Source organism: Lupinus angustifolius, chromosome LG03 (genome assembly GCF_001865875.1).
Source record: "Lupinus angustifolius cultivar Tanjil chromosome LG03, LupAngTanjil_v1.0, whole genome shotgun sequence".
Taxonomy (NCBI): Eukaryota; Viridiplantae; Streptophyta; class Magnoliopsida; order Fabales; family Fabaceae; genus Lupinus; species Lupinus angustifolius.
This window is the reverse complement of record NC_032011.1, coordinates 23,119,577-23,175,674: the sequence shown is the minus strand read 5'-3', so window position 1 is coordinate 23,175,674 and position 56,098 is coordinate 23,119,577. Positions and strand designations below refer to the sequence as shown.

Here is a 56,098-nt window from a genome sequence, read left to right as displayed (position 1 = left end):
TATATATATATATATATATATATTTATTTATAATAATGTAAAATACTCCATTCATCATGCCACTTCATCTATTGTATACTACACTACAATACTCCATTCATGATTTTTTTACGGGTAAGATTGTAAATTTAATTTAATGGTTAGTTTCTCAACATATTCTCTCCACTAGAAATGTTTTTTTGGGTCCCATATGGTTTTATATCTGCGGTCCATTTTTCTTTGTCAACCTAAAAAGTGAAAACAAATAAATTCATTCATTCTCTCCTCTTTCCTTTTTCATTCCCCTTATTTTCAATACATCCAAATAGAGTGTAAAAGTTAAAGCATATGAGTATGATAAAAAGCTTTGTGTGACTTAAGTTATAAAGAAAAATGATTTATAAAAAAACGCCTTACTTACATGGCATAACAGGGATGAATGTGAGACCATATTTTTGTCCCAAAAAATGTATAAATTTTGTGTGTCACTCAACTATAATTGATTAAAAAATATATTTAAATTGAAAATTTAACAATTAAAATTGTCCTAACACATGAAGTAACATTTTTTGGAATAAAAGATGTCATCATAACCAGTACCCAAATAAACGGATGAGGGACCGTAGTGTAGACCATTGATTAATTTAAATTTTAATAAAAGGGTGACGATTGCAAATTTGCAATGAATAAAACTAAAAGAAGGAGCAATGTGCCTAAATATAAATGAGGGTGGTTAAGGAGGCAACATCCACTTAACCCAATATGATGAATTTACGATACATAAAAGAAAAGCTTTCTTTTTAACATCACACGACAAAACCATGAATACAATGTTACAGATTTACGTTTTCTTAAGTATACATTCACTTTCAGTCACGTCGTATTTTACTGAAAATTTATATTATGTTTTTATTTAAACATTGCCACTTTACACTCATAAGTCATAACTTCCGTTATAATAATACAATTGAAGAATAAGGTGCAATGGTACATGCCGTTCAACTAAATGAAGTAAAAATTCAACGTATAGATTGCTTTATATAAAGTGTGAGATACCTTATGATTCAAGCTACACGTGCAACCCATTGAATATTTGACTAGCGTATGGTATCGTATCTATTGATCTTTCTTTATACATCATAATATTTATTTTTATAGGTACCTTATTTTCCAACTTAAAATTGAACTTTCCCCGTGACTTTAACACATGTGACAAGTACAATTTTCCAACCACCACATGAAATGTTTTCATGAGCTCATCCACAAATTTAGTAATCTCACCTTGCAAAGTAGATTAGTTTCAAATGCAATTACATAACTTACAAATTACAACTATATTATGTATAATATATTTAAACTTCCATAACATTCCATTGTCGTCCAGCGGTTAGGATATCTGGCTTTCACCCAGGAGACCCGGGTTCGATTCCCGGCAATGGAATTTTTTTTTATCGAGTTCAAATCTTGGAAAAAGTTTTACCCATATTTCAAAGATATGAAAACTCTTACCACAGACAATTTACAGGGTTAGTTACTCACAGGATAATCTCATGATGTGGAAGTGCAGCCAAGTAGCTCAGCACTATTGGGTAGCCTTAAGCGTTTGGACTACCCTTTATTTCTATCAAGCATTTCTTTGAGAGATTGACTATTGAATCTGCAATGACTTTAGCACTGGACTTCATGTAACCGCCTGAAACATGAAATAACAGATGAAGAAAAGCTGGTAAGCATTCTTATGTTTACAACTGATTCATCACATTTTTGAAGTCATAACTATTATCATCTGATCAAATTTAATTGAATCAATGTTTCTAAGAACCTTTCAATATAACAGCCTATCAAGGGGAGGTTGGCAAAGCTGTTGGAGTTCTCAGTATATGACCCAAAGGCCAAAGGTCTTGGTTAGCCTGTTGTAAAGCTGCTATCGTAAAACGATATAGTTGGTTCAAGTCCAACCCTTCCCTTTCAAGTCCAACCCTTCCCTTCACCTATTATGCATAACGGGAGCTTTATGGCACTAGGTGTTGGACCTGTCTGCGGTAAGAGACCCTCCAACCTTACCAGGTCATGGGAAGACTCCATAAGACATCATATATTGAGCCAAAATCGACAATATTTTTTTTTTGTCTTTTCCACTTATAAATTCTTTCACTCATCACTCATATACAATGTAGAACTTCACACTTGAATATATAATAGTTGCTTATAAATTTTAAATATTGCATTTATCTTATCAAATGAACGTTGTATAAGGCCAGGAAAAATGGAATATTTTAATTTGTTTTTGCAAAGGTGAACAAAGTGGACAACACTTAGGTTGTATGGAATAAGATAACAAATAGAATGTTAATAGCAATCTTCATATTTCATTGATTGATTGATTGTAATGGATGAACAATACACAATTTAAAAGAGAATAAAGAAAGCTAACATGATGATGACCATTCAAATGTCATAACCTTACAACATAATAATATTCTAGCTATTCAATAAAAAATATTTAATTAAATCTGAATAATTAACCAGGACCTTATAACAAAGTTCATAGCAAACACCCTATTATTAACCATGTCTCAGAAGTCATGCAAAGGATGGACCAAATTCAGGATGCTTTCCATTATTTGTTTGAACATTAGATGCATAATTAAAAAGATCAGGAGTAAGATGCACCAGATACGACCAGTATATGATATGTATGATAGGGCCCTTTGTTAAATAAGTTTCATGGTTGCACACTTAATACCATAATGGCCCCGTAAGGATTAAGATTTATCGAGTTCAAATCTTGGAAAAAGTTTTACCCATATTTCAAAGATATGAAAACTCTTACCACAGACAATTTACAGGGTTAGTTACTCACAGGATAATCTCATGATGTGGAAGTGCAGCCAAGTAGCTCAGCACTATTGGGTAGCCTTAAGCGTTTGGACTACCCTTTATTTCTATCAAGCATTTCTTTGAGAGATTGACTATTGAATCTGCAATGACTTTAGCACTGGACTTCATGTAACCGCCTGAAACATGAAATAACAGATGAAGAAAAGCTGGTAAGCATTCTTATGTTTACAACTGATTCATCACATTTTTGAAGTCATAACTATTATCATCTGATCAAATTTAATTGAATCAATGTTTCTAAGAACCTTTCAATATAACAGCCTATCAAGGGGAGGTTGGCAAAGCTGTTGGAGTTCTCAGTATATGACCCAAAGGCCAAAGGTCTTGGTTAGCCTGTTGTAAAGCTGCTATCGTAAAACGATATAGTTGGTTCAAGTCCAACCCTTCCCTTTCAAGTCCAACCCTTCCCTTCACCTATTATGCATAACGGGAGCTTTATGGCACTAGGTGTTGGACCTGTCTGCGGTAAGAGACCCTCCAACCTTACCAGGTCATGGGAAGACTCCATAAGACATCATATATTGAGCCAAAATCGACAATATTTTTTTTTTGTCTTTTCCACTTATAAATTCTTTCACTCATCACTCATATACAATGTAGAACTTCACACTTGAATATATAATAGTTGCTTATAAATTTTAAATATTGCATTTATCTTATCAAATGAACGTTGTATAAGGCCAGGAAAAATGGAATATTTTAATTTGTTTTTGCAAAGGTGAACAAAGTGGACAACACTTAGGTTGTATGGAATAAGATAACAAATAGAATGTTAATAGCAATCTTCATATTTCATTGATTGATTGATTGTAATGGATGAACAATACACAATTTAAAAGAGAATAAAGAAAGCTAACATGATGATGACCATTCAAATGTCATAACCTTACAACATAATAATATTCTAGCTATTCAATAAAAAATATTTAATTAAATCTGAATAATTAACCAGGACCTTATAACAAAGTTCATAGCAAACACCCTATTATTAACCATGTCTCAGAAGTCATGCAAAGGATGGACCAAATTCAGGATGCTTTCCATTATTTGTTTGAACATTAGATGCATAATTAAAAAGATCAGGAGTAAGATGCACCAGATACGACCAGTATATGATATGTATGATAGGGCCCTTTGTTAAATAAGTTTCATGGTTGCACACTTAATACCATAATGGCCCCGTAAGGATTAAGAGAGGTTGAAAAGAAATAGCATACCTGAAGTGAGCATGATGATAGGAATGTTTTTCTCACGAGCAAACCGAAATACTTTCTCATCTCTAAGAGCAACCCCTTCAGGACTGATCTGCATGTACAAAATAGCGCAAACACCGCCTAAGGTAAGTGATAAGTAATAAAAGAATCATGTAAAACACTAATTCATAATAATGAACCATTCTTTTCATGTAGAAACTACAGATCAAGAGCAAATGACCATGCAATTAACAAGTTTATATTTTACTACAATAAAATGAATTCAAGAATGATGTTACCTGCAACCTTCCTAATGGGTCACCTTCTAAGATGTCCGTTCCAGCATTATAAACTATCAACTCAGGATCAAACCTATGCCTGGCAACCTTGAATCATCACATTGACAACAACAGAAAAATAAATAAAAGGACCTGAATATAGGGTCTCCAACACAATTCTAGGACTTCAGAGTGGAAGGGAAGATAATAAAAATAATGGGAATGGAAGGATGGGATTGGGAACTTTATTTTCCTTCACCTTGTTTAGGTGTTCAAAATAAAGAAGGGGAAGGTAATACATGCTGCATCACAAACAAAACAAACACTAAGCAAAAAAGTGACAAAATGAAACTAATATGGTTGAATACTTGGGTAGGATATAGCAATGCAAGATTTTGCAACAGATACTCAAGCCAAAATATAAGAGGTTAACAAAGTTTACAATCATAATGTGATGTACCTCAAGTGCTTCATCTAATTTCTGCAGGTACTCTTCCGTAAGTGTCCCACTCTGAAAGTTCAGGAATAGAAAAGATAAAAAAACACTTCTTGTCAGAGGCAAATAGGAAAGCAAATATGATCAAGGTTTTAACTAGTATAATGAACATACCTTCACTTCAACTTTCTGATTTATGTAGTTCCTTGCCTCATAATCCTAATATAGAAGGCAAAAAGGAAGTGGTAAGAGATTGTAGCCGGTTAGCCCTAAGCTAACAAAATTATTTACAATAGATGCACAGTCTAAACTAAAAGTGAATAACAATTAACTGTTTCTAATAGACCACTTACATACGAATCTCTGGACTTTTTTTCCATAAATGAAGCAAATGTGAAAAATGAGAGATTGATAAAAAACAGTTCATAAAGTGAAAGAAAAAGAACACATAACAAATCAAGGAGCAGATAGCTTACCAAAGGATATATTCCAGGGTTATACATATCCAGGATATAGACTCGTCCTGCCATTACAAAGCCACTATATTAGTGGAAATGCTAAAAGATATGAAGTCAAACACCAGGAGGAGAAATGTTTTGGACATACTGTCATTGGCAAAGTCCATTTCATGACCATTTCCTTGATGTGCATCAAGATCAATAATCATCACCCTGAAGATTTTGCAGACAATTGGAAAATAATGCTTATCTGTACAATGTATTAATAGCATATGCTAACATGTAACTATAAAGCCTAAGCATGATAGTACCTTGATACATTCAAACGAACAAAAGCAAAGTGGATGCACAGAGAAATATCTGCATAAGCACAAAATCCACCTCCATTTTCTGCAGAACAATGATGAAAGCCTCCTCCTACATTAATGGCCCATCCTCTCTCCTTTGCAAGTTTTGCAGCTAATATAGTTCCTCCAACCTACAATCAGAGTAGGAGTAAGATCTAATATTCACAAACGTTGAAGAGACTTCAATAAAAATAATTACTTCACCTGCTTCCTGAATGGGAAAAGAACTTTTTGTTGCACCAGAAAATTGGGTACTAATGCCACAGGAGCGACCTATACTTCAGAAGTTTATATCAGTAAATATTCTTTAATATGTTAACTGCATAAAGCCTCAGCAAACACCATCCTCAAAATGAATGGTAAAATAATGGAAATAGTTGCTCAAAGCATTCCAACACAACCACATCAGATCAAAATGTCTATAAAAAGGTAAATAAATGGGTTTGGTACAAATCCTACACAATTGTCAAATTCTCAAGACATATGTGTGTGATGTGTAGTGCAAGTTCAGAATCTGTTGATCACCTTTTCTTACATTGTCCTACTGCTACTACATTGTGGAATTCTTCATTTGGTTTTTTGGAGCATATTGGGTGTGTCCTAAGCTTTTGGACCAGTTTTCTATGACCAATTTTATTCCTTATGGTAGAAATAATGAGGCCAAATTTTTATGGCAAGTGCAAATTTTGCAGCACATTTGGTAGAGTTAATTCTTGCACATTTTAGGATATCTTTTCAAGCACATCTTTGGGATAAAATTAGGCATTTGGCTACATTGATGTCTTCTGTTCCCTTTTTGACTCTTTTTTTTTACTTGTATTCTCTTTCTCTTGAAGAATTTCTTATTTTATATTAATATTATGTATGGCTCATATCAAGGATGTAAATCACAGCCTCATCGTGTGGGGAGAAACGGTTGTGTTCTTGAAGCTTGTCAAGAGGTCCACGGTCCGAGCAACCACAACCATGGACCTGGTGACAACCAGGGCATGGAATGACACAATTGAGGATACACAGACTGGCCGTGTCTGGCACCATGACACTGGATCGAGACAGCACTGTCAAATAACTGAATTTGTTTCATGGACTTTTAGGGTTATGTATTGGGTCCAGGTAGGAGACTAAATATACATGTATTCTATAACTCAAAGAGGTGTTCTTGAGAGTGTAAGAGCTTGTAATCCTAATCTCTAATAACAAATTGGTAGCTGCTCAATGCTCCCTTAAGGCAATGGTTCGATAAATGTTTTCCACTTAAAGGCTTCCTCCCATCCTATCCGGGACTTCACACTTGAATATACCCAAAAATTAAAAAAAGAAACAGGAAAATACCTCAGTTATCCTAGCAACGTTTGAACTTTCCTTCAGACTGCTCAAGTACGATTCTGAGTGTACCTTCACGGAAAAAAAGACATAAACAAAATAGATTTAGCACTAGACATTCTGCTTAAATTATATCAGCTAGAATTCTATTGTTTGTTGCTCTGCATGAATAACAAGATGGTAAGGGAAATGGTGAATCTAGTGAATTCCAAGTTCAAAGGTCAAAATATGTCATGCAAAAAGAGGATAGTTTTCTTCTTCAGTAGGGTGGGCAGTGAAAAGCTAACCTTTCATATATTAACACTGATAACCACGCAAGACACACATCTAGTTTTTAGAGTAACATGCGAAGAGTCACAAAAAATAGAGTGAAGATCCTAGAAAAACTGAAATTTACTAAATCATAAAAAGGTGCACGGTATCTCACAGACTAGAGAGAAACAAATTAACAAGGCTCTACATTGCAGACACATCAATATTGTGGATGTAGTCACCACCATAATTGCAATGTGGTTCATGGTTTCAAATCACAAGAAAGGATCCAAACAAAATGGTAACAAAACAGTGATGCAGCCGCACCGGTTTCAAAACCAATCATTAGACACAGAACAAATTTCACAATGCAACTGCAATTTAAAACCATCTTAACCACAGTTGAATCACATGTGCATCTGTAACTAACTAGATGACTCAATAACTAACCAAACTAACTAGAAAATGGTAATACAATTTCCAAACATATGTCAGTTGAATCGACATTCACTTATGTGTGGAAGTGTCCATGAAGCATAAATACATAGTCATTACCACTAGAAGATCATCCTTGGACGCTTCAAGAGGCTCAACAATGCACTTTTTGTCTAGAACACCGAAGGAGGTGAGGAACCGACAAATCCGTCCCCATTTAGACGAGTCAAACGGGTGCCTATATCAATTAACAAAAATCAGTCAAAAGAGTAGCATCAAAATTCAACATTCAATGGGGAAATTACACCAACTTCCCTGGGTTTATCTTAATTACACATAAACGAGTGCGAATAGGGCGTGTTTGGTAATATCACCAAGGTAATAATTATTGTTGTTCGGTAATAATGTTTGTTTACGGGCTTTCAAGTCAAAAGATTAATTCATTTTACAAGACAATCAGTTAACCTTTCCGAGACAGCTCATTCTTGCAATTGGCTAATCAGATTTTCAGCTCAAACTTCCAACTAACTTATAAACCTTAAACTCGCTCCTAAGCTACTTGTGCAAAGCATAGCCTTATAACTTTTTAGCCTTAACGGTGTTGATGATAATTCCGTATTTCCCCTACATACAACTATCTACACGTCTACGACTATATGATAACTGAAAATCACTTGCGAAAAAACTGAATACAGTTGAGTAAAGTAAGAGAAGTGAAAAATTGCTTACAGTTTCTCTAGGCCGAGAAAAGCTATATCATAAGACTCGGAGTATATAAGTGGAACCTGAATCGTAAAAAAAGTTAGACAAAAACAAAAAGCTGATTCAAAGCGCAAATAGAAAATAACTGAGTTGTAGATTAGTTACCTTAGACACAGACACATCGAAGTAGAGCTTACTTGAGATTATACGGTTTCGTTGAACATCGTCCTTTGAGGAAGAAGAAGAAGACATCGATAACGATGTTTGAGAATAATGGTTTCGTTGAAGAATGGGAACGGTGGCGACCGAGATGAACAATAAAATGACCGAGTTACGGAGATGTTGAGTAGACTCGGTAACGAGTTTTGGGATAAAATGCATGAGTCAGCATAATTTAAACTCACTTCGGACACAGAAATGATATTTGATGGAAATGGATTGTTCCACAAGTTAACCGCACCGAATCAGCGAGTCTAGCTAATTTTCATTGTTGATGACTCGGTCACAATCCGAGTTGAGATTGCAAGTATGTAACACGTGTAAGGTACTCGTAAATCTACAATCCGTTTCAGAATTGTAATGATTTACGACTTCTGTTTATCACTCTAATTGCGCCTTATTTTTCATTAATCAAAAAGATAAAATATAAAATAAATATATATTAAGTTCACATCTTTAAATAGAAAATAGAAAATGTGGACTTATATAAAAGACAAATATACAAACTATTGTAAATTAAGTTAACTCAATAATATTTTATAGAACACAAACAACAGTAGGTGTTCTTTTGTCTGAGGCAAAACCGATCTTAGACTACCTTGAATAGATAATTGAAAAGGCATTGTTATGTTTAAGTTAATATAGGTGAAGATATGTAAAAAGAAATAGAATGAGAGTATGAAAATATATATGAATAGGTGTAATTTATCAGGAAAGATCTTTCCTATTTATAGTTAATTGGGGTGAATCAAACCAAGTCTTTATGATGTTTATATAATTCTAGGTAATCATCATTAACACATTAATTACAAGTTGAAACCTCCATTCTTACCTGTGTCACACGGTCCTGCTGGGTTTGTGCTTTGACTGACACATTGTTTTATTTAGGATGTGTCACTTTGTTATGAGTATAAATGTTTCCAGTTTAAACTATGAAATTGGTAGGACGAACCAAACCACAATCATAAGATATGGTTTAGTTCGATTTTATTTTTTTAATGAATTGTTTAAATTCGGCCCGATTAATGATTTTGTTCATTCATTAAAGAAATAGATATAAAGAATATTATTGTGCAGTTGTGTGAATTATTTAGGCAAATTTATGACGTTATATATATATATATATTACTGCTTATTAAATTGTTATACTCATTTCCTATTATCTTTATAATTTGGAAACTATGTAAAGTTGTACCTATCCTATAACATAAATTGTTATATGTGTTACTAATTTGTATGTGATATTAATTATGAATTGTATTGTTATATATGTTACTAATTGTTGTATGTGATATTAATTATGAATTATATTGTTATATATATTACTACTTATTAATTATATTGTTATATATGTTACTAATTAAGGATATTATTACTGTTACATATGTGGTAATTTGTTTACTTCTTTATAAATTACATAATTATTATATATGTTATTATAAGAAAATTATTTGAGTCAATTTGCTTGCTCATCTATTTATGATTTATGTTTTATGATAATAAAAGTAGTTTTTATTCTGGGGACAAACAATGCATCATAAAATACATTTTTAATTGATGTAGAATTTAAAAAAATAAATAGGAAAACTGTGAAACAGAATTAAAACATTCATGACTGGTTCAATTTCCTAAAATAAAATCGATAGTTAATTGGAGTGAAACAAACCATATCTTTATGCTATTATATAATCCTAGGTAATTACTATTAACACATTAATTACAAGTTGAAACCACCATTCTTTCCTTAAATTCTACATTATAATAAATAAAAAATGTAATTTAAAGTAAACACAATATAAAAAACTATAACATAAAGGGCACATCCAATATGAAAAGGATATCATAATACTTAAAAAATGAAATAGATAAGAATCAGATAAAATAAAAATGTAGGTCAATAAACATGATGTGCTTAGTTCTCGAGATGATCAAAATAGTAAGAGTTTAATTACTGTGAGCGACACTTGTTGAAAAAACACAAAAAAAAAATTAATTTCTTATCCGAAAGAGGGAGAGGATACACTTGTACTCATTAGTATTCCCTCCATTCATTTGTCATTTAACACCGTCTAAACTAATTTTTTTTTTCATTACAAATTTTCTAATTATTTTCAACCTTAGATGTCAATTTGAGTTCATTTTACAAAAAAAGAAATCTTAATTTAATAATTAAAAGCAATTAAAGTTAATATAAACTACAATATTCGCCATATAAACTTACTCCTATGCCTCCCTTCTCTTTTGCATCTGATTCCAAAGTTGTATAAAAAGCCAGAAGCAGAAGCAAAAACAGAAACAAAAAAGCCATGGCAGACAAGCCAAGTCGATCACTGGTGTTACTCGGAGACGGGTTAGCCCGTTCAATCGATCCATCATCGCACACTCACCTTCACTCTCTCGCCTCTCACTCTCTCTGCGGTTTCTTGTCTCTCCCTAATTCTTCTCCCTCAGGTTCCCCTTTCCCTTCTATCTCCCTCTTTTCATTTATTATTTATTCCAATTATCCATCATATACATAATCAAGATTAATGTCTGACAAATAATAATTAATCAAACCAACTTTTTAATTTCCCAAATTATCAAAAATATTTTCGATTCCGGTTCTGTTACACCTTCACTACCTGTTTGTCATAAGGTCTAAGATACAATCTATTTCATATTTTTACATCTCATAATTATGAAATTCTAGTTCGAGTTTAATTTTAATGTAAAATTGTTTACTCTATTGATCATAACCATTTGTACCACTTTCGAGGCAGTTATTATGAAAGTCAAACATTTTTAATGACGCGTTGATGTAAAATTGGATGACATTGTAAGGAAACTTTCTTATAGGTCTGTGAGTAAGTGGTGCAAGACATCATTGTTTAGGAGAGTTGATATACAAGATTTTAAATCTGGGTTTGCGACCTTTAGATAAATTGATATGTTAAGGTTTTAGTAGTCGCTGAAACCATATCGCACTGCAATTGTGGCCACATCGACCATACTTTCCCTAAATGTAAAGGTTTTTGGGGATTCCGAAACCGCAACCACTATTTAAAACGTTGGTTATATATAAATGGAATGAAGACAATGTTATACCTTTTAAGTTCTAGAGCTTTATTATTCATGTAATAGAATAGTAGTTATACTATTTTGCTTGTCTTAATTTTTCCTTTTGTTGTTTCTGTGAAATTCAAATTCACTTAAATATATAGTTTTCAGAAAGCGAGGATGAGAGGATAGTTAGAGAGTTTGCTGTTCTGCTCGATGCGCACGAGACCTGTTTAAATACGGTGAGATCATCTTATGCAATACTGTTGTGTTGGTGAATTATACAAGCTTTCTTTATTAAGTATTATGACATATCATTAATGGTTTTTTCCTTGTTAGAATGAGCCAAATTGGGATAATATTAGCGAAAAGGATACAACAAGCCAAACCTTATCTAATAGGTATTTTCTTTATCCGTTTTCTTTTTCTTTTTCATCATGATGTTTACTTGTGAAATAGCACAGTTATATCAGCTAAAGCACTTCCTTCTCTGATTACAGGTTTATGGGAATGAAAGCAGCTATATTGACAAACAATTCGAGCTTGAAATCTTTCAGTGCCAAGCTTGGCTTCACTGTTCTTCACTTTGATGAATTACTGAAAGATCATACTGCTGAATTACAAGATAAGGTTGCAGCCCTTGAGCTGCTCAAGTTGCTTGGCTTCGATGAAGGGAAGGTGCTGGACAATAACCGTTTTGATATTGTTTTCTTTCACATTGGAGCCGGTGAAAAGGTTAATAGTTATGAACAAGAAACGATTGCTGCTGACATGGAGTATGTTGATGCCTTGGTTGGTGAGATAATGAGCCAATCCCAACCGGGTTCTGACATCGGTTCTCGTCTGCACTTATCCCTTGTCATGAGCTATGGCAATGTATTGGAAGATGATAATTTGAAGTATTCAGTATCAAAGAGGGGTGACGAGAAGAACTCTTCTTTTTCAACACTCTTTCCTTTGCAAAGTTATGCTATGAAAGGGGGATTTGCTCGGAAGGATGTAAGGTAATAAATAAAGTATAGTAATTAAGGATCTCAGTAGTCCTTGCTTTCTCTTTGGAATGTCTTGCATATTTACCTCCATATCAAATGATACAGGCACCATTCTCCCATGTTAATCTCCCAGCTGCAACATGCCGTGACTCGCAAGGATAATGCAGAAAGATTTTGTTTTGAGGACTTCAAGGAGGTTTGTTTTTCGAGATTTTACTTCAAAATTATTGATCAACAATTCAGCATCATGTTTGATTGAGCGTTTCTACTACTATACTATTAACGCATTTGATTCTGTCATTGTTGTCAGTTTTTGTCGTCTTACTGTTGAATATTAAAAAATCCAATCAATTCAATTACTTGTGCTAACAACAAAATCATTACCTTGGTTTTGAAATTTAATACTGCTTGGAAGTTTCCTTGTGAAGTTGTGATAGGCTTGTTTAGCTGTAATGCAATGCTTCATCACTATATAGCCTTTTTCACTATTTTTTGTTTTCTTCTTGTCATGCAGCATGGTGGAAATCTTACAATACCAGCAGATAGGTTCTTGCATGAGATAGCCTTTAAGCTTTGGAAAGCTCCTAAGTATGGAGCCTGATTGTTTTTCTTTTAAACTTATTGTCGGCATCTTGGTGTCTCTATTTAAACATGTTCACTATTAATCGCCATGGCTGTGATGCCAAGTAACATGCTTATTTCATTCTCTAGTCTGGGTTCTATATGTAATAACTAATTACAATGTGATGGTTGAGGGTATACACCTAGCTCCTAACTCTTATTATGGTAATGTTTGTTGTTAGCCAAATTCACCTTATATTTGGTAAACTATTTTTTAACATATAATAGACATCCTCTTAAATGCTTTTAATTCCAGGGGTGTTGGAAAATTTTAATTGGGTTTTCAAAACTTGATGTGTTAAGTGCAAAAGGCAGTGATTTCTTGCACTTGGAATTTGGCTATTCTTAAGTTAAAACTAATTAAAGTTTGTAGCTTTGGATTCGATTTTGGCATACTCACAAATTTTAATTTGGCTAGGCATCAGTTTTGGGGCTAACTGTAGAACATATCGCTTCAAATATTGTTGTTTCTGGTAGTAAACAATGTCATTGCATAGGAGTAGCATGATTTTGATGTATTTTTAGTTATGTTGCCGAATGAGGAATGAGACATTAACTAGTAGATGTTCATCTTTGTACAGGAATGGTGGTTACTGAAAACACTCTTTTGAACACTCTCTTATGAGGTGTTTGGTTAGGACCCATTAAATAATGAGACCACTCTATTAAGTGGGGATCACATGCACTCTAACAAAAAGGTGTTTGTTAAAAAGGTATAGCAATCTTATTAAACCCAAATAGGATATTAAACTGGAAGTAATCCATTTCTCGTTTAACTTCTTAATGATGTCTTAATAATTATCTATAAATATATAGTTATAGATAAATACAAAATATTATATAATTAGTAATAATGTATAATTATATTGAAATTATATCTTTATATCTTTTTTGTACCAGAATATAATAAAATATTAGAATATTGATCCATTTTTTTAATTTTAATTAAATTGTCTTATTCACTTTCTAAGTTACTTTGATACAATCAAATCAGAATTTCTCCAACATAAAATGGTCAAACAAAATTAAACTATCCGATCAGCGGTCAGACCATTTAAACTATCCGATCCGGTCCTCAATGGTGTATTGCTAACATTAGTCATCCACACAAAATTTGAAGCTTTAAAGCTGGTATTTTTGTTCAGCCTTTAGAACTCAGTAGTACTAAAAGTTGCACTTACTATAACGTATATATGAAGTAATTATTAAGGAGTCAGTGCTTTTCTTTGTCATTGAGTCATTCTAAATTTCTAATCACTTTGTGTAATATCTGCGACTGTTCTTCAAAACTAGGGTAACAAGCACATCAATTATCACTATTTCAAGTTCTAGAATTAGGCAGATTCTTCGAGTTGAAGTCTTTCCAGCACAAAAACTTAACTGATTCTAAGGCCTTGAAATAGGGTTGATTAACAACTTGAATTGTTCATATCATGATGTTAACCTTCTAAAGTAATAATCCTAAATTTTCATTATAAAATTTACCATAGCTAATGATTAAATCATGCTAAGCGTTAATCTCATTGCTTCAGAATGATATCTGCAAGACAAATGAAGAATGAAAAAGCTTTTTAACCGCATTATAACTATTTATCATTGACCAAAAAAAGATCACAAATTCTTTAGAACTCATAACATTTCCTTCAGAAATTTCATGAACTTTCCATCATAAACTTAGTCATTGTTCCAAAATAACAATAAACACAACATTCCATCTATTATTTGGTGAAGATGAAACTTTTTCTTACACAAACCACAACCATCCTTCAATTCAAGAGTGCATCTATCACTCTAATAGGTTCCTAATTAGATAAGTACCCACTAGAAACCACCCCATCAAGAGTAGAGAGAAGGATAGTAGACCAAGCAAGAAGGGCCACCCAACCATGAAAACACCAATGCAAACAACCACAACAAAAGGCAGGAAGGACCTTACAACTGACATGAAGTCAACCCAGTGCCCCTTGAATAGTATCAAGGCTCCTACATTCACCATGTTCCAATTCATCGATCCACCGTAACACATGCGGTTCAGACAGTTGGCAACGAATGAGTGGCAGTTGCAAGTGAAAAGGTTGTACGTTTTGTTGTCAAAGTACCGCATGCTTGACTGTAAGGCATCATCCCATGTGATTGCAGTCCCGTTCTCGGTATGGCGGTAGCTATGCTTGCATGTGTGTGCAGATAGGTTAGGGGGGAAGCAACACTGTACATATGCCACAATTGAAATTATAGTTAGCACTTCAAAACAGTTAAAGTTGACTCCAACCAAAATTTCAAGGGGAAGAGGGAAGGGATGAGGTTTGAAAATGGATTCTATGGTTACGTGAGCCAAAACACTACAGTTGAAGTCATACAATGTGGAAGTTGAAGCAAAACATCATATCAGGGTGGAATAAAAATCATCTCGTAAGCATCATAAAGGTTTACAATGTGGAAGGTTGCGGAGCTAGAAGACTTTCATTGAGATGGCTAAAGAAGAACAATACATTATTGAAGGGGGTCAAGTAAGAATGCATATTTTCTCCAGAAAGATTAATGTGAAAAGTTGACTTGTATGAACTTTGGGGTTGCCATAGCTACCCTGTCATTACAATATCGACCACCTTCCAGAATCAAGCATTAATGACCTAATTGTGCATAAGAACCAACTACAAACTCAACATGCTAATTTGGATCAGCATCTTATGATATCTACCTAAGTAGATATGCTAATTTCAAATGTAAGTGTGAGCTTGTAAAAGGAATAAAGAAATATGAAATAACAAACTTTCTGTATTCAACCAAACTTGATAAATGGGAGAGTAAAAGCCAGGTGAGAAACTTTTTATTATTGCTACTGGAATTAAATATCTCATGGTAACACCTTTTGATTCAAATGGGTAATGACTCAAGGGTTGTGACTATAAAGAGTCCTCTGGCTGCAAATGCAACCCATTTCCGGCAGTGCCATAATTATCAATATCGCCATTACTTATGAGTGTTTGAGTAATACATCAATGTTTGACCTCAAAAGTTTCATGCATGAAGTTCTTTAGTCCCTCAAAATCGTAATGCCGACAAAGATAAATTTGAATGAAATATAACAGTGTCTCACAACAAAACATGCATGTGTTTATGAGTGCTATGTTTTCATGAATGTGAACAATATGAAGGCGCATAGGCAACATTAAATAAAGATAGTAAATTAGAGACACAGTACCTGTCTACGATCGAGTTGCACATATCTTGCTACCGCACCAAATGCAAATTCATCAACGTTCACAAAATTGGATCCCGAAAAATCTAAAACAACTCCGTCCTCCCTGCAAAGGCCAACATGACCGATGAAGGGTGCCAACCATGAGACAACAGGAAGTGGATTCCAAACTAAACAACATGGAAACTTTGCTTTCTTTGGATCAACTGGATCTAGGGGCCACAACTCATGCTGCATTCTTTCTGTAGAAAGTGAATGTTCAATATCATAACTTGCATTTATTTCCATAGTAAGAGTCAATAGCACAGCATACAGCTTCACTCAAACTTGTCTGCAGATTGCAGATGCATCACTATCTCAAACTACTCCTTCAGACATCCCAACTCTGCTCACTGTACGGTGTAAAGATCAAGCAAGACAGTTATTCCACCGATTTGATAAAATTTATCCAGCAACAACAGAATTTATGATACAGTACAAATACCTAGTTTAGATTGGGCTGTAAGACTAACTACTGTTTCAAATCTCAGAGGTATATAATGGAGGGTATCACAAATATGTTTGAGGACCTGATGCACCTAATAAGACAACATCATTTGCAACATAAGCTCGGAGCAAAACACAAGTAATTCAGTCCTCAATCCTCATACTATAAATGTTTAAAGTATCCAATCTCACAGCAGAAAATACTTAAATTTACAACTGAGGAAGTTTTGAAATATGCATCTCACAAGACATCACAACTCACGACAACCACCCATTCTAAACAATCACAATAATCACGAAAATTCACAATGACAAAGATACCAGAATCAACAAGCAAAACATAACGTAATTATCATATTTATGCATATATATTATCAACAAACGTAACATACCACCTCATCATCACCAACAAAAGCATAATATGGATGATTACTAGTAAGTTTGTTAAATGAAATGGATGCTTCAATAAACCACCTCAACACTGGAAATCAATTAGCCACTAATGAACATTCATGCATTGACACTGCATGAAGTTTATATCAAACTCTCTATTTGACAGATCAAATTTGCAATAGAGATATAAAATCAAGTACACAAAACAAATAAGCTTTTTAACCAAAGCTGTAAAAGTTGCCTCATTTACAACAGAACCCTTTCAATACTCAATAGGGCAACAATTTAAACCCTTTACCTAAAAAAAGCAATTAACTCCGAACCCTAAAACAATTCTAGAAGAATCTACAAAAAGTAAAATAAATAAAAATCTTACTTTTAGTTCAAAGGGTACTCTAATATCCCCATTAAATTTGAAAGGGTTCTTAACACATTGAAGCAATAAAAAAACATCTTTAACACTTTATCAATTTGTATAACATGTCTGAAAAAACAAAGGAAAACATTGTCTGAAATGAACTGAATTGTCTTCACTCCATACCTGAACAAGTATATGCATGCAACAAAGCACAAAGGCACTGTGAAGAAGATGTTGAGTTTGAAGAATATGACAAATCAGAAGAAGAGAAAGTATTGTTAATGATCATTGCTGAGAAATGAAAATAACCCAAGATTGGTATCATTTATTGTGAAGAGAAAACAATTTATTAGGAAAAAGAAAAATCATAAATTTCCTTGTTCTCTTTTAAGAATTATAATAATAAATTAATGTCAAATTTATAGTATATTATTTCATTTGGGAAAACTTTTATGGTTGTTTTGAAACGAAAGCAAGAAGGAATGGGAAATGGGAAAGGTGCATGAACCTTTGCTGATATTTTGATTTTCTCTTCCATGGTGGGCCCGTACCATGTTTTGCACGGTTTCATTTTCTAGCATTGCTTTTTTCACGTGCAACTTATCAAATATAGATATATACATGGAAAAAAAATGTTTTATTATTTATTATATATTTTTGTAAAGTAAACAATTGATCGATTAATAAGGATTTAATTCATATGTTGTGAAAATTTCGTTAATGAATGGGTGGATAACCTTTGAATATTTTTATAAGTTCTTTTTGAGATAAGGACATATTTCAATATTGATAAATCAAGTGTATCCAACTCAATTACACTTCAAGATTTATTTATAAAAAAATTCATTTATATAAATATGGACAAATACAAAATTAGAGGTGTTCAAATCTCAATAGGTCCAAACAAGAAACTGAAAATGAGTTCAAAAAAATGAAATTGCAAAAAATCGAAACATTTTGGATCCTTTGGACTGATTTTTGGAAAATTTATCAGTCCAATTTAATTTATGGTTCCAATATTAGAAATTAGATCAGATTAAACTTATTGTATATATACAAAAATGAAGATTATTTCATCCTGTTAACCTCACAATTGATAATCATAATTTTTTTATATTCGTTATTACTTATTAATTAATTAATTAATATTTTTTTATTCTTAAAATCATGTTGGTGTGTCATTGGTGTTGCATTCAAAATGTTCTAGTTTCCCTCCTGTTTTTATTTTTGTTGTCGATTTTATAGTTGAAATAAATATTATTAATATTCAATTAAATGTTTATATATACCACACTTGGTACTAGTAGTCTTGGATAAGAATGTTAAAAATATCTGACCCGTGAGTACTTAAAATATTCACAATGGGTTTCCATAAAAATAATTTATGAGTGAGAATGAATATCATGATACCCCATAGATACCTACATATTTATAATTTTAGTTTTTTAATTAAATAATTTATATATATAACACTTTTTATAATTTTATAATTATATATTATCTATTTTTACGATGAACTTTAATAATTGAAATATAATGATAAATTTAACATATACATAAATTTTATTATTCATAGAATAACTATGTTATATATATTAAGTATTGAAAATATATAAATATATATATTGTATATATATATATGTTTAAACATAAAAACTCATTAGGTACCCATAAAATACGGCATAGGTACCTTCAAATTATGTGGTACAGGTAAGAGAAAATACTACTCATTTTCATTCTATCATGTTGCCATCCCTAGTTTTGGAGTAGACTTATTATTATTTTTTATGTGAATTTGACATTGAAAACTTATTAAATTGTTATACTTTGTTATTTTTTAATTAAAAAACAGAATCAAACTAAATTGAAACAACATGTAAACTTTGTATCGGATTTCTCAACTAAATCAACCAAACAGGTCTAAAGCTTATATTATTTATTTCTTTAGATCAAATAACTTTTTTACCTAAAAATCAACTCAAATAAACACGATAGTGTGATACCTTATTAATAATATTAAAGTAAACCTTATAGACACAAAAATTACTATAATATTGAGGTAGTCTAGAAATCTATATTTGTTATTTTTTTATTGAGAGTAATGATAAAAAAAATAAAGAAGTAGTTGTTTTGGCTATATTGACCATATCTTTTGGTGTAACCAATTATTTCTTACCTTGAGACCAAATTGGGTATTGGGTAGTAAAAATTATAAAGAGTGTACGAGAAGCTATTCCTGTAATAGGATGGTATGTAGTGAAGTTATTACACGGAAGTGTTAGTGTGGAACAATCTACCTTGACTCGTTTTTATAGTTTACATACTTTTGTATTATCTTTTCTTAATGTCGTATTTATGTTAATCACTTTCCAATGATACGTAAGCAAGACATTTCCGATCCTTAATAGAGAGTATAGCCTGAATCGTAGATATTTGTAATTGAATATTTTTCATTTGGGGAGGAACAGTAGTATTTCACTACTACAAATATGCCTTATTCTTTTAAATAAGATATATATTTGGATATTTCCCTTCAACTATTCATGTATGTCAAATATAAAAATAATATATTTAATAAATTAAGATGTAATTGTTAGAAATTTTACAATTTTAAATCATACTCGGCTAATATTGTGCCAGAAGAAAAAATATTGTAGTTTTGAATTCTCTAAAACCATATTAACATAATAATTTCATATTTGTGATTAATATAGCCATAAATCCCATAATCAAAATAAAAAACTCGAAAGTAATATATTAATTTTTCAATAAAACCAGTCAGCAAAACCAAAACCATTTTTTATGACAAAAAAAATATATGTAGCAATATTGTAAGTTTTTTTACACTATTAATATATCATTTATTATTCCTATTTTATTATTATTTGATTCTGAAGTATAAATAATATAATAAAGTGATAGATGATATGATATGTTCATTGTATATAAATTTTTAGACTAACACTACAAAATATATTATACAAATTATTTAAACGCAGTAGATAAGTAGATAAATAGACATGCCTTCTTCAACTACCAACCATAGATTAATAGATCCTCCTTTTATTCGCTTTTGGGTTTTCCTTTTCAGTTTACATCACAAGGTGGTGCATGCACCGATAATTTAATTTAGCTATCCATTATAATAAATTGTTTTTTTTTCACAAATAAACAAGAAATGTTAGCATACCGACAAATCTTGAGACAATGTTCTGCTAGCTAAATGAGAAGCAAAACGCGTGACTATACTATGAGGAAAACTAATCTAATATACAAAGATTGTATTACACTTATGTTAAAAAACAAAAGAAATGTAAAGGAACAAAAAAAGAAAATTATATTTTACGTTATTGAAAAAGGGAGCAATCTACTTACTCCAAGAAAGTTTAAAATATTTACTTCATATTCTAGTCATTAATTCTATGGAAAATTTAATAGTTTGAATTAATGAGTAAATCTAAACTATTAAATTTCTTTAGAATTAATGACTAAAATATATAATAAGTTTTTTAAATGTGTTCTTGGAGTAAGTGAATCTTTACTTATTGGAAATGGGGGGATTCACTTACTCCAAAAGTAAGTTTAAAATATACACTAACATTTTAGCTATTAATTTTAGGAAAATCTAATAGTTGGAATTAGTGAATAGATATAAACTATTAAATTTCTTTTTTAAACTGAAATATTGTGTTGTATGTATTGGCTAGCAATTAAGTCATTTTCTTATTTTTAGGTGAAAGTAGAAAAATATTAAAATTATCTTTTAATGTCACCCCACTCCCACGTGTCTCAAATTAATTAATACCATGGAATCATGCAACTTTAAGAAAACATAACACATGGATTGAAGATTGTATTTGACATCTTCTTATTTGTACTTTACTCTCGGTATAAGCCAGTTACATATTTGCGGGATTCTAAAAGGGAGGAACAACCATATATATCGAAATAGACTAGTTCTTTACGAGGTGAGAGAACATCATTGGTAGTACCAAAAAAAGTATAAACCAATTAGGAGCACACTTTCCTACACATTTGAGAAAGAACCTTGCATAGAGTGAAATGTGTAGCATAATCTTCATTTCATTCCACAGTTTCCATCACCACCTAGTTCATCTATGAAAAATAAAACAAGGGATAACTCAACAAACTAAGAATGTACGTATTAACACTTCACAACACTTTGGAAATCTACAAAATATATGGTGTGTAAAAGGCAATATAAGATATGTACATAAGGGTAGAATTTCCTACTCAGCGTATGGAAAATAATAATATGCATGGAGGGTTCCAGGATTGATGATAATTATGAAGTGTAAGGTATGTCATGTATTATTGAAGATCAGGTTCACCACAAAAGGCATCTGGTTCGAATGATCTTGCAGAATCATCATTGTAAACTCCAGGTACCACTCGAGTTCCGGCGTCTTTTGGCATTAGATAGTCCTCGACCCCATCGATGTTAATCAGGACAAGAGCACATACAAGTAATGATGTTGCCAAACTGACTAGAGTAGTTTTCAATCTGCTCAGTACAGGCTTGACCTTAAATATAGCAAAAGAAGCTTAGTTGGTTAGTTATTATGCTACAAAACATTTACCATTTTTGCTGTGGTAAGGTTAGGCAGAGTTGTAAAAATATATCTATTACCAAAGAAATAAATGGCAACAAATGTGTTAAGAAATAGAACCATGTATTAAGTAAAACATTAGTTTCCTACATAAACAAGTAACAGACAATAGCAAAACTACTAGTTGAAAAATGCAGTTGTAATTGTCTAGAGGAAAATGATCATCCCAGGATTCGCAAATTATCCCATAAATTATTGAAAGAGTGATATAAAAAAATCTTATGAGTGCAAATGAATCAAAATATCAGAATGGTAGACCCAATATTTCTGCACTACCTTACTGTTTTACTACAATTGAATGCTTCATTTATATGCAGATAAGATTGAGTTATAAAACTTAGTAGATCTATAAGCTTCACAGAAAATTAAGGCACATACATCAAACACTATTTTTCTTCAGTATAAGTCGGCGATAATTCCTGAATCTTGATAAGGCAATAACTTAATATAACATGGCTGTTTCAGTCGAAACGATTCTAGCTCCAATGCTAACATAATCTCAAATCTTATCAAACAATTAAACTATGCCCAAAAGAAAGCAATACTATAACATTACTTGGCTTGTGGTTAACAAGAGTTTCCACCAGCAACAATTAAGTTACAAGGAAAGGTGGAGGTAGTTTAATAAAATGCTTACAGAAAATGATCCTAAGAGTCTGTCGCGTGCCAAAACTTCAGCAGTCTTCACCCATACCTGTTTAGATACCTTTAGGTTTAATAACACAAGTAAACTAATTTGGGGGGAAATCAGCCTGAAAAATTATAGTAGCAATACATTTGTGGCATACCACCCAAAAAAAGGAAGATAACTAATGCGAAGACATTTGGACCTAAAGCAAGCAACAATGACATTACATGACATAGGCAAACCGCAAACCCAACAAATTGTACACCAATATTTTTGAGTGAGTATCATCTCCAGTACCATAGAGGAAATTACTCTAAAAATCAAAGAAAAGATAGATTGCAATAACACTTATATCCTTATTTACAATAGGAGATGACACTTTTACCCTTAGAAATAAAAACAAAAAGTAGAACTTCCCTCCTTAGTACTAGAGAGGATCCCGGTTCCAATATTTTAAGTGGACGTGGCAGTTTGACTTGTGAAAGCAAGTGCCCATCCACTGTCCCATCTCGCATGGGACATGTGCAAGTTTGGACTCAACCTGCTTCGGCATGTACATGGTGTTTGGTGGCGGCCAGCTCTTTGGTAAGAGAATTACAACAGCAGAATATATCAACAGTTCAAACCAGATACAAAGCAAATGAATGTTAAGTTTTTTTAGTAAACAATTATGATAACTGTATTAATTATCTTTGATTAGTTTAATATTTAACCTTAATATGTTTTTAGCTTAAGAGATAATAAATTTACTTGAAGCCCTGGTGTAGCTAACACTCATTCTATCAACAACATCTTTCATAAACTGGAACCCCTGTGACATGGACAGAACTGGTTTGGCATCAGCATAACATTCCAAGTGTATTTTTTCTGACTTGGCTTGCTTTCCAGAACTGGTTAATAACTAAAGACAGGCTATATAAATAAGAATGGTTCAAGATAGAGACTGTATTCTATGTAATTATGGAGAATAAAGCAGATATCATTTGTTTTTTGAATGTAATGCATCTCAGACTATAGTGAAGGGGATCATGAACTGGTTAGGTCACTTAATAATAGTTTACTTAGAATCATGTTGAGCATAAACCCAAAACTATTCTTTTTGGTATAACCAACTCTATCTCCCCACTCTATGAATAAAAAGTTAATCTCTTTCGGGATGCATTGCTGCCCCTTCCAACAAATGTTGTTATGAGGAATCAAATATTTGACCTAGTAAGATAACTGGAAATCCAGTGAACCTTACACCACTATAAGTCTAATTAAAAATTCAAAGAGAAAAAATAGAACATACCCGACCATCATACCACCCAGTCTCTTCATCTGCAATATCAAGAAATGACTGAATATCAGAAAGTATTTGTATTTCTTAACACCATTCAATCTCACTGTAATTGTCATAAAAAAGAGAGTAAATAGTCACTTTAGTCCCTCATCATCTATACATAATACATATATCACTTCTACTACTTTCCCTTTTTACCCTTTTGAAGTTGTGGGTTCAATCCCATTTGGGAGAGGTACTGAAGTGTCTATGTCCTATCTTCTGGGGATTGTATGTAAAATTCGTTGACACCATATGTTGTATCATGTGTCGTCTAGATTTTTGGAGATAGCACCAATAATTGTTGTGGATAACACCTTTCAATAACTTATTTTCCATATAGCTCATTCAAATTTTGAATTGTATTTTAGACCTTATCAAAAGTAATTAAGCAACTAAATACAAATAAATTAAATTTAACTAGAAGCAAATATGAAAATTGCAAACAAAAACATAACATACATTCAACGGTGGCACTAAGTAATCGATTCCCAACATAAGCCCAACCAAGATACATTCTGACAACAGCAAGTGTGACAACAAAGACACCACTGGAAGCACCACACACAATCCTCTTCAACGGTTCCGATTCAGCACCCACCGTCCCATACCACGCCACTGGAAGACCCACCAATATAGCAAAGGCGGCTCCAGTAACAACCAATCGAGAACCGTATTCAACCACGTCGCCTGAGGCCCAAGAAAACGGGAAAGAAGTGGAAAGTGATTGGTATTCGTTTATTGGTTGCTGTTCTAATGGAACGGGGCACTCTGTTTCGGGTGTGTTGTTTTTTCCGGAATTGGAACTGAATAATAGGAACAAGGTGTTTTTGTTGTTATTGTTATTGTGGAATGATGGTTTTGATGGTGAGAGAAATGTTTGTTTTGGTGATGATGGGTGAAGAGAAGAGGAGGATGTTGTTGGAGATATGAAGAAGGGTATTCTGATCATTTCTGTGATTCAGAGCAGAGCACTCTGCTTCACTTCATCTCTTGCTTTATGTGGCTATTTTGGCTAATAACATTATCCATCAGGGATATTTATTTTCTTTTTAATAAAAGACAGCAAGTTGTAAGATTGTACTCAATGCTTATAACTTGTTGCTCTAGTTCATTGAGAATGGTTGACAAAGTTGTAAAACCAGCTAAATTTTGTTATACGACTTCAAATTATAATATTTAGGGTTGCTGGTAAAAACTTGTCATTTGCTGAAAAAAGTAAAAGGTTATTAGCCATGAAATGTTGGAAAAGTTGATAGCTACAAGTTGCTATACAGTTTTGCAAACAAGTTCTTAGCAACTTGAAAATTGTCATAGCTATGAAATTGGCTTTCAAGGGAGCATGAGAAAGGAATCACATCTCCATATGGAAGGTTCTATAGAGAGCCAAGCTAATGGAGTTTTTGCAAAATTTATAAAACCATGTTAAGGTGTTTGTGTGTTTCTCTCTTTCTACATATACATAAAAAGTGTTAAGATCCCCATGCAATCATGACATGTAGAAAGTATACTTGCCTAAGAAAAACTCAACATGGGTAAATATGAAAGATACACAAATGCCTTTTTTCCTTTTTCTGTTCTTTTTCCCTTCGTTTTTACACTTTCACAAGAGCCTGCAGAGATCAAGTGTTTACAATTCCAAATAAGACCTCTACAGACACAATAATTTTTGTACTTCCTTTTTTCTTTTTATTTTCTTCTTCTTTACTTCCTGCTAAGGATTCATCAATTGTACCTACTCCAACTAAACCTCCACTGCACTTATGCAGCTACTGGGGGAGGGTCTATGCTCTTTTCTTAAGGGGTTGTGTCAATGCAAACTTTGAATGAACTGACACGTCCTTGTTCAGCAATCTTAAATACTGTCCAGATGGAAAAAAAACTTCAGCTGCACTGGCTCTTTGAACCGAGAAACAACTTCAAATATTATTGTAATAGCTAACATGTTGTGGACAACTTCACTTAGTGTGTTGAGCTTGTTTTTCCGACAACCAGATGTTGAAGACGGGAAAGTTGAGACATCAGCTGGGAGAATGATGGCCGCAAGTGTGCCTCCCTGCATTGAAACCACCCCAACTAAAATAAAAATACAGTAGTACGATCATGCATAATTAAAAACTATGGTCTATCCCAAAGCACAAAAACATATATTAAATTATTATCAATCTAGTAACTTTAGAAGAACAGGAACACAACAGAGCTTTGTTTATTATGCTAGCCGAAATAGGGTGGTCTAGTGCACAAGGCTTCATGTAGTGGGATCTGAAGAGGGGTAAGCCTTACCCATGCACTCCGAGAGGTTACTTCCAGGATTTGGACCCATGACCTCCCGATAACAAAACATCAACCTTACTGTTGCACTGAAACTCACAATAGTGGAAAACTCCCCTCAATTTTCCTCACATGGAATGAGTGTCTAGAATATAGCTTCTTTCAAGTATTCAGCTTTTGAAGTATTGTGAATCACATGGTCCACATTGTAATATCATGAAAGTAACAGCTGACATGAATGCTACAAGTATTTCAGAACATCCTAATTCTTATGAAGATCACCATGCTGGATGCAGCCTTTTTAATGTAAGGCTTCAGTTCTGAAATGCGACCCCCTGAGCCCATGAATATACCTAGCGTGTCAACGGTAACACCGCAGTCTTGACATGCGACCTTCCCGGCCCATGAATACACTGAGCGTGCCACCCACCGGCTTAAATACCTCCTGCAATATTTTATTCCCCACAAAGGAGAGCCTCCCGTGACTCGAACCCGTGACCTCAAGAACAAATAGTCACTTTACAAATGAGTTGCTACCATTAAGCTATAAGTAGCAATCACAAAACATAAGTAGAGAACTAGAACTTACACTTGCCAGCAATCACGTATTATTTGTGCTACAACTGGATCAATTTCTTCTGGAATTTCTAGCCGTTTGTTTTGGAATCCAACAGCTCCCACAACCTGCATCGGGTTCAAACCTTTCCATGGGATTCTTGTGGTAGCCAACTCCCACAAGATCACGCCAAAACTGTACACATCACACCTACATGCAAACTTTAACTATGACATCCTGAACTTTCATACCAATATCTCCATGAAGCACATAGATATGCAAAATTAACTTACTTCTCATTAGCTGGCTCGTTCCTCAAGACTTCTGGCGCCATCCATTCAGGCTGCAGGCAAAATATATATTTAGGTTGTTTTCCATAAAAACTATATATCCTACAAAGAAACCAGTAGCTATTGTTGAATAAATTAAGGCATAATCTCAGAATTTTTAAGTGCCATTATCTGTGGAGCATTACCGTTCCAGCGCAAGATTTTGATGACAAATACGTATGGTGTTTTGTCCGTGACAGACCAAAATCACAGACCTGTGAAAAGATGAACAAGATAGAGAAAAAATGTAACTTATTTTAGTTTTTAATATGTAAAATATGATAGGAATAAGGCTATTTAGTCATGCACAAAAAGGTAAAGGCATGACGATGAAAAGAAGATTAAAGTGGAAGTAAATTATTTACTGATAATTCCTTAAAGACTTTGAAACTCCAACATCTTGAGAGAGCCGTTTTGTTGAAATGTGGAGACATAACAAACACAGAAACGTACTTACCATGTCAGACACACTTCAGGTATCAGTATAAGAAGCTAAAACTTCAATGTTGGATACCAATCTAATGCCATATTAAGCACTAAACGAACATGTTTTATCATATGCTAAATATTAGTTTAGACAATGATCATTTATTAACGTGCATAATAAATACTAGTGCAAATATTAGAGAATTTGCACAATTAACTCAGATACTCATTCTTATCAATTACATCTGATGAAAGCATTTAACAACTAATATGATTGTTACTATCTTTTTTGGTACAAATATCTATCGCTATTCTTGAACAAACTACTTCTCATAAGTTGGTTGACAATTAAATATTTCAAATAAAACAGGGTTAGTAGTAAAGTTCTTCAACAATTTTTTGGCTGTAGATCACATGTATCCTATACCAGAGGCAATCCAGTTCGAGCCAGGAATATCCACATGGTAGGGCTAGTTCTCCTAGCGGGAATTGCCACAAGACTCAAACCTGATACATTGATTAAGGAAAATCAAACATGTACACTTGACCCAACACCTATTGGTAACGAAGGAGGTGAGGGTTCGAATTCTAGACCTGCAAGGAGATGGCTCATCGCCTTACCAGAAGGCTGTCTTGACTGGGGGTTCTTCAACAATTTTTTGGACCCATAACTATTTCATATTATTCAATGTTTACATGTTTTGCCAGAAAAATATTGTTAATGATGGATGGAAAACATATCAACTCCTATTTCCTTTCCTACTGATAACTCCCTTATAATAAGGAAGGCATAATTTTAGATTTTCAATCTTCAAGTTTTATTTCTATTTCTGCATTACTTTTATTTTCAGCATTGTGAAGTAAACTCCTCAGACAATTAATTCAAGTATGAATACCTTAACAACCCAATGCTTGTCAACAAGAAGATTTGGAGACTTTAAATCTCTATGGACAACGGGAGGATGGCTTGTGTGCAAGTAATTCATTCCCTTAGCCTGACAAGTGCAGTTAATTTACATTAAACAGCGAAAAAAGAGAAACAATGTATAATGTAGAGAAAGAAGATAAATTTTGGAGTTCTTGGTTACTGATGAGAGTGGAGTGACCCTAAACTTTTGAGTTCTTTTTTATGGTTTGGTATGAAGGGTTTGACAAGAATAAGGAGTTGGTAATGTGTTCTTTTCACAGCTATTTGGTTGGAGAGGAACACTCATAATTTAATTTTAAAGGAAGTCTATGTGCCCCTAAACTTGCTTTAAGATGGGACTGTAATCATGGCCTCCCTTTGGTGTTAAGCTCATAGCTATTTCAAGGGGGAAACTCACACTGGCAAGTAAAAAGATGGGAGTGGGACAGCCTTGCTATAATTGGTAGTCTTTACATTTTACCTCTGTTGTATCTTAGTTTTTTTCTGTTACGTAGAATGTCTCATTGTATTTTCCTCTATCCGTTCCTATAAAATTTCCTTTCCCTATATTAAAAGAGCATAAACATTTTCAATTCATACCACATCAAGAGCCATACGCAACCGCCTCTTTTCATCAATTCGAATATTGGGTCGATGCAATAGCCTATATAAACTTCCTCTGCATATCAAGTGACAAGTATACTTTAATGACAAAATAGTAATATTATAGAAAACTTAATTAATTAATTGAGTTGGTGAAGGCCTGTTACATGTTGGTGAAATGTTGGAGAACAACATAAAAATCAACAAAACAAATATGTGGTACAGAATCAATAAAACATACTACATATAAATATGAGGAGGGATCCACTTACTCTAAGAGTAAGTTTTTTCAACTCACTCGTCATCCTAGCCATCAATTCTAGGGAAATCCAATGGTTTCAATTAGTGAGTAGATCTAAACCATAAGATGTCCCTAAAATTAATGGGTAGGATGGAGAGTACTCTTGGAGTAAGTGGATCCCCACTCTATAAATATAGATCATGCGTCTATTCAAGAAAGCAAAGAAAAGAGTTATTCATGTCCATTCTCCATCATGTAGTCTCTCTACCATTATATGTAACTTAGAGCATAAAACAAAAACTAACCTTGGAAGAAACTCGGTCAAGATAGAGAAATTTGGTGGGCGAGTAATTGCTCCCATGAAGAGCACAACATTAGGATGCCGCAGCCTTAACATGATCTCAATCTGCAAAAAGCAATGGCGTATGAAGGTCATGCATGCATATGAATGCATTATAGATGTGCGCATAAAATAGCTGCTTACTTCAGATTTGAACTGAGCTAGTGCACCACCCGAGAAATCTTGGTCTAGAAACTTCTTCACAGCAACTTCCTGTCATGACAAACCAATAGTGCAGAGAAATACTACTAAATACTTTCACAAATCACAATTCAAAGCTAGTCTTGTACAATGAGATCTTCACATGGACACTTGGAAATATAAAATCATTCATTTGCCTTCACCCTGCCATCCCCATTCTTCTAAATAAATAAAAGAAGTTCAATTTCTGCACAATGTATGTTGGGCCTGTGCTTAGTCCACACCTCAAGCCCAAAGGGCTATTGCGAGAGATGTAAGAAATAGAAAACCATTCATTTGCCTTCACCCAACAGCTTAAGCTTTGGGGAAAGTTAGTTTTTGGCAGACACAAAGCAACAATTATCCCAACACCAAAGCAAGATGTCATAGATTTATACAACAACAACCACGCCTTAGTCCCAATATGATATGGAATGTCATAGATTTGTAGAAGAAAAAAATCCATGTGCAAATTCATCCGTATTTTATTGTCTAATAAAAGCCACTGACAAATATCTAAAGATGACATACAGAAAGAAGAAGCAAGTTTGAAAACCCACACTAAGTTCAAGGACCCTCTCTATTTCCCCCTCCCCTGTTCAAAATCAATCAACAATGCCCAACGAAAAAGAGCTGGTCATTTACCAGTTACAGAGACAAGGAGTTTCACTTTAGTAAGTAATAATGCATTTTTGACACCTTTTTAATCCCTTTTATGAGCACATAGACAAGGTCGAACATGTCATTATAAATTTCAGAAGATGTGTACACTTCAGACAGTCTGGACACTTTCTTCACAGAAGTACTCATGGAACAGACTCAGTTGTGACTTGTGAGTGATTGAACATGTACGTTAAAGTATATGTCACTATAATCATGATATGACAATGGCATGACACAAGATTTGACAGATTGGAGAAAATTCAACTTATAAATTATTATGCATTTAAAAATTCTTGCATAAAAAATTATGTAGTCACATAAGTAGATATCTGAAAAAAATCAGATAATGTAATCCCAACTATTTTCTCAAAAATGAGACAGAAACCAATAATATACTGAAGCAAAAAAACTGATGGGGTACTTACAGTGCCATTGCAATCAGCACGGTAAACTTCACCATAAGAACCTACAAGATAGTTGTATGATATTAGAGTCCCTAGCTTACATCATAGAAATAACATATTTCGAACTACCTTGTACTAGACCTCCATAATGAAATCTATTATAATAAATAGTACAAAATTCCAATTGTGCATGAAATAACATCGAGCCATAAGCTGTCAATAAGTTGCTAATAATCTTATTCAAAAAATTTATTAAGGTTCCATCTCAAAATCAATTGACAGTGACATAAGCAGTTCAACAAGTATTAAAACCATGCTTAGGAGGATGAGGCAGATGATGTGAGATTTACTTCATTCCCAACATGCCCCCTCCATGGAAGCATGCCGGACCAGGAGAACTGTTACCTTTGACCCAAGATGAAAGGACATCTTTTGGCTCATGATAACCGGAGAGGTTGGGCTATGATACTATATTAAGGCTCCATATCAAAACCATGGTAATGACAGGAGTAGCCCAATAGGTATTTAAACCATTCCTAGGAGAATGAAATATGCAATATGAGACTTACTTTCCAACAAAACATTTATATCTATTCATGTAAATTCATACATTTTCATACGACAATATCTAAAACGTCACCATGTAAAGCAGGGGGATACACTCACCAATACCAATACGCTCACCAATACAAAGATCCTCCCATTGAACTTCCCATTCTATGCCTTCACCCATTACTGAGTTAACTTTCTTGCTTTTACCATCATATAGGTTACAATCCTCACTGGCCGTCTCATTTACTTGAATGGCTGAATCTTTCCCAAATTCAATGTTCTCAAAAGATGCCCCAACTTTATTTTTAAGACCATTTTCATCATTATCACAAACACAGTCAATCCCATTATGTCTTTCGCAAGAAACAGCTGTCTTGGGCAAGGAAGACTTAATACACTTTTCTTTACACATCTTCTGTGGATTGATAGAAATTGAATTGAGAACTACTGCATTAGATTGCCCTAGATCATTCACTCCATCAGAAACAGTTACAAACCCCTTCCTTCTTTGATCACTCTGTGAGGAATTATAAAATCTAATGCCATCTGTATGCAATTCTATTTCCAGTTCAGATAACTGGTCAGCAGATTGACATAACCTAGTATCACTGGAACAGCCCACCCCTTGAGATGACATGAGAGACTTCTCATGACTGAATAACAACCTCTTTGGGTCAGCTTGAACATCATTTTTTTCATTTACTTTTTCTTTACCTGTATCTTGAGAATTGATATCTGAAAAAAGGTTAGGAGGAGGTGATGCACCACTTTCTAATAGAACATTTTGCAGTTTTTGAGCAAAATCTGGATTCTTTGCTGCACTGAGAACATACTTGGAGACATTTTTTACATGCATCTTTTCTGCAGGTGATGCTTCTATATGTGATGAGAATTCATATGCTTTTGTATGTTTAAATCTCTCCGTTTCACTTACTTCGACATGATTTATTTCATTCGATTTTGTTTGACTCCCCATATCTAATAATTCTTCTGCCTGGACCCACCCCGCTGTTGGAATTCTACCAAGATCAGACAAGACTCCCAACACTCCAGTTCCATCATCAAGCATTGGATGCATGCTGTTATGAAGCCCAGCAATCTCTGCACAACCCATAACATTAAAACCATAGTTTTGGAGCTGACTGCTGGGTACCTCTGCAGGAATAAGAGTGCCAGGCGCACCCATCAAATCAATGATGTATTCACTGCATTAGTTCAAGAAATTAATAACAGCTCTTGAAATTGTTCTAAGAAAATGCAAGACCAGCACTGTTTGTTTTTATTTGAAGGTCATGTGCCTTATACACAGAAGCATAATGCTTAATGATATATAATGTTTGCAGGCCAATTTCTTTGAAAGGATAATGTTCAAATAGAGCAAGTTAAAAATCATTAGAGCATGAAAATAAAGCATAAATTGTAGTTAATTTACTCCAATAATCTAACCACCAGTCTGTGCTAAATTAAACAATCATTTTCCTTGAACCTAAATCAAATTCACTTATTCACCACAAAATGCTATACATCATTTGCCGTTGTGTACTTGTTAACTTCATAAAGGTGGAGCAACTTCTCCATCTCAAAGTCGAAGCAAAGTTCTAAAGCAATAGAATAGAAATTCAACAATGGGAAAAGGTAAATAAAACCACCATGATGATGGACTATAATAGAGTCACTAACTCGATAAAACACATATCAATAGGCATCAATTACATCACAGGCCCAATAGAAGAGCTGAGAATTAAATTCACTTAAAAGCAAGTCAAAAAAGGAAGTTAACATTCTACTATAAGATAATTACCTTCCATCATCAGCTTTAATCAAATTCACGGCTCCATCATCACTTCCTGTGTAATAGCTCCCTTTGACCAACATGCAGGGAATATTAATCCTATCAGCAAGTGCCTAAGCACCAGAAAAATGAAATTAGCTTTAGTTGAAATCAAAATAAGGCCCTGTTAGGCATAACTATCTAAATGTTGAAAAGCTAGTCGAAAGCTGTTAAGTAGGGATAGAACTAGGCTTTACAAATTTGGGCAACACCCCCATCCCTAGAAAGAAAGAACTATGTAGTATATATATTGATCTCATCCCCCCTCTTATATTGAGAGTTAAATAGAGTTGACATTATGATTTTCTAGGTGAAATTATTGATCTTCTCAAACACCCATGCATACTTCTCATTAACTCAATTTTATAAAAGTGTTCTACCAAATGAATAATTGAAGAACGTCACGATCTTGTGATGACTGAACTGCAGACCATAATTATATTCAAGATGTCCCTAAAATTAATGGGTAGGATGGAGAGTACTCTTGGAGTAAGTGGATCCCCACTCTATAAATATAGATCATGCGTCTATTCAAGAAAGCAAAGAAAAGAGTTATTCATGTCCATTCTCCATCATGTAGTCTCTCTACCATTATATGTAACTTAGAGCATAAAACAAAAACTAACCTTGGAAGAAACTCGGTCAAGATAGAGAAATTTGGTGGGCGAGTAATTGCTCCCATGAAGAGCACAACATTAGGATGCCGCAGCCTTAACATGATCTCAATCTGCAAAAAGCAATGGCGTATGAAGGTCATGCATGCATATGAATGCATTATAGATGTGCGCATAAAATAGCTGCTTACTTCAGATTTGAACTGAGCTAGTGCACCACCCGAGAAATCTTGGTCTAGAAACTTCTTCACAGCAACTTCCTGTCATGACAAACCAATAGTGCAGAGAAATACTACTAAATACTTTCACAAATCACAATTCAAAGCTAGTCTTGTACAATGAGATCTTCACATGGACACTTGGAAATATAAAATCATTCATTTGCCTTCACCCTGCCATCCCCATTCTTCTAAATAAATAAAAGAAGTTCAATTTCTGCACAATGTATGTTGGGCCTGTGCTTAGTCCACACCTCAAGCCCAAAGGGCTATTGCGAGAGATGTAAGAAATAGAAAACCATTCATTTGCCTTCACCCAACAGCTTAAGCTTTGGGGAAAGTTAGTTTTTGGCAGACACAAAGCAACAATTATCCCAACACCAAAGCAAGATGTCATAGATTTATACAACAACAACCACGCCTTAGTCCCAATATGATATGGAATGTCATAGATTTGTAGAAGAAAAAAATCCATGTGCAAATTCATCCGTATTTTATTGTCTAATAAAAGCCACTGACAAATATCTAAAGATGACATACAGAAAGAAGAAGCAAGTTTGAAAACCCACACTAAGTTCAAGGACCCTCTCTATTTCCCCCTCCCCTGTTCAAAATCAATCAACAATGCCCAACGAAAAAGAGCTGGTCATTTACCAGTTACAGAGACAAGGAGTTTCACTTTAGTAAGTAATAATGCATTTTTGACACCTTTTTAATCCCTTTTATGAGCACATAGACAAGGTCGAACATGTCATTATAAATTTCAGAAGATGTGTACACTTCAGACAGTCTGGACACTTTCTTCACAGAAGTACTCATGGAACAGACTCAGTTGTGACTTGTGAGTGATTGAACATGTACGTTAAAGTATATGTCACTATAATCATGATATGACAATGGCATGACACAAGATTTGACAGATTGGAGAAAATTCAACTTATAAATTATTATGCATTTAAAAATTCTTGCATAAAAAATTATGTAGTCACATAAGTAGATATCTGAAAAAAATCAGATAATGTAATCCCAACTATTTTCTCAAAAATGAGACAGAAACCAATAATATACTGAAGCAAAAAAACTGATGGGGTACTTACAGTGCCATTGCAATCAGCACGGTAAACTTCACCATAAGAACCTACAAGATAGTTGTATGATATTAGAGTCCCTAGCTTACATCATAGAAATAACATATTTCGAACTACCTTGTACTAGACCTCCATAATGAAATCTATTATAATAAATAGTACAAAATTCCAATTGTGCATGAAATAACATCGAGCCATAAGCTGTCAATAAGTTGCTAATAATCTTATTCAAAAAATTTATTAAGGTTCCATCTCAAAATCAATTGACAGTGACATAAGCAGTTCAACAAGTATTAAAACCATGCTTAGGAGGATGAGGCAGATGATGTGAGATTTACTTCATTCCCAACATGCCCCCTCCATGGAAGCATGCCGGACCAGGAGAACTGTTACCTTTGACCCAAGATGAAAGGACATCTTTTGGCTCATGATAACCGGAGAGGTTGGGCTATGATACTATATTAAGGCTCCATATCAAAACCATGGTAATGACAGGAGTAGCCCAATAGGTATTTAAACCATTCCTAGGAGAATGAAATATGCAATATGAGACTTACTTTCCAACAAAACATTTATATCTATTCATGTAAATTCATACATTTTCATACGACAATATCTAAAACGTCACCATGTAAAGCAGGGGGATACACTCACCAATACCAATACGCTCACCAATACAAAGATCCTCCCATTGAACTTCCCATTCTATGCCTTCACCCATTACTGAGTTAACTTTCTTGCTTTTACCATCATATAGGTTACAATCCTCACTGGCCGTCTCATTTACTTGAATGGCTGAATCTTTCCCAAATTCAATGTTCTCAAAAGATGCCCCAACTTTATTTTTAAGACCATTTTCATCATTATCACAAACACAGTCAATCCCATTATGTCTTTCGCAAGAAACAGCTGTCTTGGGCAAGGAAGACTTAATACACTTTTCTTTACACATCTTCTGTGGATTGATAGAAATTGAATTGAGAACTACTGCATTAGATTGCCCTAGATCATTCACTCCATCAGAAACAGTTACAAACCCCTTCCTTCTTTGATCACTCTGTGAGGAATTATAAAATCTAATGCCATCTGTATGCAATTCTATTTCCAGTTCAGATAACTGGTCAGCAGATTGACATAACCTAGTATCACTGGAACAGCCCACCCCTTGAGATGACATGAGAGACTTCTCATGACTGAATAACAACCTCTTTGGGTCAGCTTGAACATCATTTTTTTCATTTACTTTTTCTTTACCTGTATCTTGAGAATTGATATCTGAAAAAAGGTTAGGAGGAGGTGATGCACCACTTTCTAATAGAACATTTTGCAGTTTTTGAGCAAAATCTGGATTCTTTGCTGCACTGAGAACATACTTGGAGACATTTTTTACATGCATCTTTTCTGCAGGTGATGCTTCTATATGTGATGAGAATTCATATGCTTTTGTATGTTTAAATCTCTCCGTTTCACTTACTTCGACATGATTTATTTCATTCGATTTTGTTTGACTCCCCATATCTAATAATTCTTCTGCCTGGACCCACCCCGCTGTTGGAATTCTACCAAGATCAGACAAGACTCCCAACACTCCAGTTCCATCATCAAGCATTGGATGCATGCTGTTATGAAGCCCAGCAATCTCTGCACAACCCATAACATTAAAACCATAGTTTTGGAGCTGACTGCTGGGTACCTCTGCAGGAATAAGAGTGCCAGGCGCACCCATCAAATCAATGATGTATTCACTGCATTAGTTCAAGAAATTAATAACAGCTCTTGAAATTGTTCTAAGAAAATGCAAGACCAGCACTGTTTGTTTTTATTTGAAGGTCATGTGCCTTATACACAGAAGCATAATGCTTAATGATATATAATGTTTGCAGGCCAATTTCTTTGAAAGGATAATGTTCAAATAGAGCAAGTTAAAAATCATTAGAGCATGAAAATAAAGCATAAATTGTAGTTAATTTACTCCAATAATCTAACCACCAGTCTGTGCTAAATTAAACAATCATTTTCCTTGAACCTAAATCAAATTCACTTATTCACCACAAAATGCTATACATCATTTGCCGTTGTGTACTTGTTAACTTCATAAAGGTGGAGCAACTTCTCCATCTCAAAGTCGAAGCAAAGTTCTAAAGCAATAGAATAGAAATTCAACAATGGGAAAAGGTAAATAAAACCACCATGATGATGGACTATAATAGAGTCACTAACTCGATAAAACACATATCAATAGGCATCAATTACATCACAGGCCCAATAGAAGAGCTGAGAATTAAATTCACTTAAAAGCAAGTCAAAAAAGGAAGTTAACATTCTACTATAAGATAATTACCTTCCATCATCAGCTTTAATCAAATTCACGGCTCCATCATCACTTCCTGTGTAATAGCTCCCTTTGACCAACATGCAGGGAATATTAATCCTATCAGCAAGTGCCTAAGCACCAGAAAAATGAAATTAGCTTTAGTTGAAATCAAAATAAGGCCCTGTTAGGCATAACTATCTAAATGTTGAAAAGCTAGTCGAAAGCTGTTAAGTAGGGATAGAACTAGGCTTTACAAATTTGGGCAACACCCCCATCCCTAGAAAGAAAGAACTATGTAGTATATATATTGATCTCATCCCCCCTCTTATATTGAGAGTTAAATAGAGTTGACATTATGATTTTCTAGGTGAAATTATTGATCTTCTCAAACACCCATGCATACTTCTCATTAACTCAATTTTATAAAAGTGTTCTACCAAATGAATAATTGAAGAACGTCACGATCTTGTGATGACTGAACTGCAGACCATAATTATATTCTTTACATTAAACTTAGTCATGTTTTTTAGGATATATGTAATATTTTATTTTTGATCAAACTAAAGTATAGACAATTATTAATAGTAGAAGCTAGTTATTGTAAAAATTTAATATGCTTAACATATGTTTGATTTTCTGCCCCCATACCTATTTTTTCTGGTTTCATCCCTCCTGATTAGCTAGCTAGCTAATACACGTAAAATGGTGTAAAGGGACACACTTATTGTGCTTTTATATTAGCCGATGTGATTTAGCAGTGTGGTTTCAAGGGTCGCCACAATGCTATTCGTCGAGACATCATGTTTCTTCTTAGTGGGCAAAACAGGCCATTTTCAGCTTACTTTTTGTCAAACAAGTCTATTCACTAGCTTTTAAGCTACCCAAGTGTCTTTCCAACACACTAAATTGCATCAATGACCAATATCGAAATTGAAGCGAACATATGTGTAAATGATTTATGCTAAAAAGAGATAAAGGAAATACATTATAGTTTTATGTATATTGCTTAGTTAACATTGTGTTCTTCTATCAGGTTATACAGATGATAAGCATTACTAATTGTTAGAATATATGAAAGTATCCCATAATATTTATATCTTGGAATTCATTAGGATTGATTCTGTCATTAAAGGTAATCATGTTAGGATCAAATATGTCATTATGGGTAATTATGTTAGGATTCTATTTGTCTTTTGTTATTGGCCTATAAATAGGACCAATCTTTTGTACTTTTGAATAACCTCAACATATCACTTTAATAAGAATCTTATACTATTGTGATTCTCTATTTTATTTTTTCCTTCTTTCGTACCTAAAATCCTCTAATGACACACAAACATACAACAACCATACCATATGCATGATTCAATTCAATGGCAAGTGGCAACATGTCAAATAGCACAGTAAAATCAGCCATAAAACTCCATAATCAAAAAGAAGTTTTCGACATACAATTGGATGATGATTAAAAATTGCACAAAGGCAGTTATTTTATCTCAACTCACAAGTGTTCAAACTTTATATCCAAATCTCTAATGAATAAATTGATAAAATCTTACTTTAAAAAGCAGGGCTCGGTGACGTGAAAGTCCAACATCAAGACGACCAAGGGGAAGAACAATGGTTCTTGAAAAATTCCGTAACTCACGACTCCTCATAGCCCACCTTCTCATGATATTATCAGCATTACCAACTGGACCACCCATTCTATCAACAACAATATCAGCAAGTTTCTGAAGTAAGCCACTCAAAATTAATCCAAGTTCAGAAACAAAACACTCATTGAATAAAGCACAGGCTTTTTCCTCAAGCTGCTTCAACTCAATATCATTTCTGCGGTTCACCAAAATCACTTCACAGTCAACATTTCTAGATACAGGTGCAGTTTGCAAGTCTGCCAACAGTGGCATCCTTCCTCGTTCAATCAAATTGGAGGAGGTGATGCCATAAACATCATAAAATCCATCCATCACTTTCTCTTTGTAATCAACAACATTGTAGTTCTGCCAGAGATAAAAACACAAACTGCTAGGTCACAAACCACATTTTCATGATGATGAACAATTCCTTGGTAATTCTTTCTCTAAAATCATCATCATTAACAATCTAATTGTCTATAAATAACAAGAAGCCAGAGTTAATACAAAATCCAAAACAGGTAAGGTCCTTGTATATTAGTTCCCTTGCTTGGTAGCCATGTCAGAGACAAAACAAAACATAAAACTATTCGAGTTCTATTCCATACTTGGTGCATTTTATAAACAAAACAGATTAGAACACCATATTAAAACCGAGACATTTTAGTTCAACTAATGAAAGGGGTAAAACCAAAGAGAACAATCACATGTCAAACACTACTTTAAACATATCCAAATTCATTTATAAAAAAAACTAAGCATATTGCATTAAATTCCAGCATTAACGGAAGTGAGCATGAGAAAATGGAAAACGCCTAATTATAACAACTTTACTCAAAACAAGAAACGGCCATATGATAAAATATGTGATATGATATCCATAATCAAAAAGTCACTCACTCCAATTAATCCTTAATAATTAAAATTCATATAGATAGATATATTACCCAATAACGAAGAGATTGAAACTGAGCAAGTGCTTGTGTATCAGAATCGGAAGCTTCATAACCAAGACTGATCTGTTTAGCAGCATCGATCTGAGCAGATTCAGGGTCTTTCTTAACAACATCGGAATCGGAAGCGCTAATCGCCATAGCCAATTGCATCTCAAACTCTTCCTCCTCCAACAAATGAAAATTATTATTCGCGTTATTAGGGTTCGGATCGGGAGCGATTGGAGTGGGCGACGGTAAAGCGGAGGAGGAAGAGGACGGAGTCGTGGTGGCGATGAGGACGGGGATTGGGTCCGGTTCTGGTTCCGGTGCTGGTAATGGTTGTTGGTGGTGGTTATTGATGGTGGTGCCACCGATGTGAAGCTTACGCAGTAGGTGCTTCATTTTTGGCATGGGATCATTAATCAGAACACTACAATGCAGGTTTTTTTTTTGAGATTGGGTGAGTGTAAATACTTAAATTGACTCACACGTTCAATTCATTCCTTCATTTCATTCCCTCCAACACTGCCAATTTTTTTCCTGTTTTTTTCCCTACTTTGTAGTTTATACTCATTTTTTCTGTTTTGATAATTAATATTAATGTAATTTATTGCTATAATTAAACTTACGATGGTTTTTAAACACCCAATTGTTAACTAATTAATCGATGTGTGTGATTGTTCCTTCTACTAAATATTGTATTAAGAATAATATTTGACATTTTAATTTTTATATGATCCGATCTATACGTCTAACCTAATATTTTGTTAGTATTGATGAATTTTTTGGCCACCAAATGAAGGTGTTATAATTTTTCCCAATAAATATTAAGAATCGAACATTTAATTTTTTGATAATCTTAATTATCTAATAAAACTATATATTATTAGACCAACACATTATTAATATATTGATGAAGTTTAGTGGAGGAGGTTTTGTCTACAAAAATATATTATATGCGTTGCATTTAAATGGGCTGCTGCTTTTAATTTTGATCATTGGATTGATTGACCTAGTTTTAGCATCGGAGTGCTATTACGTTAGGTACAAGTCAAAGCATTTGTGGATTACTTAAAAGAATGGAAGTGTGCACTTCATAGGCTAGGCATTAACTGTTAATACATGTGTAACTGAATGAAAAACGGTAGGTTAAATCTAGGGATTACATCACTTATCATAGAGAATGTGTTAATTAAAATCTAGTGTTGGTTTTAAATATAAAATAAATAAAGTTAATCTTTTTATGGGTATGACTTCCATCAGGTCTTGAAAGTGGATTATGAATTCATTAACCACTTTGTTTTTTATTTAATTGTAAAATGTGTGTACTGATAGTGTAAAGATTTATATAGAGTCAGTACATCATTCAATAATGAATAATGTAATAACAATATAACAATATAAAAAATATTTACATTATCAGTATATTTTTTTTTCCCTTTTTGTTTTCCTTTACCAATAACGATCATCACAATTGATTCATTAGCGACCTCTAAGAGCTGGACTAACAAGAAGGTTCCTAGAACTTTATGGATCTATACAAAAAGCCGAAGAGAAAAATGATCTCTATAGTAAATTTATTGGATTCACATTTGGGAAAGATTTAATACATATACACTAGAAAATATTTTTTAACTTGTCAGCAAATCATTCAGCGTTATTTACTAATCACTATTATCTCTCAAACAAAAATAATACAAATTAATGATAGATGATAGGCTGATAATGTTAAAATTTTTACATTATCAAGGCATACATTTTAAACTTTTTTTTTTGCCAAAATCATAAGGGTAGGTATGTCAAGTTCCTAATAGTACAATACTCCTTGATATACGTGGTTTTGGGATGCTAAATGCCTTTTGATATTGTAGTCTACATTACCCATTTGGCCATAAAATTCATAAAGATAAAAAAGAAATAATTGAACAACTAGATTACCATAGTCAAAGGAGACCTAGCAACCACTTAACCATCATAATGTGAGTCTCATGATCCCTAATGCCCCTAATTAAAGTGGATCACATCCACTATCTTAAAAAGTGTGTCATTTGTAATTAATCAAAAAAAAATTCAATTGTTAAATTTTAAACTTAATATAATTTTCAATTGACCATAACAAGTAATACACATCTAAAATAATAGATGTGCTCCCTAATCAAAAGACATCTAAAAATCATGTCCGAGCACTTCGAATGACATAATATTCTTTTGACCAAGCTACAATTTGAAAAGGAGATCAAAGACTCACATCCCTATATCAGAGCTTCAAGGATAACATCCTAAAAGCACGTACTAAATATTGGCAAAATAGTCCACTAAACTAGAAACATTGGCACGCGCAAATTGTACAAAATCACTCCAACAATGCTACTCATCTTATTAAGGTCCATTCAAGAATCCCACCTCAAAGGTATAAACTATGAACAATTAGTATCACCAAGAGAGGATATTACTATGATGAAATCTACTAATCGGATAGACAAAACAATCAATTTCCCTGGAATCAATCTTCTTTATCCCGGATCTACCAACTTTTCATTCTTCAAATGTTGTTACCTTAGTCACACAAAGAAAATGGGAGAAGTTTGATGAAAATGCATTGGCGGAAAATATGAGGGAGAAAGAAAAAGTTGAATGAAAATGCATTCAAGTTATAATGAGGGAAAAAGACCTCTATTTATAACATAAGATTTTTTTCATGTTCCTCGTCTCTCTAATGTTGATACTTGAGACTTGTTTTTTTGACTTGAAAGTTTTTTAGATTTCACACTCAAAAATTTCCACTAATGGTTTTCAACAAACCATGTTCCAACAATCCCTCACTTGATATTAAAAAACGATTTTTGAGAATATTTGTGGTCTCAATAAGATTGTGCATAAACAAAAGTGTCATGTGACTTGAACCTTTGCATAGTGAATAGGATCCAGATTTTACTAGAGTAACTCGTAGTCTTGAACTTTATCTCCGGCATCAAACCACACACAACCTTTTCAAAGATGTATTTTGTAAAACGCGTCCGTTAAAAGTCATGCACGTCTATCACAGTATAGTGAACGCTCTAGAAATTTATTCCCCATAATTTCATAGGAAGCGGCCTCCACTTCCACATTCACATAGGTGAGTCTATCGATAGTACTCCTCTAGCCTAGGTACTCCACTCCAATTGGAGTATAGATCTCATTAAGAGTTTAACTCATCCTTACATATGCTATAGGAATTATGTTTCTCATAATCTTATAGCATGTTCATTCTCATATCACTTCACAACTTGTTATTACCCATTGAACCTATTTCTTGGGATCTCCAGTCAGTTAGGTCGGGTTACCATCATGAGTGATCATCGTTCTAAGGGAAATAGTCACATACTCTTAGAAATATTAACGGTTCACAATTTTTTCGATAGTCGCGATACTATCACAATGAATCAACACAATTGGTATCAATTTTCCCATAGGGGAATCCCTGCAAGCAAACTTCTCAATGAACTTGCTTCTTTATTAGTTGTTGCTAATGTTATCATCTCAACTTCCATAGTGAGTTGAGCTAACATAGTTTGTTTCTTGTTAGACTCTAGATAATCCATCTCATCATTTATGACTTCTCGCCACAAATCAACATCCGAAGAAGGCAAAACTTCTTGGAGAGTTGATGAACTATCCTCCAATATATAGACCATATAATCATGTCTATACTCTCTAGCAGTTATTGCTCTCTTACTTCTTCTAGGTTCTATTTCAAACCTTTCATTTTATATCATTATCTCTAATCACAAGTATCTGATTAGTTGATGTGCCCCCACTATTCCTCAATTTAAAAAGGAATTTCTCTTCATTGAAGCCAACATCGTTAGACTCAATGATCACTTTTGCGTTAAAGTCATAAAACCTATACGCTTTGTTGTTTACATCATACCCAATGAATGTACATTCATAGGCTCTATGAATTTAACTCTCTAAGGTCATACCATCAGAATACCAATGTTTTATTTCACATGTACTCTTCAATCCTAACTCGTAAGTTAATTGTGTAGTTTGTAGAATCTACCAAAGTGAGGATAGGATTACTAGAAAATATGCTTTGGACTTCTTAAAGTTCGAAAAACTAAGGAACTATATGAATGGAGACAAATTAAAAGAAGAAAATTCCATGGAGGGAAAAGACAAAAACTTATGCCTACTATAAATGACTATAGTTTCACAAATCTAGGAAATGGGTTAACTTATAGGGGTTGAGGATGATTGGAAGGGATGATTACAAAGTGTAACCACCAAAAACTTGGTATGACAAAAAATTTCGGAAGAACTTTCCAATTAAAAAATTATTCGATCTTAAAAACCTATACCTCACATGTTAGATAATGAAATACAAAAAATATCCACAAACTAGATCCAAAACAAGGGAACACCAAACTAACCTAATCCCATGTCGCCATTTGAATGCGCTTTAAAGTAACGACATCTAGACCTATGTTTTTTCGGGTTTTGCTACATGGATTGGATTATAACGTGAGAGAGTCCAAAAATAAGGTTTTACAAAGATTTTAGACTAGGACTCTAGAATACATTTAAGTATCTAAAACCAACAAAGTTAGACATATAGAGGAAGTCCAAAATAACACATGTTTGAGCATTAAATATTATATCATAATGATACAAAATAATATTATTTTGTGGATAAATATATAGGATAACCCTAAAATAAACCACAATGAATCCATATTTCCAATATATGTTTCCACAATAAAGGATAAATCTCTCCAAACATGGAGAAGATAGCAAATATATTATCAGAAAGGGAGAGACTAGTGTTACAAGGAATCCTAGTAAAAATCTAGTCTCTTAAGGGTGCAAATACATGACCCAGTAGAAATTTTTTTATAATAAATTTCCCCAGGTAGTTAATTATATTAGCTTCTAAGAAAAATTAAGAGTGAGGTCTTAACAAATGTAAAAAATTCTCAAAAACCATATTAAGTAAGTCCTAATTTTATCACACCAAAACATGCTTTACATGAAGATCATGCCATGTCTTTTAGTACAAACTAAATGAAAATACTCACTAAATAAAAGAATCAGCATTTTAGGATGCCTTGCGTTTGAAGTCTTTAAAATTGATAATATAAAGCTGTCATCAAACACATGACAAATACATAAAGAGTTTTTTTTACCTATTGTCAAACCAAAAGTATAAAATTAATCTTAAAAAACTTAAGAGGATTGACTCATAAAATTTAAATATACAATTTTTTAAAATGATTTTACACTTTTAGGTTGCTTGTCCATTGTCCAACCCTAAAAGCAACATGTAGCAAAACCCAAAAAAACTAAAAATAAATAAAAAATTGACTTAATAATATCTGATTTTGTCTTTTTTTAAAACCACATTCAACTTACTTTAGGGAATACCAATGTAATTTTGATTGCTAATGATATAAAATTAAATGGAGATCAGTAGAACTTCTGGTTTCAAATGCCATTAAACTAAAATTTAAGTGTGTTTTCTTTTTCATTGACATGCATTAAACTCATTTGGTACTTTATTTTGTGTTGGGGAGAAGCTTTGCTTCTTGTAATTTGGTTGGGAAACCATGGTAGGGGATATGGGTTGTGGGCATGTGGCTTGATTTTGAAGAAACTTATAAATTGATTATCATCATTATCATTGGAGGAAGCAAAAGTCAATAGTTGCAAAGACTGTATGAATAGGAAGAGTTTATGTACTACTTGAAATGAAAATAATTGTCATTTTATGACTAGGCTTGTGCTGCAGCTTGTTCTTCAACAACTTGTGAGGCTGGTTGAAGTGTGCAAATGAGGTTGCGGTCTCCGTACACATTATCGACACGTCCTGATACATAGAATCACATTTTCCATTTATTAGTCTAAGTAATACTAAAAAATAATCATGCATGCCACACAATTTGGTGCATAAGGGTTATTGCATTTAACTTCATGTAAGGTTTTCGGTGTTAGTAGCATTGTTTTGCTTTATCAATGAATATTCGATATGTGTAGCCGACCCAACTAGTTATATTAAAGCTTGGTTGTTGTTGTTGTTTAGTGGTTTTGTTTTGCCTACTACATAGCATAGCATAGGCATGTGGTATGGGAAAATGAGGCTATATCAAACAAGGGCTAAAGAGGCAAGTTTATCATGCAAATGAATGTCATATCATGAAACATAATTATAAGAACAACAACTTGATTACCTGTGGTAGGCCAGAACTTCGAAGCGCGAAGCCAGGAAGCTGGGAAGGCTGCGTATTCCCGGGAATATGGTTTTGTCCATGCATCTCCCATGAGTAGTGATGGTGGATGAGGTGCTCCCTGCAGAGGAATTTATATAATCACTCAAAAGTGAAAATAAAGTATGTAGCCAATGGTGTATATATATTAGTATATAATCAAACTAAGTCTGCAGGGGTAAGGCTACGTATATCTATACCCTCCACAAACTCTATTAAGTGAGAGCCTCATGCACCGGTCCGCATTTTATCATATGATTAGAACCATAGCCACACAGTCAGAAGCACAAGAAAGTCTTTTACCTTGAGTACATTGTTGTTAATGTCAGCTTTTCCTTTCTCAATCTCAGCAATTTCTTCTCTAATGGAAATGAGAGCATCACAAAATCTGTCTAACTCAGCCTGCAATGACGTTTAGTTGAATTAGAAAGAAATTACACATGAGAAACTACAAAGAAAAGAAGGAACAGAGGCAAAAAGGTTTCCAAGATCATACCTTGCTTTCACTTTCAGTAGGCTCAATCATGAGTGTGCCAGGCACAGGCCATGACATTGTTGGTCCATGAAAACCGTAGTCGATGAGGCGCTTTGCAACGTCTTCTGGCTCTATCCCAGCAGTGTTCTACCATGAAAATAACTTATACATTAATCACAGCATGAATAATATTTAAGTGAAAAACAACAATGTTATCATCAAATGGCCCTACCTTAAAGCCTCTTAAGTCAATAATGAATTCATGAGCACACGTTCCATTGACTCCACGGAAAAGAACGGGGTAATAATTCTGCAGAAGTCAAATTATAAGTAAAATAATTTCAATCATATACACAAACAAATAACATGACACTAACTAGAAGAGAGATACATGTAATGTAATTCTAATTGAAAGTACAAACCTCCAATCTTTTGGCCATGTAGTTTGCATTCAGAATTGCCGTCTTTGATGCATCGGTGAGTCCTTTAGAACCCATCATTGCTATGTAAGTGTAAGAGATTGGTAATATGAGTGCTGAGCCCCAAGGTGCAGCAGAGATGGTACCGAGTGGTTGAGACTTGTCAGGGGCAGGAATTCCACCAGTGGGTACCTTAATCATGGTAAAAGATAATAAATTATAAAGAAAACAAATATTTTATCAAACAAGAACAGAGTTACATAAATGCTTATCTTTACAAGGATATCATTTTGATCACATGATATATAGAGGGGCAATGTAATCCTATTTGGAGGTAGTTAAACTCAAGACTAGTTTTTATCTTCTTCTTCTATGAATATAACTAAAGCTATGTTGCACATTATATACAACAACATCCATATATATAGCCAGTACAAAGTTGCTTACCACAGGGTGTGAGGGTAAAAATGGTGCCAAGTGTTTCTTTACACCAATAGGACCCATGCCAGGGCCACCTCCTCCATGAGGAATGCAGAATGTCTTATGGAGATTGAGATGGCAAACATCTGCTCCAATCCAACCTGGGCTAGTAAGTCCCACCTGTAAACACGAATCAAGTTCCCGAGTATAATTTGATAGCCGGACATTGTTTATAAACAAGGCAAAATTTGATAATTATATATGGCTTTTCATAATATCTGCCATAAGAACTATCCCTGCCAGACTCTTGGCACAATGTAAAGTATATGAAGGTAAAGATATGCATAGAAAAACAAACCTGTGCATTCATGTTGGCACCATCCATATATACTTGGCCACCATTATCATGAATAATCTTGCAAATCTCATCAATACCTTCTTCATAAACACCGTGTGTCGAAGGATATGTTACCTACAATCAAATAAAAAACAAACTAATATAAAAGATGCCTAACTTTGACGATACTCTCAATTCCCTGGTATAACTAAAATATAAGTGAGACTCTATAGGAAGTAAGTTTACCATAAATGCAGATAAGTTGTCCCTGTGTTTTTCAGCAGCCTTCCTCAACTCCTCAACATTAATGTTTCCCTTGGCATCTGTTCCAATAGTTACAATTTTCATTCCACACATAGCAGCACTAGCAGGATTTGTACCATGTGCTGAGACAGGTATAATGCAAACATTTCGGTGGTGGTCTCCTCTTGCCTGCAGTTTCCAATTGGCAAAAAGAAGTAAGAACTAAGAAGCACTGAAGGATTTTAAGAAAAATTTTCCGAGTGGTTAATGTAGGAAAATCGTTGTATCTCTCCGAGATATGTAACAAGAGAAATGACACACTTGAGGTTATCTATAATTGGCCGAAACAAAAAAAGCATAAGAAAAATGGAGTACTGATTAATTGAGAAAAAGCACTTATTTTCAAATAAGTGAGTAACAAATATCGTATTGCCCATAAAAGCTAAGCACACATATTCATAATGACTCAAGTTACCATACCAAATGGTATGCACGAATAACCATCAGTCCAGCATATTCTCCAGCAGCACCAGCATTTGGTTGCAAAGAGAAGGAGTCAAACCCGGTGATGCTACATAACAGTTCACCCAAATTGCTGAACATTTCCTGAAACCACATTTTCTTTTTAGACACAGAAAACAGAACTTATATTCGATATTTTCATACACAAAAGCACTCATAAGAATCTCTTCGAATCATTCTTGATGTAAGATTATTTAACCGTCCAAATACCTGATAACCTTGAGCCTGCTCAGTTGGTGCAAAGGGGTGAATATCAGCAAAGCTAGGCCATGTCACAGGCATCATTTCAGTTGTTGCATTCAGCTTCATCGTACAAGAACCGAGTGGGATCATACTGTGGCATAGCGACAGATCCTTTGATTCTAGCCTATGAATGTATCTGAGCAACTCATGCTCAGTGTGGTACCTATAAAAAAATTGAAGTAAGCTTCTACATGTAGCTACATGAAATCAAGTTTTATGAAAAGAGGTATACGTGTTAAAGATAGGGTGTGTTAGATAAGGGCTGTCCCTAATTAATCCAGAAGGAATCGAAGTCTGAACTTCAGGTGCAAGTGATGCAGCTGTGAAGGAAACCTGTGTTATAAATAGATAAGCATTTTAGATGGAATTACAAGTTACAATCATGAGTAATGATACAATTGATAAATATGAAAGTTATACAAATATATAACAACACTTACAGGCTTGCCACCAGCAAAAACCTTGAAAAGCTTATCAACATCCGCCAATGTGGTCGTTTCATCGAAAGCAACAGTGATCTGAAAGCAACCAAACATGATTCAAAGAAATGGAAATTTCCAAATACAATTGATTAAATTGGTGCAACAGAAAGCAACACTCACAGTGTTTCCATCTACGGTTCGCAAATTTATTTCACTTTTGTATGCCTCATCAGCAATTCCATTGGCATTGGCAACCTTAACCTTCACAGTGTCAAAGAAGGGAAGGTCCTGAACTTCGACTGTTCCAAGCTTCTTTACTCCCAGAGCAAACACACTAGCTAGACCATGAACACGTTGGCCGATGGTTTTAAGGCCTTCGGGTCCATGATATACAGCATACATAGCAGCCATGTTTGCAAGAAGTGCCTAAAAATCCAACAAGAGATATATAAGATCCTCAACCAAATCATAGAAAAATAAAATTGAAGCAGGTAGAAATGCTTCAACAATAGCAACAACATCATTGTGTTCACTCATAAACCAATAAAAGATGCTTAAAATTAGAAACTAAAATCCTTAGTAGTTTATTTGAAAACCAAAAAAGACAACCAATCATATAAGTGCTACAACAATAGCAGCCCAGGCTTTTTCCCGCAAGGTGTGGTTGGGTACATGAATTAAATGATACTATAATCTTCTATCGTAAAAATATATCTGTAGACAAATCATTTATATCTCAAACTTTCTTAATGGTTTTGCCGATGATTTTTATAGTCTTCCTCTAAACTATTGAGCCACCCGACATCAGATCTACTCTCCTCACTAAGGTATCTACCGGTATTTACCACCAACCAGCATAACTCAAATTGATTAAACCAAATCATTTATTAGGTTACCTGAGCAGTACAAATGTTGCTAGTAGCCTTGTCCCTTCTAATATGTTGCTCCCTAGTTTGCATTGCCATTCTCAAAGCCGGTTTTCCTGAAGAGTCAACACTAACACCAATGATTCTCCCAGGCATCATTCTCTTATACTCTTGAGATGTAGCCAAAAAAGCAGCATGAGGGCCTCCATAACCCATTGGAACACCGAATCTCTGAGCCGAACCAACAACAATATCAGCCCCAAACTCACCAGGAGGCTTCAACACAGTCAAAGCCAAAAGATCACTTGCCATAACAACCTTAACTCCATGAGCATGAGCCTTCTTAATAAACTCTCCATAGTCCAAAACCTCACCCTCAGTGCCAGGATACTGAACAAGCACACCACAAACATCACCCGATTTATAATCAACATCCTTAAGATCAGCAATAACAACCTTAAGATCGAAACCTGATGCCCTCGTCTCACAAACATCAATAGTCTGTGGATGGCAGTTACTAGCTATAACAAAAGTTTTCTTCTGACCCTTTTGGATATTGTTACACATGGACATGGCTTCGGCCGCAGCGGTTCCTTCATCGAGCAATGAAGCATTTGACATAGGCAAACCAGTGAGATCAGTAATCATGGTTTGAAAATTCAGCAATGATTCCAATCTCCCTTGTGATATCTCAGCCTGATAAGGTGTATATTGTGTGTACCAAGCAGGGTTCTCCAAAATGTTCCTCAATATAACTGGTGGAACAAAAGTATTGTAATAACCCATGCCAATGAAGGACTTAAAAATCTTGTTTTTTGAAGCTAAGTACTTCATGTGATGAATCATTTCACCTTCAGTTAACCCTTCATCAAAATTTCTAAACTTCATCTCATTCAAACGAATGGATTTTGGCACGGTTGCATCAATGAGAGAATCAATAGTGTCGAACCCACATGAATTAGCCATCTTGGTTTGTTCTTGTGGGGTGGCAGAGTTATGGCGCCGCGGAAATGTGTCACTTGGTTTGAGTGATTCAACAGATATAGATCGAGTTTGTGACTGAAAAGAATTAACATTTCGTGAATTTTTGATGTTGTTTTTGTTTAGAAAGTTGTTGGGTATGGATCCCCTGCATCTGAAAACAGGGGAATAATAAGAAGAAGAAGAAACAGAGGATATGCATCTTGAAACAGAGGTGGTTGATGAGTTAAAAAAAGATTCATTTTTGCAGTGTTGTTTTGCCTCTGAAACAATACGCTTCAGAATGGCACTGTTTGCAAGCCTACGTGCACGTTCCATGAATGATGGTTAGAGAGAAAAAACAAAGAATGAAAGAGAGAAAGTGAGTGATATGAAATGAGGCGAAGAAAGAGAATATAACAGAGGAAATGGTGTTTATTGTTTTGGAAAATGTAAAAGAAGAAAATTGATAAAAATTATAGGATAGTGGTATTTTAATTTGTCTCTTTTTTGTTAGTATTCCATTGGAGTGTGTGAATGAGTGGAAGATGTGGGATACCGATAATATAGTGTGTTTTGGTGGCTATGAATGTGCATAGCAATCAATTTTTTGTTTGATATTTCTGTATGGGGTAGTGTTATTTTACAAATCTGAATCAATTGTTTTTAATAACAGATTTGAATCTACGTAGCTTAACAATTACTTTTTATTTCTATTTTAAAAGTTGAACAAGAGAAGTTTTTTAAGAAGAGAATAAAAATTAGAAATTATTGATATTTTCTTGTCACTCCCACCATTAATTAAAAACCAAATTCTTTCTAGACCTAGTATATTTTACCCTAACAACTATTTATCTATTAAAAACTGAAATTGTTTTTAAGATTCAATCATCCATAACCTTCTTTATACAAATTTTCAATCTTTAATTTTTTAAAGAGAATAAAATATATTCTCATATGAGAGATAATGTATCTCTTCTAGTCACTAAAATTATGATTTTAGTATCATAATACACTTAGTTAATATTCAACTTTATTTCCTTGTTCATTATTTAAATAGACGAGAGATTAATCTCATTATATGTAAGGTGAGACGTTTTTTTGACTTTTTTCTCCATATATTTATTATCATAATAAGATGATATTATTAATTTGAGTTTTGGAAATGAACAACTAAAATTATGGTGAATTTCATGTGGGGTGATAAAATAATGTTTGAAGACAAGATTTGGTGGAAGTGGTAGGAGGTGGTTGGTGAATGCTTTCCACCTAAGAAAGAAAAGGACAAGTTCAACCTTATCAATGTCTCACTTACAAAACAAAGCACCACAAACTTTGGAAGGGGGGGAATGAATGAGAATGATTGGAAGGCATTAAAATTATAGAGATTGAATTTCAATGGAATACATTTAATCATTTTATATATTAGAGGAAAATAAAATCATTTCTTATTCCACAATTTTTTTTGGGTTTATGGGTTTGAAATTCTAAGATTTTGATGAGTTGTTTGGTGGAAGAACCTATTTCATAATAAACTTATGGTTTATTTGGGAATTGATTTTTGAAGAATTTAAGACGAATGAAAGAAATGAAAGGTTTGGGAGCTATGAAATACATTTATAAGATAATTATCAAGTCTTCTATTTCTTTTCATTCTCCTCTAAAAATCAATTCGTAAATATACTTTTAGGAAAATATTTTTATACGGTTGATTAGAGATATGTGTGGAATGAATCACTCCGATGTTAGTGAATGTTTTAGTGATAAAAAAATTAGAAGAACAAAGGAACCATCATAATCAAAATGTAAAATTTAGATTCAGGATCTTCCATTAATTAGTGGGCTCCATTTGTAGATATTTTAGTTAGTATACTAGAACATGGTAAATGGAGTTAATTGTGCCAATTCTGTGGATCTATGTTTGACTGAAAATTTAGTTCTTTGTAAATAAAATTATGATTAGAGGGAATTCAGAAAATACTAAAAGGGGTGAGGGAAATGATTTTTGCATGAAATTTTGGGGTTAGTTTGGAAGTTGGATTTTGGAGGGGAAGAAAAAGAAAGGGAAGGCTTTGAAGTCATCTTACAAATGTATTTTATGTCTCCCAAGCCTTCAATTTCCCTTCCTTCCAAAATCCAACTCCTAAACTTACCTTAAGGTAAGAAATAAAATAATGACATTAAGCTGAATGTAGTAGGTGAGGGAAAGGAAATATACATTAATTATCATGCAAATTAGTTTGTTAATAAAAGCAAAAATAGCATGTAACAGAACCCAGGATTAGGTATGGATTTGACATTGGATTGTAGCATACCAATAAAATACAAAGAATAGCAGAGTTTATTAATTAGGTAAATATGCCATCAATGGACCAAAGTAGACGAATTATTAACACTTCAAACTTTAAAACCATAAGATATTATTTACTTATATATTCTTCACTTTACTCCTTTTAAACTTCACTCACTCACACTTATTCACACTAAAAGTAAAAAAATCAATGTAAAAACTCAAAAAACATATTTTGAAAACTTGTTTACTCGATTATGTAGTTTCCTTTGTCTTTTTCGTTAAAGTTACATGATTGCCACGGCTTAACTTGTTCAAAGTATTATAGCCTTGCTTTAAACCAAAATAAATTATCAGGCTTGATTATGAGTCGTTCAGCACTTTCGTATTTTTTTCAATTTTAAAATACTATCTAGTCAACAAAAGTTATATAGAATATGATATTCAAAACTCTCCAATCAATCAAGCTTATGCATGGTTTTTTTGTCTCTTTTGTTTGATAAATGAACGATTTATAGATTTAATTTCATTTAAGAAATAAAAGGAAATTCTTCATCTACAGCTGAAATTAAATGCTAGACAGGTGATAATACTTACTCACCAAGTTAATTATAGATAAAAAAAATCATTAATTTTTTGATAGCAAATCAACAATATATTAAAAAATAAGAGTTTAAAATGTAGGCATTATTAGTGTAAAGTTTTTTAATTTCTAATACTTTTGTTTGAGAGACATTGGTGATTAACATATGAATGATGAATTATTTACTGACAATGTAGAAAACACTTATACTGTCACTATATACATATTAAATCAAACTTTGGAGGAAGATATCTTCTATCCCAAAGTTTGTACCACTTTATCTATTATGTGTTTCTGATTGGTCCTAAAAATAAAACATAAATTAAATATATATTAAATTTATATTTTCTGACTAATCAGAAATACATGATATATGGAGTAATATAAACTTTGAGAAAAAAAAATATATGCCAATTGTCTGCTCAAAAGTGAACTTTAAAAGGTTGGGCCACGTTAGGTGTCATAATAGGCAGGGAACTTGTGCTATTAGGTCCACTTATTGCTTAGACCTAGACTTATCTTACCTTATTCTCATTTAATTTCATCTAAGCTAGTTTAGATTTAAACCGTCAAATATTAGTTTTGAATCTCAACCTTTATTTGTAATCTTGCTTATGTTGGTATAAAATGTTGGAAATTGCTTATGATTGGTGAAATACCAATGCTATGATTTTGAATTTCATGATTCTCACGCACATATATGAATCAAATAGTGTAGTGTCATACCTGAATCCATGTTCCTGGATGTGCGCCTTTGATCCACGTTTCTGAAAGAGGTTTTGTGGTATGATGACCTTCCTCAACCAAATCCTTGATTCTTCTTGGGACTTCGTTTTTTTCACGAGAGGAGAAAATTGAATTTGATTTGGTGTATTGAGGACCATAACCTTCATTATTATGTGTTAACTTATAGGGTTCCCATTATCCCCTATGAGTTAACCTGATGGGTATCCACCCATTAAGCCCATATCTGTTATAAGCTTTTAGAAATCTAAGGGGTGTCACTAATTAGATCACTTATAATGTAACCCAAAAAATAAATAGCTGATATCATTGTATCAAATATATGATGCTCACCTTAATTAGAAATTTATAATTTCTAACAATCTCTCACTTGAGCTTCATATCTTCATGATACAATTATATCACAGGTTCTTTAGGCGCGCATCCGTATGCTATTTACGTTTAGACTTCTCCTTAATACAATCTGGTCCATCTCATATATTAACTATGGAACCACCGCGACTTTCATCACATTTAAGTGTGACTCGACCACGATGATCACCATATTAATATACTCAATGACATAGATCAAATATGGATGAGTGACATGGAAATTTCATGCAATGTGATCTCAAACATGTCTATTTCCAACTGGTCATTCTTTATTCTTTAGTGAGATCAATCCAAAGTCTTTAATTGCAACACAATTGTTACAATGTACAATTTCAAAAAAATGAAATAACAAATCATCATCTTTATTATGCATAAAAACTGTATATAATATCCAAAGCATCCTTCTTTATTCTTTAGTGAATCAATCCAAAGTCTTTAATTGCAACACAATTGTTAAATGTACAATTTCAAAATGAAACAATAAATCATCAACTTTATTATGCATAAAAATTGTATATAATATTCAAAGCAAAACATAAAACATATAGACTCCCACTGAACTAAGGTACCCTAAGGAATAACACACATATGAACAACATGCTCATGAAAGACTTTAGGTATCAAACTCTTAGTCAGTGGATCAGCTAGCATAAAATTTGT

The 56,098-nt window shown here is 33.6% G+C and overlaps 6 protein-coding genes and 1 non-coding gene across 12 annotated transcripts; 2 read left to right on the top strand and 5 right to left on the bottom strand.

The window, feature by feature from the left end:
* On the top strand, nucleotides 1,349-1,420 carry TRNAE-UUC. The gene has a single exon. It is a non-coding gene; the product is annotated as a tRNA-Glu (tRNA).
* LOC109343747 (histone deacetylase 2) lies at nucleotides 2,829-8,855 on the bottom strand. 2 transcript variants are annotated; one of them, XM_019582204.1, is made up of 14 exons: nucleotides 8,470-8,855; nucleotides 8,332-8,387; nucleotides 7,723-7,840; nucleotides 6,925-6,987; nucleotides 5,797-5,865; nucleotides 5,557-5,723; nucleotides 5,394-5,458; nucleotides 5,264-5,310; nucleotides 4,962-5,006; nucleotides 4,812-4,862; nucleotides 4,373-4,459; nucleotides 4,098-4,185; nucleotides 2,886-2,996; nucleotides 2,829-2,848 (listed from the first exon to the last, which is right to left on the bottom strand). In XM_019582204.1, exons 1-13 carry the CDS (start codon nucleotides 8,683-8,685, stop codon nucleotides 2,899-2,901), a joined length of 1,170 nt encoding a protein of 389 aa, XP_019437749.1. In that variant the 5' UTR covers nucleotides 8,686-8,855; the 3' UTR covers nucleotides 2,829-2,848; nucleotides 2,886-2,898. The 2 variants fall into 2 exon arrangements, with proteins under 2 accessions (XP_019437749.1, XP_019437748.1); XM_019582203.1 differs by lacking the exon at nucleotides 2,829-2,848 and having other exon boundaries at nucleotides 2,855-2,996.
* LOC109343746 lies at nucleotides 10,594-13,387 on the top strand. Of its 2 annotated transcripts, XM_019582202.1 has the most exons (7): nucleotides 10,594-10,974; nucleotides 11,731-11,801; nucleotides 11,899-11,960; nucleotides 12,060-12,563; nucleotides 12,657-12,747; nucleotides 13,066-13,176; nucleotides 13,221-13,387. In XM_019582202.1, exons 1-6 carry the CDS (start codon nucleotides 10,830-10,832, stop codon nucleotides 13,150-13,152), a joined length of 960 nt encoding a protein of 319 aa, XP_019437747.1. In that variant the 5' UTR covers nucleotides 10,594-10,829; the 3' UTR covers nucleotides 13,153-13,176; nucleotides 13,221-13,387. The 2 variants fall into 2 exon arrangements, with proteins under 2 accessions (XP_019437747.1, XP_019437746.1); XM_019582201.1 differs by having other exon boundaries at nucleotides 13,066-13,387.
* LOC109343745 (protein REVERSION-TO-ETHYLENE SENSITIVITY1) lies at nucleotides 14,818-17,998 on the bottom strand. 4 transcript variants are annotated; one of them, XM_019582197.1, is made up of 4 exons: nucleotides 17,792-17,998; nucleotides 16,856-16,940; nucleotides 16,375-16,763; nucleotides 14,818-15,378 (listed from the first exon to the last, which is right to left on the bottom strand). In XM_019582197.1, the coding sequence occupies exons 3-4, from the start codon at nucleotides 16,657-16,659 to the stop codon at nucleotides 14,959-14,961; spliced, it is 705 nt and encodes a 234-aa protein (XP_019437742.1). In that variant the 5' UTR covers nucleotides 16,660-16,763; nucleotides 16,856-16,940; nucleotides 17,792-17,998; the 3' UTR covers nucleotides 14,818-14,958. The 4 variants fall into 4 exon arrangements, with proteins under 4 accessions (XP_019437742.1, XP_019437744.1, XP_019437741.1 ...); XM_019582199.1 differs by lacking the exon at nucleotides 16,856-16,940 and having other exon boundaries at nucleotides 16,375-16,855; XM_019582196.1 differs by lacking the exon at nucleotides 16,856-16,940.
* LOC109343742 (uncharacterized protein ycf36) lies at nucleotides 21,662-25,217 on the bottom strand. The gene is made up of 4 exons (XM_019582194.1): nucleotides 24,651-25,217; nucleotides 24,159-24,187; nucleotides 22,877-22,933; nucleotides 21,662-22,153 (listed from the first exon to the last, which is right to left on the bottom strand). The coding sequence occupies exons 1-4, from the start codon at nucleotides 25,138-25,140 to the stop codon at nucleotides 21,941-21,943; spliced, it is 789 nt and encodes a 262-aa protein (XP_019437739.1). The 5' UTR covers nucleotides 25,141-25,217; the 3' UTR covers nucleotides 21,662-21,940.
* On the bottom strand, nucleotides 25,721-40,852 carry LOC109343744 (serine/threonine-protein kinase EDR1). The gene is made up of 13 exons (XM_019582195.1): nucleotides 40,310-40,852; nucleotides 39,285-39,728; nucleotides 37,753-37,856; nucleotides 36,066-37,156; nucleotides 35,421-35,461; nucleotides 34,297-34,365; nucleotides 34,118-34,218; nucleotides 29,278-29,356; nucleotides 28,667-28,765; nucleotides 27,491-27,559; nucleotides 27,309-27,358; nucleotides 27,049-27,225; nucleotides 25,721-26,244 (listed from the first exon to the last, which is right to left on the bottom strand). Exons 1-13 carry the CDS (start codon nucleotides 40,706-40,708, stop codon nucleotides 26,151-26,153), a joined length of 2,817 nt encoding a protein of 938 aa, XP_019437740.1. The 5' UTR covers nucleotides 40,709-40,852; the 3' UTR covers nucleotides 25,721-26,150.
* LOC109343741 (glycine dehydrogenase (decarboxylating), mitochondrial-like) lies at nucleotides 45,918-51,976 on the bottom strand. Its single transcript, XM_019582193.1, has 15 exons — nucleotides 50,520-51,976; nucleotides 49,804-50,049; nucleotides 49,642-49,719; nucleotides 49,434-49,534; nucleotides 49,169-49,364; nucleotides 48,917-49,042; nucleotides 48,440-48,625; nucleotides 48,215-48,328; nucleotides 47,884-48,036; nucleotides 47,440-47,628; nucleotides 47,250-47,327; nucleotides 47,039-47,164; nucleotides 46,846-46,944; nucleotides 46,507-46,624; nucleotides 45,918-46,145 (listed from the first exon to the last, which is right to left on the bottom strand). The coding sequence occupies exons 1-15, from the start codon at nucleotides 51,786-51,788 to the stop codon at nucleotides 46,051-46,053; spliced, it is 3,174 nt and encodes a 1,057-aa protein (XP_019437738.1). The 5' UTR covers nucleotides 51,789-51,976; the 3' UTR covers nucleotides 45,918-46,050.

Excerpts from the sequence above, each read along its gene's own strand:
- LOC109343744 (XM_019582195.1), bottom strand. The coding sequence starts at position 40,708 with ATGCCAAAAATGAAGCACCTACTGCGTAAGCTTCACATCGGTGGCACC. Across the intron at positions 39,729-40,309 it reads TTCAATCTCTTCGTTATTGG|AACTACAATGTTGTTGATTA; the intron begins GTAATATATCTA and ends TATCTCTGGCAG. Across the intron at positions 27,226-27,308 it reads AACGAGCCAGCTAATGAGAA|GTGTGATGTGTACAGTTTTG; the intron begins GTAAGTTAATTT and ends GTTTGCATGTAG.
- LOC109343745 (XM_019582197.1), bottom strand. The coding sequence starts at position 16,659 with ATGGAAATAAATGCAAGTTATGATATTGAACATTCACTTTCTACAGAA. Across the intron at positions 15,379-16,374 it reads TGCAACTCGATCGTAGACAG|TGTTGCTTCCCCCCTAACCT; the intron begins GTACTGTGTCTC and ends GCATATGTACAG.
- LOC109343742 (XM_019582194.1), bottom strand. The coding sequence starts at position 25,140 with ATGATCAGAATACCCTTCTTCATATCTCCAACAACATCCTCCTCTTCT. Across the intron at positions 22,934-24,158 it reads CTGGGTGGTATGATGGTCGG|GTATGGGTGAAGACTGCTGA; the intron begins GTATGTTCTATT and ends GTATCTAAACAG. Across the intron at positions 22,154-22,876 it reads GACTCTTAGGATCATTTTCT|GTCAAGCCTGTACTGAGCAG; the intron begins GTAAGCATTTTA and ends GCTATATTTAAG.
- LOC109343741 (XM_019582193.1), bottom strand. The coding sequence starts at position 51,788 with ATGGAACGTGCACGTAGGCTTGCAAACAGTGCCATTCTGAAGCGTATT. Across the intron at positions 48,037-48,214 it reads GTGCCAACATGAATGCACAG|GTGGGACTTACTAGCCCAGG; the intron begins GTTTGTTTTTCT and ends TCGTGTTTACAG. Across the intron at positions 47,629-47,883 it reads TTTTACCCTCACACCCTGTG|GTACCCACTGGTGGAATTCC; the intron begins GTAAGCAACTTT and ends ACCATGATTAAG.
- LOC109343747 (XM_019582204.1), bottom strand. The coding sequence starts at position 8,685 with ATGCATTTTATCCCAAAACTCGTTACCGAGTCTACTCAACATCTCCGT. Across the intron at positions 8,388-8,469 it reads TCGATGTGTCTGTGTCTAAG|GTTCCACTTATATACTCCGA; the intron begins GTAACTAATCTA and ends TTTACGATTCAG. Across the intron at positions 5,724-5,796 it reads TTTTCCCATTCAGGAAGCAG|GTTGGAGGAACTATATTAGC; the intron begins GTGAAGTAATTA and ends CTCTGATTGTAG.
- LOC109343746 (XM_019582202.1), top strand. The coding sequence starts at position 10,830 with ATGGCAGACAAGCCAAGTCGATCACTGGTGTTACTCGGAGACGGGTTA. Across the intron at positions 10,975-11,730 it reads CCCTAATTCTTCTCCCTCAG|AAAGCGAGGATGAGAGGATA; the intron begins GTTCCCCTTTCC and ends TATAGTTTTCAG. Across the intron at positions 12,748-13,065 it reads GTTTTGAGGACTTCAAGGAG|CATGGTGGAAATCTTACAAT; the intron begins GTTTGTTTTTCG and ends CTTGTCATGCAG.